Below are 72,089 nucleotides of genomic sequence, written 5' to 3'. Positions count from 1 at the left end.
TTCTATTCTGTTCTATTCTATTCTATTCTGTTCGATTCTATTCTATTCTGTTCTATTCTATTCTGTTCTATTCTATTCTGTTCTGTTCTATTCTATTCTATTCTATTCTATTCTATTCTGTTCTGTTGTGTTCTGTTCTATTCTGTTCTATTCTATTCTGTTCTGTTCTATTCTTTTCTATTCTAATCTGTTCTCTTCTGTTCTATTCTATTCTATTGTGTTCTATTCCATTCTACTCTATTCTGTTCTATTCACTTCTGTACTGTTCTATTCGGTTCTGTTCTATTCTATTCTATTCCATTCTGTTCTGTTGTGTTGTGTTCTGTTCTATTCTGTTCTGTACAATTCTGTTCTATTCTGTTCTATTCTATTCTATTCTGTTCGATTCTATTCTTTTCTGATCTATTCTATTCTATTCTATTCTGTTCTGTTCTATTCTATTCTATTCTATTCTATTCTATTCTATTCTATTCTGTTCTATTCTTTTCTATTCTGTTCGATTCTATTCTATTGTGTTCTATTCTTTTCTATTCTATTCTATTCTGAACGATTATGTTCTGTTCTGTTCTGTTTTATTCTCTTCTGTTCTATTCTATTCTGTTCTATTCAGTTCTGTTCTGTTCTATTCGGTTCTGTTCTATTCCATTCTATTCTATTCTGTTCTGTTGTGTTGTGTTCTGTTCTATTCAGTTCTGTTCTATTCGGTTCTGTTCTATTCTATTCTATTCTATTCTATTCTATTCTGTTCTGTTGTGTTGTGTTCTGTTCTATTCAGTTCTGTTCTATTCGGTTCTATTCTGTTCTGTTCTATTCTATTCTATTCTATTCTGTTCTGTTCTATTCCATTCTATTCTATTCTATTCTATTCTGTTCTATTCTATTCTATTCTGTTCGATTCTATTCTATTCTGTTCTATTCTTTTCTATTCTATTCTATTCTGTTCGATTCTCTTCTGTTCTGATCTATTCTATTCTATTCTATTCTATTCTATTCTATTCTATTCTGTTCTAATCTATTCTATTCTGTTCTGTTCTGTTCTGTTGTGTTCTGTTCTATTCAGTTCTGTTCTATTCGGTTCTATTCTATTCTGTTCTATTCTATTCTATTCTCTTCTGTTCTGTTCTATTCTATTCTATTCTATTCTATTCTATTCTGTTCTATTCTATTCTATTCTGTTCGATTCTATTCTATTCTGTTCTATTCTTTTCTATTCTATTCTATTCTGTTCGATTCTATTCTATTCTATTCTATTCTATTCTGTTCGATTCTATTCTGTTCTGTTCTGTTCTATTTTATTCTATTGTATTCTATTGTATTCTATTGTATTCTGTTCTATTCTATTCTATTCTGTTCGATTCAGTTCTGTTCAGTTCTATTCGGTTCTGTTCTATTCTATTCTATTCTATTCTATTCTGTTCTGTTTTGTTGTGTTCTGTTCTATTCAGTTCTGTTCTATTCGGTTCTATTCTGTTCTGTTCTATTCTATTCTATTCTCTTCTGTTCTGTTCTATTCTATTCTATTCTATTCTATTCTGTTCTATTCTATTCTATTCTGTTCGATTGTATTCTATTCTATTCTATTCTATTCTATTCTATTCTATTCTATTCTATTCTATGCTATTCTATTCTATTCTATTCTATTATATTCTATTCTGTTCTCTTCTATTCTGTTCTAATCTATTCTATTCTGTTCTGTCCTGTTCTATTTTATTCTGTTCTGTTTTGTACTGTTCTGTTCTGTTTTATTCTGTTCTATTCTATTCTATTCTATTCTGTTCTGTTCTGTTCTATTCTATTCTATTCTGTTCTATTCTATTCTATTCTGTTCTATTCTATTCTGTTCTATTCTATTCTGTTCTGTTCTATTCTATTCTATTCTATTCTATTCTGTTCTATTCTGTTCTATTCTATTCTATTCTGTTCGATTCTATTCTGTTCTGTTCTATTCTATTCTATTCTATTCTATTCTATTCTATTCTATTCTATTCTATTCTATTCTCTTCTATTCTGTTCGATTCTATTCTGTTCTGTTCTGTTCTATTTTATTCTATTCTATTCTATTGTATTCTATTGTATTCTGTTCTATTCTATTCTATTCTGTTCGATTCAGTTCTGTTCAGTTCTATTCGGTTCTGTTCTATTCTATTCTATTCTATTCTATTCTGTTCTGTTGTGTTGTGTTCTGTTCTATTCAGTTCTGTTCTATTCGGTTCTATTCTGTTCTGTTCTATTCTATTCTATTCTCTTCTGTTCTGTTCTATTCTATTCTATTCTATTCTATTCTATTCTATTCTATTCTATTCTGTTCTATTCTATTCTATTCTGTTCGATTGTATTCTATTCTATTCTATTCTATTCTATTCTATTCTATTCTATTCTATTCTATTCTGTTCCTTTCTATTCTGTTCTAATCTATTCTAATCTGTTCTGTCCTGTTCTATTTTATTCTGTTCTGTTTTGTTCTGTTCTGTTCTGTTTTATTCTGTTCTATTCTATTCTATTCTGTTCTGTTCTGTTCTATTCTATTCTATTCTGTTCTATTCTATTCTATTCTGTTCTATTCTATTCTGTTCCATTCTATTCTGCTCTGTTCTATTCTATTCTATTCTGTTCTATTCAGTTCTATTCTATTCTATTCTGTTCGATTCTATTCTGTTCTGTTCTATTCTATTCAGTTCTGTTCTATTCTATTCTATTCTATTCTGTTCTGTTCTATTCTATTCTATTCTATTCTGTTCTGTTCTATTCTTTTCTATTCTAATCTGTTCTCTTCTGTTCTATTCTATTCTATTGTGTTCTATTCCATTCTACTCTATTCTGTTCTATTCACTTCTGTACTGTTCTATTCGGTTCTGTTCTATTCTATTCTATTCCATTCTGTTCTGTTGTGTTGTGTTCTGTTCTATTCTGTTCTGTACAATTCTGTTCTATTCTGTTCTATTCTATTCTATTCTGTTCGATTCTATTCTTTTCTGATCTATTCTATTCTATTCTATTCTATTCTATTCTGTTCTGTTCTGTTCTATTCTATTCTATTCTATTCTATTCTATTCTATTCTATTCTATTCTATTCTATTCTATTCTGTTCTATTCTTTTCTATTCTGTTCGATTCTATTCTATTGTGTTCTATTCTTTTCTATTCTATTCTATTCTGAACGATTATGTTCTGTTCTGTTCTGTTTTATTCTCTTCTGTTCTATTCTATTCTATTCTGTTCTATTCTGTTCTCTTCTATTCTATTCTATTCTGTTCTCTTCTGATCTGTTCTATTCTACTCTGTTCTATTCTATTCTGTTCTCTTCTGTTCTATTTTTTTCTGTTCTGTTCTGTTCTATTCTATTCTATTCTAATCTGTTCTATTCTGTACTATTCTATTCTACTGTGTTCTATTTCATTCTATTCTATTCTCTTCTATTCATTTCTGTTCTGTTCTATTCGGTTCTGTTCTATTCCATTCTATTCTATTCTGTTCTGTTGTGTTGTGTTCTGTTCTATTCAGTTCTGTTCTATTCGGTTCTGTTCTATTCTATTCTATTCTATTCTATTCTATTCTGTTCTGTTGTGTTGTGTTCTGTTCTATTCAGTTCTGTTCTATTCGGTTCTATTCTGTTCTGTTCTATTCTATTCTATTCTATTCTGTTCTGTTCTATTCCATTCTATTCTATTCTATTCTATTCTGTTCTATTCTATTCTATTCTGTTCGATTCTATTCTATTCTGTTCTATTCTTTTCTATTCTATTCTATTCTGTTCGATTCTCTTCTGTTCTGATCTATTCTATTCTATTCTATTCTATTCTATTCTATTCTATTCTATTCTGTTCTATTCTATTCTGTTCTAATCTATTCTATTCTGTTCTGTTCTGTTCTGTTGTGTTCTGTTCTATTCAGTTCTGTTCTATTCGGTTCTATTCTATTCTGTTCTATTCTATTCTATTCTCTTCTGTTCTGTTCTATTCTATTCTATTCTATTCTATTCTATTCTATTCTATTCTGTTCTATTCTATTCTATTCTGTTCGATTCTATTCTATTCTGTTCTATTCTTTTGTATTCTATTCTATTCTGTTCGATTCTCTTCTGTTCTGATCTATTCTATTCTATTCTATTCTATTCTATTCTATTCTATTCTATTCTATTCTGTTCTGTTCAATTCTGTTCTAATCTATTCTATTCTGTTCTGTCCTGTTCTATTTTATTCTGTTCTGTTTTGTTCTGTTCTGTTCTGTTTTATTCTGTTCTATTCTATTCTGTTCTGTGCTGTTCTGTTCTATTCTATGCTGTTCTATTCTATTATATTCTGTTCTATTCTATTCTGTTCTATTCTATTCTGTTCTGTTCTATTCTATTCTATTCTATTCTATTCTATTCTATTCTATTCTATTCTGTTCTATTCTGTTCTATTCTATTCTATTCTGTTCGATTCTATTCTGTTCTGTTCTATTCTATTCTATTCTATTCTGTTCTATTCTATTCTATTCTATTCTGTTCTATTCTGTTCTATTCTGTTCTGTTCTATTCTATTCTATTCTATTCTATTCTATTCTATTCTATTCTATTCTATTCTATTCTATTCTATTCTATTCTGTTCGATTCTATTCTGTTCTATTCTGTTCTATTCTGTTCTATTCTGTTCTGTTCTATTCTATTCTATTCTATTCTATTCTATTCTATTCTATTCTATTCTATTCTGTTCGATTCTATTCTGTTCTATTCTATTCTAATCTGTTCTGTCCTGTTCTATTTTATTCTGTTCTGTTTTGTTCTGTTCCGTTCTGTTTATTCTGTTCTATTCTATTCTATTCTGTTCTGTTCTCTTCTATTCTATTCTATTCTGTTCTATTCTATTCTATTCTGTTCTATTCTATTCTGTTCTATTCTATTCTGTTCTGTTCTATTCTATTCTATTCTATACTATTCTATTCTATTCTATTCTGTTCTATTCTGTTCTATTCTATTCTATTCTGTTCGATTCTATTCTGTTCTGTTCTATTCTAATCTATTCTATTCTATTATGTTCTGTTGTGTTGTGTTCTGTTCTATTCAGTTCTATTCTATTCTGTTCTATTCTAGTCTATTCTGTTCGATTCTATTCTATTCTGTTCTATTCTTTTCTATTCTATTCTATTCTGTTCGATTCTCTTCTGTTCTGATCTATTCTATTCTATTCTATTCTATTCTATTCTATTCTATTCTGTTCTCTTCTATTCTGTTCTAATCTATTCTATTCTGTTCTGTCCTGTTCTATTTTATTCTGTTCTGTTTTGTACTGTTCTGTTCTGTTTTATTCTGTTCTATTCTATTCTATTCTATTCTGTTCTGTTCTGTTCTATTCTATTCTATTCTGTTCTATTCTATTCTATTCTGTTCTATTCTATTCTGTTCTATTCTTTTCTGTTCTGTTCTATTCTATTCTATTCTATTATATTCTGTTCTATTCTGTTCTATTCTATTCTATTCTGTTCGATTCTATTCTGTTCTGTTCTATTCTATTCTATTCTATTCTATTCTATTCTATTCTATTCTATTCTGTTCGATTCTATTCTGTTCTGTTCTGTTCTATTTTATTCTATTCTATTCTATTGTATTCTATTGTATTCTGTTCTATTCTATTCTATTCTGTTCGATTCAGTTCTGTTCAGTTCTATTCGGTTCTGTTCTATTCTATTCTATTCTATTCTATTCTGTTCTGTTGTGTTGTGTTCTGTTCTATTCAGTTCTGTTCTATTCGGTTCTATTCTGTTCTGTTCTATTCTATTCTATTCTCTTCTGTTCTGTTCTATTCTATTCTATTCTATTCTATTCTATTCTATTCTATTCTATTCTGTTCTATTCTATTCTATTCTGTTCGATTGTATTCTATTCTATTCTATTCTATTCTATTCTATTCTATTCTATTCTATTCTATTCTATTCTATTCTATTCTGTTCCTTTCTATTCTGTTCTAATCTATTCTAATCTGTTCTGTCCTGTTCTATTTTATTCTGTTCTGTTTTGTTCTGTTCTGTTCTGTTTTATTCTGTTCTATTCTATTCTATTCTGTTCTGTTCTGTTCTATTCTATTCTATTCTGTTCTTTTCTATTCTATTCTGTTCTATTCTATTCTGTTCCATTCTATTCTGTTCTGTTCTATTCTATTCTATTCTGTTCTATTCAGTTCTATTCTATTCTATTCTGTTCTATTCTATTCTATTCTGTTCTATTCTATTCTGTTCTATTCTATTCTGTTCTGTTCTATTCTATTCTATTCTATTCTATTCTATTCTATTCTATTCTGTTCTATTCTGTTCTATTCTATTCTATTCTGTTCGATTCTATTCTGTTCTGTTCTATTCTAATCTATTCTATTCTATTATGTTCTGTTGTGTTGTGTTCTGTTCTATTCAGTTCTATTCTATTCTGTTCTATTCTAGTCTATTCTGTTCGATTCTATTCTATTCTGTTCTATTCTTTTCTATTCTATTCTATTCTGTTCGATTCTCTTCTGTTCTGATCTATTCTATTCTATTCTATTCTATTATATTCTATTCTGTTCTCTTCTATTCTGTTCTAATCTATTCTATTCTGTTCTGTCCTGTTCTATTTTATTCTGTTCTGTTTTGTACTGTTCTGTTCTGTTTTATTCTGTTCTATTCTATTCTATTCTATTCTGTTCTGTTCTGTTCTATTCTATTCTATTCTGTTCTATTCTATTCTATTCTGTTCTATTCTATTCTGTTCTATTCTTTTCTGTTCTGTTCTATTCTATTCTATTCTATTATATTCTGTTCTATTCTGTTCTATTCTATTCTATTCTGTTCGATTCTATTCTGTTCTGTTCTATTCTATTCTATTCTATTCTATTCTATTCTATTCTATTCTATTCTATTCTATTCTGTTCGATTCTATTCTGTTCTGTTCTGTTCTATTTTATTCTATTCTATTCTATTGTATTCTATTGTATTCTGTTCTATTCTATTCTATTCTGTTCGATTCAGTTCTGTTCAGTTCTATTCGGTTCTGTTCTATTCTATTCTATTCTATTCTATTCTGTTCTGTTGTGTTGTGTTCTGTTCTATTCAGTTCTGTTCTATTCGGTTCTATTCTGTTCTGTTCTATTCTATTCTATTCTCTTCTGTTCTGTTCTATTCTATTTTATTCTATTCTATTCTGTTCTGTTCTGTTCTATTCTATTCTATTCTATTCTATTCTATTCTATTCTATTCTGTTCTATTCTTTTCTATTCTGTTCGATTCTATTCTATTGTGTTCTATTCTTTTCTATTCTATTCTATTCTGAACGATTATGTTCTGTTCTGTTCTGTTTTATTCTCTTCTGTTCTATTCTATTCTATTCTGTTCTATTCTGTTCTGTTCTATTCTATTCTATTCTGTTCTCTTCTGATCTGTTCTATTCTACTCTGTTCTATTCTATTCTGTTCTCTTCTGTTCTAATTTTTCTGTTCTGTTCTGTTCTATTCTATTCTATTCTAATCTATTCTATTCTGTACTATTCTATTCTACTGTGTTCTATTTCATTCTATTCTATTCTGTTCTATTCAGTTCTGTTCTGTTCTATTCGGTTCTGTTCTATTCCATTCTATTCTATTCTGTTCTGTTGTGTTGTGTTCTGTTCTATTCAGTTCTGTTCTATTCGGTTCTGTTCTATTCTATTCTATTCTATTCTATTCTTTTCTGTTCTGTTGTGTTGTGTTCTGTTCTATTCAGTTCTGTTCTATTCGGTTCTATTCTGTTCTGTTCTATTCTATTCTATTCTATTCTGTTCTGTTCTGTTCTATTCCATTCTATTCTATTCTATTCTATTCTGTTCTATTCTATTCTATTCTGTTCGATTCTATTCTATTCAGTTCTATTCTTTTCTATTCTATTCTATTCTGTTCGATTCTCTTCTGTTCTGATCTATTCTATTCTATTCTATTCTATTCTATTCTATTCTGTTCTATTCTATTCTGTTCTAATCTATTCTATTCTGTTCTGTTCTGTTGTGTTGTGTTCTGTTCTATTCAGTTCTGTTCTATTCGGTTCTATTCTATTCTGTTCTATTCTATTCTATTCTCTTCTGTTCTGTTCTATTCTATTCTATTCTATTCTATTCTATTCTGTTCTATTCTATTCTATTCTGTTCGATTCTATTCTATTCTGTTCTATTCTTTTCTATTCTATTCTATTCTGTTCGATTCTCTTCTGTTCTGATCTATTCTATTCTATTCTATTCTATTCTATTCTATTCTATTCTATTCTATTCTATTCTATTCTATTCTCTTCTATTCTGTTCGATTCTATTCTGTTCTGTTCTGTTCTATTTTATTCTATTCTATTCTATTGTATTCTATTCTATTCTGTTCTATTCTATTCTATTCTGTTCGATTCTATTCTATTCTGTTCTATTCTTTTCTATTCTATTCTATTCTGTTCTGTTGTGTTGTGTTCTGTTCTATTCAGTTCTGTTCTATTCGGTTCTATTCTTTTCTGTTCTATTCTATTCTATTCTCTTCTGTTCTGTTCTATTCTATTCTATTCTATTCTATTCTATTCTATTCTGTTCTATTCTATTCTATTCTGTTCGATTCTATTCTATTCTGTTCTATTCTTTTCTATTCTATTCTATTCTGTTCGATTCTCTTCTGTTCTGATCTATTCTATTCTATTCTATTCTATTCTATTCTATTCTATTCTATTCTGTTCTGTTCTATTCTGTTCTAATCTATTCTATTCTGTTCTGTTCTGTTGTGTTGTGTTCTGTTCTATTCAGTTCTGTTCTATTCGGTTCTATTCTGTTCTGTTCTATTCTATTCTATTCTCTTCTGTTCTGTTCTATTCTATTCTATTCTATTCTATTCTATTCTGTTCTATTCTATTCTATTCTGTTCGATTCTATTCTATTCTGTTCTATTCTTTTCTATTCTATTCTATTCTGTTCGAATCTCTTCTGTTCTGATCTATTCTATTCTATTCTATTCTATTCTATTCTATTCTATTCTATTCTGTTCTGTTCTATTCTGTTCTAATCTATTCTATTCTGTTCGGTCCTGTTCTATTTTATTCTGTTCTGTTTTGTTCTGTTCTGTTCTGTTTTATTCTGTTCTATTCTATTCTGTTCTGTTCTGTTCTGTTCTATTCTATGCTGTTCTATTCTATTCTATTCTGTTCTATTCTATTCTGTTCTATTCTATTCTGTTCTGTTCTATTCTATTCTATTCTATTCTATTCTATTCTGTTCTATTCTGTTCTATTCTATTCTATTCTGTTAGATTCTATTCTGTTCTGTTCTATTCTATTCTATTCTATTCTATTCTGTTCTATTCTATTCTATTCTATTTTGTTCTATTCTGTTCTATTCTGTTCTATTCTGTTCTGTTCTATTCTATTCTATTCTATTCTATTCTATTCTATTCTATTCTATTCTATTCTATTGTATTCTGTTCGATTCTATTCTGTTCTATTCTATTCTCTTCTATTCTATTCTATTCTGTTCTGTTCTATTCTGTTCTAATCTATTCTAATCTGTTCTGTCCTGTTCTATTTTATTCTGTTCTGTTTTGTTCTGTTCCGTTCTGTTTATTCTGTTCTATTCTATTCTATTCTGTTCTGTTCTGTTCTAATCTATTCTATTCTGTTCTATTCTATTCTATTCTGTTCTATTCTATTCTGTTCTATTCTATTCTGTTCTGTTCTATTCTATTCTATTCTATTCTATTCTGTTCTATTCTATTCTATTCTATTCTATTCTGTTCGATTCTATTCTATTCTGTTCTATTCTTTTCTATTCTATTCTATTCTGTTCGATTCTCTTCTGTTCTGATCTATTCTATTCTATTCTATTCTATTCTATTCTATTCTATTCTATTCTATTCTATTCTGTTCTATTCTGTTCTAATCTATTCTATTCTGTTCGGTCCTGTTCTATTTTATTCTGTTCTGTTTTGTTCTGTTCTGTTCTGTTTTATTCTGTTCTATTCTATTCTGTTCTGTTCTGTTCTGTTCTATTCTATGCTGTTCTATTCTATTCTATTCTGTTCTATTCTATTCTGTTCTATTCTATTCTGTTCTGTTCTATTCTATTCTATTCTATTCTATTCTATTCTGTTCTATTCTGTTCTATTCTATTCTATTCTGTTAGATTCTATTCTGTTCTGTTCTATTCTATTCTATTCTATTCTGTTCTATTCTATTCTATTCTATTTTGTTCTATTCTGTTCTATTCTGTTCTATTCTGTTCTGTTCTATTCTATTCTATTCTATTCTATTCTATTCTATTCTATTCTATTCTATTCTATTGTATTCTGTTCGATTCTATTCTGTTCTATTCTATTCTCTTCTATTTTATTCTATTCTATTCTATTCTATTCTGTTCTGTTCTATTCTGTTCTAATCTATTCTAATCTGTTCTGTCCTGTTCTATTTTATTCTGTTCTGTTTTGTTCTGTTCCGTTCTGTTTATTCTGTTCTATTCTATTCTATTCTGTTCTGTTCTGTTCTATTCTATTCTATTCTGTTCTATTCTATTCTATTCTGTTCGATTCTATTCTGTTCTGTTCTATTCTAATCTATTCTATTCTATTATGTTCTGTTGTGTTGTGTTCTGTTCTATTCAGTTCTATTCTATTCTGTTCTATTCTAGTCTATTCTGTTCGATTCTATTCTATTCTGTTCTATTCTTTTCTATTCTATTCTATTCTGTTCGATTCTCTTCTGTTCTGATCTATTCTATTCTATTCTATTCTATTATATTCTATTCTGTTCTCTTCTATTCTGTTCTAATCTATTCTATTCTGTTCTGTCCTGTTCTATTTTATTCTGTTCTGTTTTGTACTGTTCTGTTCTGTTTTATTCTGTTCTATTCTATTCTATTCTATTCTGTTCTGTACTGTTCTATTCTATTCTATTCTGTTCTATTCTGTTCTATTCTATTCTGTTCTATTCTTTTCTGTTCTGTTCTATTCTATTCTATTCTATTCTATTCTGTTCTATTCTGTTCCATTCTATTCTATTCTGTTCGATTCTATTCTGTTCTGTTCTATTCTATTCTATTCTATTCTATTCTATTCTATTCTATTCTATTCTATTCTATTCTATTCTCTTCTATTCTGTTCGATTCTATTCTGTTCTGTTCTGTTCTATTTTATTCTATTCTATTCTATTGTATTCTATTGTATTCTGTTCTATTCTATTCTATTCTGTTCGATTCAGTTCTGTTCAGTTCTATTCGGTTCTGTTCTATTCTATTCTATTCTATTCTATTCTGTTCTGTTGTGTTGTGTTCTGTTCTATTCAGTTCTGTTCTATTCGGTTCTATTCTGTTCTGTTCTATTCTATTCTATTCTCTTCTGTTCTGTTCTATTCTATTCTATTCTATTCTATTCTATTCTGTTCTATTCTATTCTATTCTGTTCGATTGTATTCTATTCTATTCTATTCTATTCTATTCTATTCTATTCTATTCTATTCTATTCTATTCTATTCTATTCTGTTCCTTTCTATTCTGTTCTAATCTATTCTAATCTGTTCTGTCCTGTTCTATTTTATTCTGTTCTGTTTTGTTCTGTTCTGTTCTGTTTTATTCTGTTCTATTCTATTCTATTCTGTTCTGTTCTGTTCTATTCTATTCTATTCTGTTCTATTCTATTCTATTCTGTTCTATTCTATTCTGTTCCATTCTATTCTGTTCTGTTCTATTCTATTCTATTCTGTTCTATTCAGTTCTATTCTATTCTATTCTGTTCGATTCTATTCTGTTCTGTTCTATTCTATTCTGTTCTGTTCTATTCTATTCTATTCTATTCTATTCTATTCTATTCTATTCTATTCTGTTCTGTTGTGTTCTGTTCTATTCTGTTCTATTCTATTCTGTTCTGTTCTATTCCTTTCTATTCTAATCTGTTCTCTTCTGTTCTATTCTATTCTATTGTGTTCTATTCCATTCTACTCTATTCTGTTCTATTCACTTCTGTACTGTTCTATTCGGTTCTGTTCTATTCTATTCTATTCCATTCTGTTCTGTTGTGTTGTGTTCTGTTCTATTCTGTTCTGTACAATTCTGTTCTATTCTGTTCTATTCTATTCTATTCTGTTCGATTCTATTCTTTTCTGATCTATTCTATTCTATTCTATTCTATTCTATTCTATTCTGTTCTGTTCTGTTCTATTCTATTCTATTCTATTGTATTCTATTCTATTCTATTCTATTCTGTTCTATTCTATTCTATTCTGTTCGATTCTATTCTATTGTGTTCTATTCTTTTCTATTCTATTCTATTCTGAACGATTATGTTCTGTTCTGTTCTGTTTTATTCTCTTCTGTTCTATTCTATTCTATTCTGTTCTATTCTGTTCTGTTCTATTCTATTCTATTCTGTTCTCTTCTGATCTGTTCTATTCTACTCTGTTCTATTCTATTCTGTTCTCTTCTGTTCTATTTTTTTCTGTTCTGTTCTGTTCTATTCTATTCTATTCTAATCTGTTCTATTCTGTACTATTCTATTCTACTGTGTTCTATTTCATTCTATTCTATTCTGTTCTATTCAGTTCTGTTCTGTTCTATTCGGTTCTGTTCTATTCCATTCTATTCTATTCTGTTCTGTTGTGTTGTGTTCTGTTCTATTCAGTTCTGTTCTATTCGGTTCTGTTCTATTCTATTCTATTCTATTCTATTCTATTCTGTTCTGTTGTGTTGTGTTCTGTTCTATTCAGTTCTGTTCTATTCGGTTCTATTCTGTTCTGTTCTATTCTATTCTGTTCTATTCTGTTCTGTTCTATTCCATTCTATTCTATTCTATTCTATTCTGTTCTATTCTATTCTATTCTGTTCGATTCTATTCTATTCTGTACTATTCTTTTCTATTCTATTCTATTCTGTTCGATTCTCTTCTGTTCTGATCTATTCTATTCTATTCTATTCTATTCTATTCTATTCTGTTCTATTCTATTCTGTTCTAATCTATTCTATTCTGTTCTGTTCTGTTGTGTTGTGTTCTGTTCTATTCAGTTCTGTTCTATTCGGTTCTATTCTATTCTGTTCTATTCTATTCTATTCTCTTCTGTTCTGTTCTATTCTATTCTATTCTATTCTATTCTATTCTGTTCTATTCTATTCTATTCTGTTCGATTCTATTCTATTCTGTTCTATTCTTTTCTATTCTATTCTATTCTGTTCGATTCTCTTCTCTTCTGATCTATTCTATTCTATTCTATTCTATTCTATTCTATTCTATTCTGTTCTGTTCAATTCTGTTCTAATCTATTCTATTCTGTTCTGTCCTGTTCTATTTTATTCTGTTCTGTTTTGTTCTGTTCTGTTCTGTTTTATTCTGTTCTATTCTATTCTGTTCTGTGCTGTTCTGTTCTATTCTATGCTGTTCTATTCTATTCTATTCTGTTCTATTCTATTCTGTTCTATTCTATTCTGTTCTGTTCTATTCTATTCTATTCTATTCTATTCTATTCTATTCTATTCTATTCTATTCTATTCTGTTCTATTCTGTTCTATTCTATTCTATTCTGTTCGATTCTATTCTTTTCTGTTCTATTCTATTCTATTCTATTCTGTTCTATTCTATTCTATTCTATTCTGTTCTATTCTGTTCTATTCTGTTCTATTCTGTTCTGTTCTATTCTATTCTATTCTATTCTATTCTATTCTATTCTATTCTATTCTATTCTATTCTATTCTGTTCGATTCTATTCTGTTCTATTCTGTTCTATTCTGTTCTATTCTGTTCTGTTCTATTCTATTCTATTCTATTCTATTCTATTCTATTCTATTCTATTCTGTTCGGTTCTATTCTGTTCTATTCTATTCTATTCTATTCTATTCTATTCTATTCTATTCTGTTCTATTCTATTCTATTCTGTTCTATTCTATTCTGTTCTATTCTATTCTGTTCTGTTCTATTCTATTCTATTCTATTCTATTCTATTCTATTCTGTTCTATTCTGTTCTATTCTATTCTATTCTTTTCGATTCTATTCTGTTCTGTTCTATTCTAATCTATTCTATTCTATTCTGTTCTATTCTATTCTGTTCTATTCTATTCTGTTCTGTTCTATTCTATTCTATTCTATTCTATTCTATTCTATTCTGTTCTATTCTGTTCTATTCTATTCTATTCGGTTCGATTCTCTTCTGTTCTTATCTATTCTATTCTATTCTATTCCATTATATTCTATTCTGTTCTCTTCTATTCTGTTCTAATCTATTCTATTCTGTTCGGTCCTGTTCTATTTTATTCTGTTCTGTTTTGTTCTGTTCTGTTCTGTTTTATTCTGTTCTGTTCTGTTCTATTCTATTTTATTCTGTTCTGTTCTGTTCTATTCTATTCTACTCTGTTCTATTCTATTCTATTCTGTTCTATTCTATTCTGTTCTGTTCTATTCTGTTCTGTTCTATTCTATTCTATTCTATTCTATTCTGTTCTATTCTGTTCTATTCTATTCTATTCTGTTCGATTCTATTCTGTTCTGTTCTATTCTATTCTATTCTATTCTCTTCTATTCTATTCTCTTCTATTCTGTTCGATTCTATTCTGTTCTGTTCTGTTCTATTCTATTCTATTCTATTCTATTGTATTCTATTCTATTCTGTTCTATTCTATTCTATTCTGTTCGATTCTATTCTATTCTGTTCTATTCTTTTCTATTCTATTCTATTCTGTTCGATTATATTCTGTTCTGTTCTGTTCTATTCTCTTCTGTTCTATTCTATTCTATTCTGTTCTATTCTGTTCTGTTCTATTCTATTCTATTCTGTTCTGTTCTGTTCTGTTCTATTCTACTCTGTTCTATTCTATTCTGTTCTCTTATGTTCTATTTTTTTCTGTTCTGTTCTGTTCTATTCTATTCTATTCTAATCTGTTCTATTCTGTACTATTCTATTCTGCTGTGTTCTATTTCATTCTATTCTATTCTGTTCTATTCAGTTCTGTTCAGTTCTATTCGGTTCTGTTCTATTCTATTCTATTCTATTCTATTCTGTTCTGTTGTGTTGTGTTCTGTTCTATTCAGTTCTGTTCTATTCGGTTCTATTCTGTTCTGTTCTATTCTATTCTATTCTCTTCTGTTCTGTTCTATTCTATTTTATTCTATTCTATTCTATTCTGTTCTATTCTATTCTATTCTGTTCGATTCTATTCTATTCTGTTCTATTCTTTTCTATTCTATTTTATTCTGTTCGATTCCCTTCTGTTCTGATCTATTCTATTCTATTCTATTCTATTCTATTCTATTCTATTCTATTCTGTTCTGTTCTATTCTGTTCTAATCTATTCTATTCTGTTCTGTTCTGTTGTGTTGTGTTCTGTTCTATTCAGTTCTGTTCTATTCGGTTCTATTCTATTCTGTTCTATTCTATTCTATTCTCTTCTGTTCTGTTCTATTCTATTCTATTCTATTCTATTCTATTCTGTTATATTCTATTCTATTCTGTTCGATTCTATTCTATTCTGTTCTATTCTTCTCTATTCTATTCTATTCTGTTCGATTCTCTTCTGTTCTGATCTATTCTATTCTATTCTATTCTATTCTATTCTATTCTATTCTATTCTATTCTATTCTATTCTATTCTGTTCTAATCTATTCTATTCTGTTCTGTCCTGTTCTATTTTATTCTGTTCTGTTTTGTTCTGTTCTGTTCTGTTTTATTCTGTTCTATTCTATTCTGTTCTGTTCTGTTCTGTTCTATTCTATGCTGTTCTGTTCTATTCTATTCTGTTCTATTCTATTCTGATCTATTCTATTCTGGTCTGTTCTATTCTATTCTATTCTATTCTATTCTATTCTATTCTATTCTATTCTATTCTGTTCTATTCTGTTCTATTCTATTCTATTCTGTTCGATTCTATTCTGTTCTGTTCTATTCTATTCTATTCTATTCTGTTCTATTCTATTCTATTCTATTCTGTTCTATTCTGTTCTATTCTGTTCTATTCTGTTCTGTTCTATTCTATTCTATTCTATTCTATTCTATTCTCTTCTATTCTATTCTATTCTATTCTGTTCGATTCTATTCTGTTCTATTCTGTTCTATTCTGTTCTATTCTGTTCTGTTCTATTCTATTCTATTCTATTCTATTCTATTCTATTCTATTCTGTTCGATTCTATTCTGTTCTATTCTATTCTATTCTATTCTATTCTATTCTATTCTATTCTATTCTATTCTAGTCTGTTCTATTCTATTCTATTCTGTTCTATTCTATTCTGTTCTATTCTATTCTGTTCTGTTCTATTCTATTCTATTCTATTCTATTTTATTCTGTTCTATTCTGTTCTATTCTATTCTATTCTGTTCGATTCTATTCTGTTCTGTTCTATTCTAATCTATTCTATTCTATTCTGTTCTATTCTATTCTATTCTATTCTATTCTATTCTGTTCTGTTCTATTCTGTTCTATTCTGTTCTGTTCTATTCTAATCTATTCTATTCTATTCTATTCTATTCTATTCTATTCTATTCTATTCTATTCTGTTCTATTCTATTCTATTCTATTCTGTTCTGTTGTGTTGTGTTCTGTTCTATTCTGTTTATTCTATTCTGTTCTGTTCTATTCTTTTCTATTCTAATCTGTTCTCTTCTATTATATTCTATTCTATTGTGTTCTATTCCATTCTACTCTATTCTGTTCTATTCACTTCTGTACGGTTCTATTCGGTTCTGTTCTATTCTATTTTATTCTATTCCATTCTGTTCTGTTGTGTTGTGTTCTGTTCTATTCTGTTCTGTTCATTTCTGTTCTATTCTGTTCGATTCTATTCTATTCTGATCTATTCTATTCTATTCTATTCTATTGTGTTCAATTATATTCTGTTCTGTTCTGTTCTATTCTATTCTATTCTATTCTATTCTATTCTATTCTGTTCTATTCTTTTCTATTCCGTTCGATTCTATTCTATTCTGTTCTATTCTTTTCTATTCTATTCTATTCTGTTCGATTATGTTCTGTTCTGTTCTGTTCTATTCTCTTCTGTTCTATTCTATTCTATTCTGTTCTATTCTGTTCTGTTCTATTCTATTCTATTCTTTTCTCTTCTGATCTGTTCTATTCTACTCTGTTCTATTCTATTCTGTTCTCTTCTGTTCTATTTTTTTCTGTTCTGTTCTGTTCTTCTATTCTATTCTGTTCTATTCTGTTCTATTCTATTCTATTCTGTTCGATTCTATTCTGTTCTGTTCTGTTCTATTCTATTCTATTCTATTCTATTCTATTCTATTCTATTCTATTCTATTCTATTCTATTCTATTCTGTTCTATTCTATTCTATTCTGTTCGATTCTATTCTATTCTGTTCTATTCTGTTCTATTCTATTCTATTCTGTTCGATTCTATTCTGTTCTGTTCTATTCTAATCTATTCTATACTATTCTGTTCTATTCTATTCTATTCTATTCTGTTCTGTTGTGTTGTGTTCTGTTCTATTCAGTTCTATTCTATTCTGTTCTATTCTAGTCTATTCTGTTCGATTCTATTCTATTCTGTTCTACTCTTTTCTATTCTATTCTATTCTGTTCGATTCTCTTCTGTTCTGATCTATTCTATTCTATTCTATTCTATTCTATTCTATTCTATTCTATTCTGTTCTGTTCTATTCTGTTCTAATCTATTCTATTCTGTTCTGTTCTGTTGTGTTGTGTTCTGTTCTATTCAGTTCTGTTCTATTCGGTTCTATTCTATTCTGTTCTATTCTATTCTATTCTCTTCTGTTCTGTTCTATTCTATTCTATTCTATTCTATTCTGTTGTATTCTATTCTATTCTGTTCGATTCTATTCTATTCTGTTCTATTCTTTTCTATTCTATTCTATTCTGTTCGATTCTCTTCTGTTCTGATCTATTCTATTCTATTCTATTCTATTCTATTCTATTCTATTCTGTTCTGTTCTATTCTGTTCTAATCTATTCTATTCTGTTCTGTCCTGTTCTATTTTATTCTGTTCTGTTTTGTTCTGTTCTGTTCTGTTTTATTCTGTTCTATTCTATTCTGTTCTGTTCTGTTCTGTTCTGTTCTATTCTATGCTGTTCTATACTATTCTATTCTGTTCTATTCTATTCTGATCTATTCTATTCTGTTCTGTTCTATTCTATTCCATTCTATTCTATTCTATTCTATTCTGTTCTATTCTATTCTATTCTATTCTATTCTGTTCTCTTCTATTCTGTTCTAATCTATTCTATTCTGTTCTGTCCTGTTCTATTTTATTCTGTTCTGTTTTGTTCTGTTCTGTTCTGTTTTATTCTGTTCTATTCTATTCTATTCTATTCTGTTCTGTTCTGTTCTATTCTATTCTATTCTGTTCTATTCTATTCTATTCTGTTCTATTCTATTCTGTTCTATTCTATTCTGTTCTATTCTATTCTGTTCTGTTCTATTCTATTCTATTCTATTCTGTTCTATTCTGTTCTATTCTATTCTATTCTGTTCGATTCAGTTCTGTTCAGTTCTATTCGGTTCTGTTCTATTCTATTCTATTCTATTCTGTTCTGTTGTGTTGTGTTCTGTTCTATTCAGTTCTGTTCTATTCGGTTCTATTCTGTTCTGTTCTATTCTATTCTATTCTATTCTGTTCTGTTCTATTCTATTCTATTCTATTCTATTCTATTCTGTTCTATTCTATTCTATTCTGTTCGATTGAATTCTATTCTATTCTATTCTATTCTATCTATTCTATTCTATTCTATTCTATTCTATTCTATTCTGTTCCTTTCTATTCTGTTCTAATCTATTCTAATCTGTTCTGTCCTGTTCTATTTTATTCTGTTCTGTTTTGTTCTGTTCTGTTCTGTTTTATTCTGTTCTATTCTATTCTATTCTGTTCTGTTCTGTTCTATTCTATTCTATTCTGTTCTATTCTATTCTATTCTGTTCTATTCTATTCTGTTCCATTCTATTCTGTTCTGTTCTATTCTATTCTATTCTGTTCTATTCAGTTCTATTCTATTCTATTCTGTTCGATTCTACTCTGTTCTGTTCTATTCTATTCTGTTCTGTTCTATTCTATTCTATTCTATTCTATTCTATTCTGTTCTGTTCTGTTGTGTTCTGTTCTATTCTGTTCTATTCTATTCTGTTCTGTTCTATTCTTTTCTATTCTAATCTGTTCTCTTCTGTTCTATTCTATTCTATTGTGTTCTATTCCATTCTAATCTATTCTGTTCTATTCACTTCTGTACTGTTCTATTCGGTTCTGTTCTATTCTATTCTATTCCATTCTGTTCTGTTGTGTTGTGTTCTGTTCTATTCTGATCTGTTCAATTCTGTTCTATTCTGTTCTATTCTATTCTATTCTGTTCGATTCTATTCTTTTCTGATCTATTCTATTCTATTCTATTCTATTCTGTTCTGTTCTGTTCTATTCTATTCTATTCTATTCTATTCTATTCTATTCTATTCTATTCTGTTCTATTCTTTTCTATTCTGTTCGATTCTATTCTATTGTGTTCTTTTCTTTTCTATTCTATTCTATTCTGAACGATTATGTTCTGTTCTGTTCTGTTCTATTCTCTTCTGTTCTATTCTATTCTATTCTGTTCTATTCTGTTCTGTTCTATTCTATTCTATTCTGTTCTCTTCTGATCTGTTCTATTCTACTCTGTTCTATTCTATTCTGTTCTCTTCTGTTCTATGTTTTTCTGTTCTGTTCTGTTCTATTCTATTCTATTCTAATCTGTTCTATTCTGTACTATTCTATTCTACTGTGTTCTATTTCATTCTATTCTATTCTGTTCTATTCAGTTCTGTTCTGTTCTATTCGGTTCTGTTCTATTCTATTCTGTTCTATTCTGTTCTGTTGTGTTGTGTTCTGTTCTATTCAGTTCTGTTCTATTCGGTTCTGTTCTATTCTATTCTATTCTATTCTATTCTGTTCTGTTGTGTTGTGTTCTGTTCTATTCAGTTCTGTTCTATTCGGTTCTATTCTGTTCTGTTCTATTCTATTCTATTCTCTTCTGTTCTGTTCTATTCTATTCTATTCTATTCTATTCTATTCTGTTCTATTCTATTCTATTCTGTTCGATTCTATTCTATTCTGTTCTATTCTTTTCTATTCTATTCTATTCTGTTCGATTCTCTTCTGTTCTGATCTATTCTATTCTATTCTATTCTATTCTATTCTATTCTGTTCTGTTCTATTCTGTTCTAATCTATTCTATTCTGTTCTGTTCTGTTGTGTTGTGTTCTGATCTATTCAGTTCTGTTCTATTCGGTTCTATTCTATTCTGTTCTATTCTATTCTATTCTCTTCTGTTCTGTTCTATTCTATTCTATTCTATTCTATTCTATTCTGTTCTATTCTATTCTATTCTGTTCGATTCTATTCTATTCTGTTCTATTCTTTTCTATTCTATTCTATTCTGTTCGATTCTCTTCTGTTCTGATCTAATCTATTCTATTCTATTCTATTCCATTCTGTTCTGTTTTATTCTGTTCTAATCTATTCTATTCTGTTCTGTCCTGTTCTATTTTATTCTGTTCTGTTTTGTTCTGTTCTGTTCTGTTTTATTCTGTTCTGTTCTATTCTGTTCTGTTCTGTTCTGTTCTATTCTATTCTGTTCTATTCTATTCTATTCTGTTCTATTCTATTCTGTTCTATTCTATTCTGTTCTGTTCTATTCTATTCTATTCTATTCTATTCTATTCTATTCTGTTCTATTCTGTTCTATTCTATTCTATTCTGTTCGATTCTATTCTGTTCTGTTCTATTCTATTCTATTCTATTCTGTTCTATTCTATTCTATTCTATTCTGTTCTATTCTGTTCTATTCTGTTCTATTCTGTTCTGTTCTATTCTATTCTATTCTCTTCTATTCTATTCTATTCTATTCTATTCTATTCTATTCTATTCTATTCTGTTCGATTCTATTCTGTTCTATTCTGTTCTATTCTGTTCTATTCTGTTCTGTTCTATTCTATTCTATTCTATTCTATTCTATTCTATTCTATTCTGTTCGATTCTATTCTGTTCTATTCTATTCTATTCTGTTCGATTCTATTCTGTTCTGTTCTATTCTATTCTATTCTATTCTATTCTATTCTATTCTATTCTGTTCTATTCTATTCTATTCTGTTCGATTGTATTCTATTCTATTCTATTCTATTCCATTCTATTCTATTCTATTCTGTTCCTTTATATTCTGTTCTAATCTATTCTAATCTGTTCTGTCCTGTTCTATTTTATTCTGTTCTGTTTTGTTCTGTTCTGTTCTGTTTTATTCTGTTCTATTCTATTCTATTCTGTTCTGTTCTGTTCTATTCTATTCTATTCTGTTCTATTCTATTCTATTCTGTTCTATTCTATTCTGTTCCATTCTATTCTGTTCTGTTCTATTCTATTCTATTCTGTTCTATTCAGTTCTATACTATTCTATTCTGTTCGATTCTATTCTGTTCTGTTCTATTCTATTCTGTTCTGTTCTATTCTATTCTATTCTATTCTATTCTATTCTATTCTATTCTATTCTGTTGTGTTGTGTTCTGTTCTATTCTGTTCTATTCTATTCTGTTCTGTTCTATTCTTTTCTATTCTAATCTGTTCTCTTCTGTTCTATTCTATTCTATTGTGTTCTATTCCATTCTACTCTATTCTGTTCTATTCACTTCTGTACTGTTCTATTCGGTTCTGTTCTATTCTATTCTATTCCATTCTGTTCTGTTGTGTTGTGTTCTGTTCTATTCTGTTCTGTTCAATTCTGTCCTATTCTGTTCTATTCTATTCTATTCTGTTCGATTCTATTCTTTTCTGATCTATTCTATTCTATTCTATTCTATTCTGTTCTGTTCTGTTCTATTCTGTTCTGTTCTATTCTATTCTATTCTATTCTATTCTATTCTATTCTCTTCTATTCTGTTCGATTCTATTCTGTTCTGTTCTGTTCTATTTTATTCTATTCTATTCTATTGTATTCTATTCTATTCTGTTCTATTCTATTCTATTCTGTTCGATTCTATTCTATTCTGTTCTATTCTTTTCTATTCTATTCTATTCTGTTCGATTATATTCTGTTCTGTTCTGTTCTATTCTCTTCTGTTCTATTCTATTCTATTCTGTTCTGTTCTATTCTGTTCTGTTCTATTCTATTCTATTCTGTTCTGTTCTGTTCTGTTCTATTCTACTCTGTTCTATTCTATTCTGTTCTCTTCTGTTCTATTTTTTTCTGTTCTGTTCTGTTCTATTCTATTCTATTCTAATCTGTTCTATTCTGTACTATTCTATTCTGCTGTGTTCTATTTCATTCTATTCTATTCTGTTCTATTCAGTTCTGTTGAGTTCTATTCGGTTCTGTTCCATTCTATTCTATTCTATTCTATTCTGTTCTGTTGTGTTGTGTTCTGTTCTATTCAGTTCTGTTCTATTCGGTTCTATTCTGTTCTGTTCTATTCTATTCTATTCTCTTCTGTTCTGTTCTATTCTATTCTATTCTATTCTATTCTATTCTATTCTATTCTATTCTATTCTATTCTATTCTATTCTGTTCTATTCTATTCTATTCTGTTCGATTCTATTCTATTCTGTTCTATTCTTTTCTATTCTATTCTATTCTGTTCGATTCTCTTCTGTTCTCATCTATTCTATTCTATTCTATTCTATTCTATTCTATTCTATTCTGTTCTGTTCTATTCTGTTCTAATCTATTCTATTCTGTTCTGTTCTGTTGTGTTGTGTTCTGTTCTATTCAGTTCTGTTCTATTCGGTTCTATTCTATTCTGTTCTATTCTATTCTATTCTCTTCTGTTCTGTTCTATTCTATTCTATTCTATTCTATTCTATTCTGTTCTATTCTATTCTATTCTGTTCGATTCTATTCTATTCTGTTCTATTCTTTTCTATTCTATTCTATTCTGTTCGATTCTCTTCTGTTCTGATCTATTCTATTCTATTCTATTCTATTCTATTCTATTCTATTCTATTCTATTCTGTTCTGTTCTATTCTGTTCTAATCTATTCTATTCTGTTCTGTCCTGTTCTATTTTATTCTGTTCTGTTTTGTTCTGTTCTGTTCTATTCTATGCTGTTCTATTCTATTCTATTCTGTTCTATTCTATTCTGATCTATTCTATTCTGTTCTGTTCTATTCTATTCTATTCTATTCTATTCTATTCTATTCTATTCTGTTCTATTCTATTCTATTCTATTCTGTTCTATTCTATTCTATTCTGTTTTATTCTATTCTATTCTATTCTGTTCCATTCTATTCTCTTCTCTTCTATTCTATTCTATTCTATTCTGTTCTGTTCTATTCTATTCTATTCTGTTCTAATATATTCTATTATATTCTGTTCTGTTACATTATATTCTATTCTGTTTTATACTATTCTATTCTATTCTGTTCTGTTCTGTTCTATTCTGTTCTGTTCTGTTCTATTCTATTCTCTTCTATTCTATTCTATTCTTCTCTACTCTGTTCTGTTCTGTTCTATTCTGTTCTATTCTATTCTATTCTATTCTATTCTATTCTATTCTATTCTATTCTGTTCTATTCTATTTTGTTCTCTTCTTTTCTATTCTATTCTATTCTATTCTTTTCTATTTTATTCTATTCCATTCTATTCTGTTCTATTCTGTTATATTCTATTCTATTCCGTTCTTTTCTGATGTATTCTATTCTATTCTGTTTTGTTTTGTTCTGTTCTATTCTATTCTATTTTATTCTATTCTGTTCTGTTCTGTTCTGTTCTATTCTATTCTCTTCTGTTGTATTCTATTCTATTCGGTTCTATTCTGTTCTGTTCTCTTCTGTTCTATTCTATTCTATTTTATTCTGTCTATTCTGTTTGTTCTATTCTATTCTATTCTATTCTGTTTTATTCTTTTCTATTCTATTCTATTGTGTTCTATTCTATTCTATTCTATTCTGTTCTATTCAGTCTGTTCTGTTCTATTCGGTTCTGTTCTATTCTATTCTATTTTATTCTGTTCTGTTGTGTTGTGATCTGTTCTATTCGGTTCTGTTCTATTCGGTTCTTTTCTATTCTATTCTATTGCATTCTATTTTATTCTATTCTATTCTGTTCTATTCAGTCTGTTCTGTTCTATTCGGTTCTGTTCTATTCTATTCTATTCTATTCTGTTCTGTTGTGTTGTGTTCTGTTCTATTCGGTTCTGTTCTATTCTATTCTATTCTATTCTATTCTATTCTATTCTGTTTTATTCTCTTCTATTCTGTTCTCTTCTGTTGTATTCTATTCTATTCTATTCTCTTCTGTTCTATTCTATTCTATTCTGGTCTGTTCTGTTCTTTTCTATTCAATTCTGTTCTATCTATTCTGTTCTGTTCTATTCTGTTCTGTTCTATTCTATTCTATTCTGTAGTGTTTTACTCTATTCTATTCTGTTATGTTTTATTTTATTCTATTATTTTCTCTTCTATTCTGTTCTGTTTTTTTCTATTCTATCCTATTCGATTCTGTTCGATTCTATTCTGTTCTGCTCTGTTCTATTCCATTCCATTCTATTCTATTCTATTCTATTGTATTCTATTCTATTCTATTCTATTCTATTCTATTCTATTCTATTCTTTTCTATTTTATTCTATTCCATTCTATTCTGTTGTATTCTGTTATATTCTATTCTATTCTGTTCTGTTCTATTGTATTGTATTCTATTCTGTTTTGTTTTTTTCAGTTCTGTTCTGTTCTATCCTATTCTATTCTATTCTATTCTGTTCTGTTCTATTTTATTCTATTCCGTTACATTCTGTTCTGTTCTATTTTATTCCATTCTATTCTGTTCTATTCTCTTCTATTCTATTATATTCTGTTGTATTCTATTCTATTCTATTCTGTTCTATTCTGTTCTATTCTATTCTATTCTATTCTGTTCTATTCAATTATATTCTATTCTGTTTGTTGTATTCTCTTCTATTTTTTGTTTTCTATTCCGTTACATTCTGTTCTGTTCTATTCTATTCTATTCTATTCTGTTCTACTCTCTTCTATTCTGTTCTAAGCAGTTGTATTCTATTCTATTCTATTCTATTCTATTCTGTTTATTCTATTCAATTGTATTCTATTCTGTTCTGTTCTATGCTATTCTATTCTATTCTGTTCTATTCTATTCTATTTTATTCTATTCTGTTCTGTTCTGTTCTGTTCTGTTCTATCCTGTTCTGTTCTATTCTATTCTACTTTATTCTTTTCCTTTCTATTCTAATCTGTTCTATTCTATTCTGTTCTATTGTGTTCTGTTCTGTTCTATTCTGTTCTGTTCTATTCTGTTCTATTCCATTCTCTTCTCTTCTCTTCTCTTCTATTCTATTCTGTTCTGTTCTGTTCTCTTACCTTCTATTCTATTCTATTCTATTCTATTCTATTCTATTCTATTCTATTCTATTCTGTTCTAGTCTATTCTATTCTGTTCTGTTCTGTTCTCTTCTATTCTATTCTGTTCTACTACATTCTATTCTGTTCTATTCTATTCTGTTCTATACTATTCTATTCTATTCTATTCTATTCTATTCTATTCTATTCTGTTCTGTTCTGTTCTGTTCTATTCTATTCTATTCTATTCTATTCTATTCTATTCTATTCTATTCTATTCTATTCTATTCTACTCTATTCAGTTCTGTTCTGCTCTGTTCTGTGCTATTCTATTCTATTCTATTCTATTCTATTCTTTTCTATTCTAGTCTATTCTATTCTGTTCTATTCTATTCTATTCTGTTTTATTCTATTCTATTCTATTCTGTTATATTCTATTCTATTCTCTTCTATTCTATTCTATTCTACTCTGTTCTGTTCTATTCTATTCTATTCTGTTCTAATCTATTCTATTCTATTCTGTTCTGTTCCAATCTATTCTATTCTGTTTTATACTATTCTATTCTATTCTGTTCTGTTCTGTTCTATTCTGTTCTGTTGTGTTCTATTCTAGTCTATTCTGTTCGATTCTATTGTGTTCTGTTCTGTTCTATCCTATTCTATTCTATTCTATTCTATTCTATTCTATTCTATTCTATTCTATTCTATTCTATTCTATTCTATTCTATTGTACTCTATTCTATTCTATTCTATTCTGTTCGATTCTGTTCTATTCTATTCTATTCTGTTCTGTCCTGTTCTATTCTATTCTATTCTGTTCTGTTCTATTCTATTCTATTTTATTCTGTTCTGTTCTCTTCTATTCTGTTCTGTTCTATTCTGTTCTATTCTATTCTATTCTATTCTGTTCTGTTCTCTTCTATTCTGTTCTGTTCTATTCTGTTCTGTTCTCTTCTATTCTATTCTGTTCTATTCTTTTCTGTTCTGTTCTATTCGGTTGTGTTCTAATCTAATATAATCTATTCTGTTCTATTGTGTTGTGTTCTGTTCTGTTCTGTTCTATTCTATTCTATTCTATTCTATTCTATTCTATTCTATTCTATTCTATTCTATTCTATTCTTTTCTATTCTATTCTATTCTATTCAATTCTGTTCTATTCGGTTCTATTCTATTCTATTCTATTCTGTTCTGTTCTGTTCTGTTCTATTCTATTCTATTCTATTCTATTCTATTCTGTTCTGTTCTATTCCGGTCTATTCTATTCTATTCTGTTCGATTTTATTCTGTTCTGATCTGTTTTATTCTATTCTATTCTATTCTATTCTATTCTATTCTATTCTATTCTATTCTATTCTATTCTGTTCTGTTCTATTCTATTCTATTCTATTCTATTCTATTCTATTCTCTTCTGTTCTATTCTATTCTATTCTATTCTATTCTATTCTGCTCTGTCCTGTTCTATTCTATTCTATTCTGTTCTGTTCTGTTCTGTTCTGTTCTCTTCTGTTCTATTCTGTTCTGTTCTATTCTATTCTGTTCTGTTCTGTTCTATTCTATTCTCTTCTATTCTATTGTATTCTATTTTATTCTATTCTATTCTATTCTATTCTATTCTGTTCTATTCTATTCTGTTCTGTTTTATTCTATTCTATACTCTTCTGTTTTATTCTATTCTATTCTGTTTTTTCTATTCTCTTCTGTTCTTTTCTATTCTATTCTATTCTTTTCTATTTTATTCTATTCCATTCTATTCTGTTCTATTCTGTTGTATTCTATTCTATTCTCTTCTGTTCTTGTATTCTACTCTTTATGTTTTATGTTTATCTGTTCTGTTCTGTTCTATTCTATTCTATTCTATTCTGTTCTGTTCTATTCTATTCTATTGTGTTCTGTTCTGTTCTATTCTATTCTATACTATTCTATTCTATTCTGTTCTATTCTATTCTGTTCTGTTCTGTTCTGTTCTATTCTGTTCTGTTCTATTCTATTCTATTCTATTCTATTCTATTCTATTCTATTCTATTCTATTCTATTCTATTCTATTCTACTCTATTCTGTTCTGTTCTGCTCTATTCTGTTCTATTCTATTCTATTCTATTCTATTCTATTCTATTCTTTTCTATTCTACTCTCTTCTATTCTCTTCTATTCTATTCTGTTCTATTCTCTTCTATTCTGTTCTATTCTGTTGTATTCTATTCTATTCTATTGTCTTCTGTTCTATTCTATTCTATTCTAGTCTGTTCTGTTCTTTTCTATTCAATTCTGTTCTACTCTATTCTGTTGTGTTCTATTCTGTTCTGTTATATTCAAATCTATTCTGTTCTCTTCTATTCTGTTCTCTTCTTTTCCATTCTATTCTATTCTATTCTGGTCGATTCTATTCTGTTCTCTTCTGTTGTATTCTATTCTATTCTATTCTATTCTATTCTTTTCTATTCTATTCTATTCTATTCTGTTCTGTTGTATTCTATTCTATTCTGGTTTGTTTTGTTCTGTTCTGTTCTCTTCTATTCTATTCTCTTCTATTCTATTCTGTTCTGTTCTGTTCTGTTCTATTCTATTCTCTTCTGTTGTATTCTATACTATTCTGGTCTATTCTATTCTATTGTATTCTATTCTGTTCTGTTCTGTTCTGTTCTATTCTATTCTATTCTACTTTATTCTGTTCTGTTCTATTCCATTCTATTCTATTCTGTTCTGTTCTATTCTATTCTGTTCTATTCTATTCTATTCTGTTCTATTCTGTTCTTTTCTATTCTATTCTATTTTATTCTGCTCTGTTCTATTCTATTCTATTCTATTCTATTCTATTCTATTCTATTCTATTCTGTTCTGTCCTGTTCTATTGTATTCTATTCTGTTCTGTTCTGTTCTGTTCTGTTCTATTCTATTCTATTCTATTCTGTTCTGTTCTATTCTATTCTAATCTATTGTGTACTGTTCTGTTCTATTCTATTCTATACTATTCTATTCTATTCTGTTCTATTCTATTCTGTTCTGTTCTGTTCTGTTCTATTCTGTTCTGTTCTATTCCATTCTATTCTATTCTATTCTATTCTATTCTACTCCCTTCTGTTCTGTTCTGTACTATTCTGTTCTATTCTATTCTATTCTATTCTATTCTATTCTATTCTATTCTATTCTATTCTATTCTATTCTATTCTCTTCTATTCTGTTCTATTCTGTTGTATTCTATTCTATTCTATTCTCTTCTGTTCTATTCTATTCTATTCCAGTCTGTTCTGTTCTTTTCTATTCAATTCTGTTCTACTCTATTCTGTTCTGTTCTATTCTGTTCTGTTCTATTCTATCCTATTCTTTTCTGTTTTATTCTATTCTATTCTGTTCTGTTTTATTCTATTCAATTCTGTTCTCTTTTATTCTGTTCTGTTCTTTTCTATTCTATTCTATTCTATTCTGTTCGATTCTATTCTTTTTTTTTGTATTCTATTCTATTCTGTATTGTTTTGTTCTCTTCTGTTCTATTCTATTCTATTCTAATCTATTCTGTTCTGTTCTGTTCTGTTCTATTCTATTCTCTTCTGTTGTATACTGTACTATTCTGTTCTATTCTATTCTATTGTATTCTGTTCTGTTCTATTCTATTCTATTCTGTACTGTTCTGTTCTGTTCTGTTCTATTCTGTTCTGTTTTATTCTACTCTGTTCTATTCTGTTCTATTCTATTCTGTTCTATTCTATTCTAGTCTATTCTGTTCTGTTCTATTCTATTCTATTGTATTCTATTCTGTTACATTCTGTTCTGTTGTATTCTATTGTATTCTATTCTGTTCTATTCTCTTCTATTCCGTTCTATTCTGTTGTATTCCATTCTATTCTATTCTCTTCTGTACTATTCTATTCTATTCTATTCTATTCTGTTCTGTTCTATTCTATTCAATTCTCTTCTACTCTATTCTGTTCTGTTCTATTCTATTCTATTCTGTTCTGTTCTTTTCAGTTCTGTTCTATTCTATTCTCTTCTATTCTGTTCTGTTCTACTCTATTCTATTCTATTCTATTCTTTTCTGTTTTAGTCTATTCTATTCTGTTCTATTCTATTCTGTTCTGTTCTTTTCTGTTCTATTCTCTTCTATTCTTTTCTATTTTATTCTATTCCTTTCTATTCTGTTCTATCCTTTTATATTCTATTCTATTCCGTTCTGTTCTGATGTATTCTATCTATTCTGTTTTGTTTTGTTCTGTTCTATTCTGTTCTCTTCTATTCTATTCTATTCTGTTCTGTTGTATTCTATTCTATTCGGTTCTGTTCTGTTCCGTTCTCTTCTGTTCTATTCTATTCTATTTTATTCTGTTTTATTCTGTTCTATTCTATTCTATTGTGTTCTATTCTATTCTATTCCATTCTGTATTATTGTGTTGTGCTCTGTTCTATTCTGTTCTGTTCTATTCTATTCTATTCTATTCTATTCTATTCTATTCTATTCTATTCTATTCTATTCTATTCTGTTCTGATCTGTTTTATTCTATTCTATTCTGTTTTTTTTGTTCTGTTCTGTTCTGTTCTATTCTATTCTATTCTATTCCGTTCTGTTCTGTTCTATTCTATTCTCTTCTGTTTTATTCTATACTATTCAGTTCTATTCTATTCTATTCTATTCTGTTCTGTTCTGTTCTATTCTACTCTATTCTGTTCTATTCTATTCTATTCTATTCTGTTCTATTCTATTCTATTCTATTCTACTGTGTTCTGTTCTGTTCTATTCTATTCTATTCTATTCTGTTCTATTCTATTCTGTTCTGTTCTGTTCTGTTCTTTCTGTTCTGTTCTATTCTATTCTATTCTATTCTATTCTATTCTATTCTATTCTATTCTATTCTATTCTATTCTATTCTATTCTACTCTATTCTGTTCTGTTCTGTTCTATTCTGTTCTATTCTATTCTATTCTATTCTATTCTATTCTATTCTATTTTATTCTGTTCTATTCTCTTCTATTCTGTTCTCTTCTGTTGTATTCTATTCTATTCTATTCTCTTCTGTTCTATTCTATTCTATTCTGGTCTGTTCTGTTCTTTTCTATTCAATTCTGTTCTACTCTATTCTGTTCTGTTCTATTCTGTTCTGTTCTATTCTGTACTCTTTTACTCTATTCTATTCTGTTATGTTTTATTTTATTCTATTATGTTCTCTTCTATTCTGTTCTGTTTTTTTCTATTCTATTCTATTCTATTCTGTTCGATTCTATTCTGTTCTGCTCTGTTCTATTCCATTCTATTCTATTCTATTCTATTCTATTCTATTCTATTCTATTCTGTTCTGTTGTATTCTATTCTATTCCGTTTTGTTTTGTTCTGTTCTGTTCTGTTCTATTCTATTCTATTCTATTCTGTTATGTTCTATTCTATTCTATTGTATTCTATTCTGTTACATTCTGTTCTGTTCTATTCTATTCTATTCTATTCTTTTCTATTCTGTTCTATTCTGTTGTATTTCATTCTATTCTATTCTCTTCTGTTCTATTCTATTCTATTCTATTCTGTTCTGTTCTATACTATTCAATTCTCTTCTACTCTATTCTGTTCTGTTCTATTCTATTTTATACTGTACTGTTCTATTCTGTTCTGTTGTATTCTATTCTATTCTGTTCTGTTCTATTCTATTCTATTCTTTTCTGTTTTATTCTATTCTTTTCTGTTTTATTCTATTCTATTCTGTCCTATTCTATTTTGTTCTCTTCTTTTCTATTCTATTCTATTCTATTCTTTTCTATTTTATTCTATTCCATTCTATTCTGTTCTATTCTGTTATATTCTATTCTATTCCGTTCTGTTCTGATGTATTCTATTCTATTCTATTCTATTCTATTCTGTTCTATTCTATTCTATTCTATTCTATTCTGTTCTGTTGTGTTGTGTTCTGTTCTATTCGGTTCTGTTCTATTCTATTCTATTCTATTCTATTCTATTCTATTCTATTCTATTCTATTCTGTTTTATTCTCTTCTATTCTGTTCTCTTCTGTTGTATTCTATTCTATTCTATTCTCTTCCTTTCTATTCTATTCTATTCTGGTCTGTTCTGTTCTTTTCTATTCAATTCTGTTCTACTCTATTCTGTTCTGTTCTATTCTGTTCTGTTTTATTCTATTCTATTCTGTAGTGTTTTACTCTATTCTGTTCTGTTATGTTTTATTTTATTCTATTATTTTCTCTTCTATTCTGTTCTGTTTTTTTCTATTCTATCCTATTCGATTCTGTTCGATTCTATTCTGTTCTGCTCTGTTCTATTCCATTCCATTCTATTCTATTCTATTCTATTCTATTCTATTCTATTCTATTCTATTCTATTCTTTTCTATTTTATTGTATTCCATTCTATTCTGTTGTATTCTGTTATATTCTATTCTATTCTGTTCTGTTCTATTGTATTGTATTCTATTCTGTTTTGTTTTTTTCAGTTCTGTTCTGTTCTATCCTATTCTATTCTATTCTATTCTGTTCTGTTCTATTTTATACTATTCCGTTACATTCTGTTCTGTTCTATTCTATTCCATTCTATTCTGTTCTATTCTATTCTATTCTATTATATTCTGTTGTATTCTATTCTATTCTATTCTCTTCTGTTCTATTCTATTCTATTCTATTCTATTTTATTCTATTCTGTTCTGTTCTATTCTATTCAATTCTGTTCTACTCTATTCTGTTCTGTTCTCTTCTATTCTATTCTGTTCTGTTTTATTCTATTGTATTCGGTTCTATTCTATTCTGTTCTGTTCTTTTCTATTCTATTCTATTCTATTCTGTTCTATTCTTTTCTATTCTATTCTATTCTATTTTCTTCTATTCTATTCTATTCTGTTCTATTCTGTTCTATTCTATTCTATTCTATTCTGTTCTATTCAATTATATTCTATTCTGTTTGTTGTATTCTATTCTATTTTTTGTTTTCTATTCCGTTACATTCTGTTCTGTTCTATTCTATTATATTCTATTCTGTTCTGTTCTGTTCTATTCTGTTCTGTTCTGTTCTATTCTATTCTCTTCTATTCTATTCTATTCTACTCTACTCTGTTCTGTTCTGTTCTATTCTGTTCTATTCTATTCTATTCTATTCTATTCTTTTCTGTTTTAGTCTATTTTATTCTGTTCTATTCTATTCTGTTCTGTTCTTTTCTGTTCTATTCTTTTCTATTCTTTTCTATTTTATTCTATTCCTTTCTATTCTGTTCTATTCTTTTATATTCTATTCTATTCCGTTCTGTTCTGATGTATTCTATCTATTCTGTTTTGTTTTGCTCTGTTCTATTCTCTTCTCTTCTATTCTATTCTGTTCTGTTGTATTCTATTCTATTCGGTTCTATTCTGTTCCGTTCTCTTCTGTTCTATTCTATTCTATTTTATTCTGTTTTATTCTGTTCTATTCTATTCTATTGTGTTCTATTCTATTCTATTCCATTCTGTATTATTGTGTTGTGCTCTGTTCTATTCTGTTCTCTTCTATTCTATTCTATTCTATTCTATTCTATTCTATTCTATTCTATTGTATTCTATTCTCTTCTGTTCTGTTCTATTCTATTCTATTCTATTCTATTCTATTCTATTCTATTCTGTTCTATTCTGATCTGTTGTATTCTATTCTATTCTGTTTTTTTTTGTTCTGTTCTGTTCTGTTCTATTCTATTCTATTCTATTCCGTTATGTTCTGTTCTATTCTATTCTCTTCTGTTGTATTCTATACTATTCTGTTCTATTCTATTCTATTGTATTCTGTTCTATTCTGTTCTGTTCTATTCTATTCTATTCTATTCTATTCTGTTCTGTTCTTTTCTATTCTATTCTATTCTATTCTGTTCTGTCTGTTCTATTCTATTCTGTTCTGTCCTGTCTATTGTATTCTATTCTATTCTGTTCTGTTCTGTTCTGTTCTATTCTACTCTATTCTATTCTATTGTATTCTATCTATTCTATTCTATTCTGTTCTGTTCTATTCTATTCTATTCTGTTCTATTCTATTCTATTCTGTTCTATTCTATTCTATTCTATTCTGTTCTGTTCTGTTCTGTTCTATTCTATTCTATACTATTCTATTCTATTCTGTTCTATTCTATTCTGTTCTGTTCTGTTCTGTTCTGTTCTATTCTGTTCTATTCTATTCTATTCTATTCTATTCTATTCTATTCTATTCTACTCTATTCTGTTCTGTTCTGTTCTATTCTGTTCTATTCTATTCTATTCTATTCTATTCTATTCTATTCTATTCTGTTCTATTCTCTTCTATTCTGTTCTCTTCTGTTGTATTCTATTCTATTCTATTCTGTTCTGTTCTATTCTATTCTATTCTGGTCTGTTGTGTTCTTTTCTATTCAATTCTGTTCTACTCTATTCTGTTCTGTTCTATTCTGTTCTGTTCTATTCTGTTCTATTCTGTACTGTTTTACTCTATTCTATTCTGTTATATTTTATTTTATTCTATTATGTTCTCTTCTATTCTGTTCTGTTTTTTTACTATTCTATTCTATTCGATTCTGTTCGATTCTATTCTGTTCTGCTCTGTTCTATTCCATTCTATTCTATTCTATTCTATTCTATTCTATTCTATTCTATTCTATTCTGTTCTGTTGTATTCTATTCTATTCTGTTTTGTTTTGTTCTGTTCTGTTCTGTTCTATTCTATTCTATTCTATTGTGTTCTGTTCTGTTTTGTTCTATTCTATCCTCTTCTGTTGTATTCTATACTATTCTGTTCTATTCTATTCTATTCTATTCTATTCTATTCTATTCAATTCTATTCTATTCTATTTTATTCTGTTCTGTTCTATTCCATTCTATTCTATTCTGTTCTGTTCTATTCTATTCTATTGTATTCTATTCTGTTACATTCTGTTCTGTTCTATTCTATTCTATTCTCTTCTATTCTCTTCTATTCTGTTCTATTGTGTTGTATTTCATTCTATTCTATTCTCTTCTGTTCTATTCTATTCTATTCTATTCTGTTCTGTTCTATACTATTCAATTCTCTTCTACCCTATTCTGTTTTGTTCTATTCTATTTTATTTTGTACTGTTGTATTCTGTCCTGTTGTATTCTATTCTATTCTGTTCTGTTCTATTCTATTCTCTTCTCTTCTCTTCTATTCTATTCTATTCTGTTCTGTTCTGTTCTCTTCTCTTCTCTTCTATTCTATTCTATTCTATTCTGTTCTATTCTGTTCTATTCTGTTCTATTCTATTCTATTCTGTTCTGTTCTGTTCTATTCTATTCTATAATGTTCTTTTCCATTCTATTCTGTTCTATTCTATTCTATTCTATTCTGTTCTGTTCTATTCTATTCTATTCTGTTCTGTTCTATTCTATTCTATTCTGTTCTGTTCTATTCTATTCTATTCTATTCTATTCTATTCTATTCTATTCTATTCTATTCTATTCTATTCTATTCTGCTCTGTTCTGTTCTATTCTGTTCTGTTCTTTTCTTTCTGTTCTGTTCTGTTCTGTTCTATTCTATTCTATTCTATTCTATTCTATTCTATTCTATTCTATTCTATTCTACTCTATTCTGTTCTGTTCTGTTCTATTCTATTCTCTTCTATTCTCTTCTATTCTATTCTATTCTTTTCTATTCTATTCTACTCTATTCTGTTCTATTCTATTCTATTCTGTTTTATTCTATTCTATTCTATTCTGTTCTATTCTATTCTATTCTCTTCTCTTCTATTCTATTCTATTCTCTTCTGTTCTGTTCTATTCTATTCTATTCTGTTCTATTCTATTCTATTCTGTTCTAATCTATTCTATTCTATTCTGTTCTGTTCCATTCTATTCTATTCTGTTTTATACTATTCTGTTCTATTCTGTTCTGTTCTGTTCTATTCTGTTCTGTTCTGTTCTATTCCATTCTATTCTATTCTTTTCTATTCTATTCTATTCTATTCTATTCTATTCTATTCTGTTCTGTTGTATTCTATTCTATTTTGTTCTCTTCTGTTCTCTTCTCTTCTCTTCTATTCTATTCTATTCTATTCTGTTCTATTCTGTTCTATTCTATTCTATTCTGTTCTGTTCTGTTCTATTCTATTCTATTCTGTTCTTTTCCATTCTATTCTGTTCTATTCTATTCTATTCTATTCTGTTCTGTTCTATTCTATTCTATTCTGTTCTGTTCTATTCTATTCTATTCTGTTCTGTTCTATTCTATTCTATTCTATTCTGTTCTATACTATTCTATTCTATTCTATTCTATTCTATTCTATTCTATTCTATTCTATTCTATTCTACTCTGTTCTGTTCTATTCTGTTCTGTTCTGTTCTGTTCTGTTCTGTTCTATTCTATTCTATTCTTTTCTATTCTATTCTACTCTATTCTGTTCTATTCTATTCTATTCTGTTTTATTCTATTCTATTCTATTCTGTTCTATTCTATTCTATTCTCTTCTATTCTATTCTAGTCTATTCTGTTCTGTTCTATTCTATTCTATTCTGTTCTATTCTATTCTATTCTGTTCTAATCTATTCTATTCTATTCTGTTCTGTTCCATTCTATTCTATCCTGTTTTATACTATTCTGTTCTGTTCTGTTCTGTTCTGTTCTATTCTGTTCTGATCTGTTCTATTCCATTCTATTCTATTCTATTCTATTCTATTCTATTCTATTCTATTCTATTCTGTTGTATTCTATTCTATTCTGTTTTGTTTTGTTCTGTTCTGTTCTATTCTATTCTATTCTATTCTATTGTGTTCTGTTCTGTTTTGTTCTATTCTATTCTCTTCTGTTGTATTCTATTCTATTCTGTTCTGTTCTATTCTATTCTATTGTATTCTATTCTGTTACATTCTGTTCTGTTCTATTCTATTCTATTCTATTCTCTTCTATTCTCTTCTATTCTGTTCTATTCTGTTGTATTTCATTCTATTCTATTCTCTTCTGTTCTATTCTATTCTATTCTATTCTGTTCTGTTCTATACTATTCAATTCTCTTCTACTCTATTCTGTTCTGTTCTATTCTATTTTATTCTGTACTGTTCTATTCTGTCCTGTTGTATTCTATTCTAGTCTGTTCTTTTCTATTCTATTCTATTCTTTTCTGTTTTATTCTATTCTATTCTGTTCTATTCTATTTTGTTCTCTTCTTTTCTATTCTATTCTATTGTATTCTTTTCTATTTTTTTCCATTCCATTCTATTCTGTTCTATTCTGTTATATTCTATTCTATTCCGTTCTGTTCTGATGTATTCTATTGTATTCTGTTTTGTTTTGTTCTGTTCTATTCTATTCTATTCTATTCTGTTCTGTTCTGTTCTGTTCTATTATATTCAATTCTGTTCTACTCTATTCTGTTCTGTTCTATTCTATTCTATTCTGTTCTGTTTTATTCTATTCTATTCGGTTCTATTCTATTCTGTTCTATTCTTTTCTATTTTATTCCATTCTATTTTCTTCTATTATATTCTATTCTCTTCTATTCTGTTCTATTCTATTCTATTCTATTCTGTTCTACTCAATTATATTCTATTCTGTTTGTTGTATTCTATTCTATTTTTTGTTTTCTATTCCGTTACTTTCTGTTCTGATCTATTCTATTCTATTCTATTCTGTTCTACTCTCTTCTGTTCTGTTCTAAGCAGTTGTATTCTATTCTATTCTATTCTCTTCTGTTCTATTCTATTCTATTCTATTCTGTTCTATTCTATTCTATTTTATTCTATTCTGTTCTGTTCTGTTCTGTTCTGTTCTATCCTGTTCTGTTCTATTCTATTCTACTTTATTCTTTTCTTTTCTATTCTAATCTGTTCTATTCTATTCTGTTCTATTGTGTTCTGTTCTGTTCTATTCTGTTCTGTTCTATTCTATTCTATTCTCTTCTCTTCTCTTCTCTTCTCTTCTATTCTATTCTATTCTGTTCTGTTCTGTTCTCTTCTCTTCTCTTCTATTCTATTCTATTCTGTTCTATTCTGTTCTATTCTATTCTATTCTGTTCTATTCTGTTCTGTTCTATTCTATTCTATTCTCTTCTCTTCTCTTCTATTCTATTCTATTCTGTTCTGTTCTGTTCTCTTCTCTTCTCTTCTATTCTATTCTATTCTATTCTGTTCTATTCTGTTCTATTCTATTCTATTCTGTTCTGTTCTGTTCTATTCTATTCTATTCTGTTCTTTTCCATTCTATTCTGTTCTATTCTATTCTATTCTATTCTGTTCTGTTCTATTCTATTCTATTCTGTTCTGTTCTATTCTATTCTATTCTGTTCTGTTCTATTCTATTCTATTCTATTCTGTTCTATACTATTCTATTCTATTCTATTCTATTCTATTCTATTCTATTCTATTCTATTCTATTCTATTCTATTCTACTCTGTTCTGTTCTATTTTGTTCTGTTCTGTTCTGTTCTGTTCTATTCTATTCTATTCTATTCTATTCTATTCTATTCTACTCTATTCTGTTCTGTTCTGTTCTGTTCTATTCTATTCTATTCTATTCTATTCTATTCTATTCTATTCTTTTCTATTCTATTCTACTCTATTCTGTTCTATTCTATTCTATTCTGTTTTATTCTATTCTATTCTATTCTGTTCTATTCTGTTCTATTCTGTTGTATTTCATTCTATTCTATTCTCTTCTGTTCTATTCTATTCTATTCTATTCTGTTCTGTTCTATACTATTCAATTCTCTTCTACTCTATTCTGTTCTGTTCTATTCTATTTTATTCTGTACTGTTCTATTCTGTCCTGTTGTATTCTATTCTATTCTGTTCTGTTCTATTCTATTCTATTCTTTTCTGTTTTATTCTATTCTATTCTGTTCTATTCTATTTTGTTCTCTTCTTTTCTATTCTATTCTATTCTATTCTTTTCTATTTTATTCTATTCCATTCTATTCTGTTCTATTCTGTTATATTCTATTCTATTCCGTTCTGTTCTGATGTATTCTATTCTATTCTGTTTTGTTTTGTTCTGTTCTATTCTATTCTATTCTATTCTTTTCTATTCTATTCTGTTCTGTTCTGTTCTGTTCTATTCTATTCTGTTCGGTTGTGTTGTGATCTGTTCTATTCGGTTCTGTTCTATTCGGTTCTTTTCTATTCTATTCTATTCCATTCTATTCTATTCTATTCTATTCTATTCTGTTCTATTCAGTCTGTTCTGTTCTATTCGGTTCTGTTCTATTCTATTCTATTCTATTCTGTTCTGTTGTTTTGTGTTCTGTTCTATTCGGTTCTGTTCTATTCTATTCTATTCTATTCTATTCTATTCTATTCTATTCTATTCTATTCTATTCTATTTTATTCTCTTCTATTCTGTTCTCTTCTGTTGTATTCTATTCTATTCTATTCTCTTCTGTTCTATTCTATTCTATTCTGGAGTGTTCTGTTCTTTTCTATTCAATTCTGTTCTACTCTATTCTGTTCTGTTCTATTCTGTTCTGTTCTATTCTAACCTATTCTGTAGTGTTTTACACTATTCTATTCTGTTATGTTTTATTTTATTCTATTATTTTCTCTTCTATTCTGTTCTGTTTTTTTCTATTCTATTCTATTCGATTCTGTTCGATTCTATTCTGTTCTGCTCTGTTCTATTCCATTCTATTCTATTCTATTCTATTCTTTCTATTTTATTCTATTCCATTCTATTCTGTTGTATTCTGTTATATTCTATTCTATTCTTTTCTGTTCTATTGTATTGTATTCTATTCTGTTTTGTTTTTTTCAGTTCTGTTCTGTTCTATCCTATTCTATTCTATTCTATTCTGTTCTGTTCTATTTTATTCTATTCCGTTACATTCTGTTCTGTTCTATTCTATTCCATTCTATTCTGTTCTATTCTCTTCTATTCTATTATATTCTGTTGTAATCTATTCTATTCTATTCTCTTCTGTTCTATTCTATTCTATTCTACTCTATTCTATTCTATTCTATTCTGTTCTGTTCTATTCTATTCAATTCTGTTCTACTCTATTCTGTTCTGTTCTATTCTATTCTATTCAGTTCTGTTTTATTCTATTCTATTCGGTTCTATTCTATTCTGTTCTATTCTTTTCTATTTTATTCCATTCTATTTTCTTCTATTATATTCTATTCTCTTCTATTCTGTTCTATTCTATTCTATTCTATTCTGTTCTATTCAATTATATTCTATTCTGTTTGTTGTATTCTATTCTATTTTTTGTTTTCTATTCCGTTACATTCTGTTCTGTTCTATTCTATTCTATTCTATTCTGTTCTACTCTCTTCTATTCTGTTCTACGCAGTTGTATTCTATTCTATTCTATTCTCTTCTGTTCTATTCTATTCTATTCTATTCTGTTCTATTCTATTCTATTTTATTCTATTCTGTTCTGTTCTGTTCTGTTCTGTTCTATCCTGTTCTGTTCTATTCTATTCTACTTTATTCTTTTCTTTTCTATTCTAATCTGTTCTATTCTATTCTGTTCTATTGTGTTCTGTTCTGTTCTATTCTGTTCTGTTCTATTCTATTCTCTTCTCTTCTCTTCTCTTCTATTCTATTCTATTCTGTTCTGTTCTGTTCTCTTCTCTTCTCTTCTATTCTATTCTATTCTATTCTGTTCTATTCTGTTCTATTCTATTCTATTCTGTTCTATTCTGTTCTGTTCTATTCTATTCTATTCTCTTCTCTTCTCTTCTATTCTATTCTATTCTGTTCTGTTCTGTTCTCTTCTCTTCTCTTCTATTCTATTCTATTCTATTCTGTTCTATTCTGTTCTAATCTATTCTATTCTGTTCTGTTCTGTTCTATTCTATTCTATTCTGTTCTTTTCCATTCTATTCTGTTCTATTCTATTCTATTCTATTCTGTTCTGTTCTATTCTATTCTATTCTGTTCTGTTCTATTCTATTCTATTCTGTTCTGTTCTATTCTATTCTATTCTATTCTGTTCTATACTATTCTATTCTATTCTATTCTATTCTATTCTATTCTATTCTATTCTATTCTATTCTACTCTGTTCTGTTCTATTTTGTTCTGTTCTGTTCTGTTCTGTTCTATTCTATTCTATTCTATTCTATTCTATTCTATTCTACTCTATTCTGTTCTGTTCTGTTCTGTTCTATTCTATTCTATTCTATTCTATTCTATTCTATTCTTTTCTATTCTATTCTACTCTATTCTGTTCTATTCTATTCTATTCTGTTTTATTCTATTCTATTCTATTCTGTTCTATTCTGTTCTATTCTGTTGTATTTCATTCTATTCTATTCTCTTCTGTTCTATTCTATTCTATTCTATTCTGTTCTGTTCTATACTATTCAATTCTCTTCTACTCTATTCTGTTCTGTTCTATTCTATTTTATTCTGTACTGTTCTATTCTGTCCTGTTGTATTCTATTCTATTCTGTTCTGTTCTATTCTATTCTCTTCTTTTCTATTTTATTCTATTCTATTCTGTTCTATTCTATTTTGTTCTCTTCTTTTCTATTCTATTCTATTGTATTCTTTTCTATTTTATTCTATTCCATTCTATTCTGTTCTATTCTGTTATATTCTATTCTATTCCGTTCTGTTCTGATGTATTCTATTCTATTCTGTTTTTTTTTGTTCTGTTCTATTCTATTCTATTCTATTCTATTCTGTTCTGTTCTGTTCTGTTCTGTTCTATTCTATTCTCTTCTGTTGTATTCTATTCTATTCGGTTCTATTCTATTCTGTTCTCTTCTGTTCTATTCTATTCTATTTTATTCTGTCTATTCTGTTTTGTTCTATTCTATTCTATTCTTTTCTGTTTTATTCTTTTCTATTCTATTCTATTATGTTCTATTCTATTCTATTCTATTCTGTTCTATTCAGTCTGTTCTGTTGTATTCGGTTCTGTTCTATTCTATTCTATTCTATTCCGTTCTGTTGTGTTGTGATCTGTTCTATTCGGTTCTGTTCTATTCGGTTCTTTTCTATTCTATTCTATTCCATTCTATTCTATTCTATTCTATTCTATTCTATTCTATTCTATTCTATTCTATTCTATTCTATTCTATTCTGTTCTATTCAGTCTGTTCTGTTCTATTCGGTTCTGTTCTATTCTATTCTATTCTATTCTGTTCTGTTGTGTTGTGTTCTGTTCTATTCGGTTCTGTTCTATTCTATTCTATTCTATTCTATTCTATTCTATTCTATTCTATTCTATTCTATTCTATTCTATTCTGTTTTATTCTCTTCTATTCTGTTCTCTTCTGTTGTATTCTATTCTATTCTATTCTATTCTATTCTGTTCTATTCTATTCTATTCTGGACTGTTCTGTTCTTTTCTATTCAATTCTGTTCTACTCTATTCTGTTCTGTTCTATTCTGTTCTGTTCTATTCTAACCTATTCTGTAGTGTTTTACACTATTCTATTCTGTTATGTTTTATTTTATTCTATTATTTTCTCTTCTATTCTGTTCTGTTTTTTTCTATTCTATTCTATTCGATTCTGTTCGATTCTATTCTGTTCTGCTCTGTTCTATTCCATTCTATTCTATTCTATTCTATTCTTTCTATTTTATTCTATTCCATTCTATTCTGTTGTATTCTGTTATATTCTATTCTATTCTTTTCTGTTCTATTGTATTGTATTCTATTCTGTTTTGTTTTTTTCAGTTCTGTTCTGTTCTATCCTATTCTATTCTATTCTATTCTGTTCTGTTCTATTTTATTCTATTCCGTTACATTCTGTTCTGTTCTATTCTATTCCATTCTATTCTGTTCTATTCTCTTCTATTCTATTATATTCTGTTGTAATCTATTCTATTCTATTCTCTTCTGTTCTATTCTATTCTATTCTACTCTATTCTATTCTATTCTATTCTGTTCTGTTCTATTCTATTCAATTCTGTTCTACTCTATTCTGTTCTGTTCTATTCTATTCTATTCTGTTCTGTTTTATTCTATTCTATTCGGTTCTATTCTATTCTGTTCTATTCTTTTCTATTTTATTCCATTCTATTTTCTTCTATTATATTCTATTCTCTTCTATTCTGTTCTATTCTATTCTATTCTATTCTGTTCTATTCAATTATATTCTATTCTGTTTGTTGTATTCTATTCTATTTTTTGTTTTCTATTCCGTTACATTCTGTTCTGTTCTATTCTATTCTATTCTATTCTGTTCTATTCTCTTCTATTCTGTTCTACGCAGTTGTATTCTATTCTATTCTATTCTCTTCTGTTCTATTCTATTCTATTCTATTCTGTTCTATTCTATTCTATTTTATTCTATTCTGTTCTGTTCTGTTCTGTTCTGTTCTATCCTGTTCTGTTCTATTCTATTCTACTTTATTCTTTTCTTTTCTATTCTAATCTGTTCTATTCTATTCTGTTCTATTGTGTTCTGTTCTGTTCTATTCTGTTCTGTTCTATTCTATTCTATTCTCTTCTCTTCTCTTCTATTCTATTCTATTCTGTTCTGTTCTGTTCTGTTCTCTTCTCTTCTCTTCTATTCTATTCTATTCTATTATGTTCTATTCTGTTCTATTCTATTCTATTCTGTTCTATTCTGTTCTGTTCTATTCTATTCTATTCTCTTCTCTTCTCTTCTATTCTATTCTATTCTGTTCTGTTCTGTTCTCTTCTCTTCTCTTCTATTCTATTCTATTCTATTCTGTTCTATTCTGTTCTAATCTATTCTATTCTGTTCTGTTCTGTTCTATTCTATTCTATTCTGTTCTTTTCCTTTCTATTCTGTTCTATTCTATTCTATTCTATTCTGTTCTGTTCTATTCTATTCTATTCTGTTCTGTTGTATTTTATTCTATTCTGTTTTGTTTTGTTCTGTTCTGTTCTGTTCTATTCTATTCTATTCTATTGTGTTCTGTTCTGTTTTGTTCTATTCTATTCTCTTCTGTTGTATTCTATTCTATTCTGTTCTGTTCTATTCTATTCTATTGTATTCTATTCTGTTACATTCTGTTCTGTTCTATTCTATTCTATTCTATTCTCTTCTATTCTCTTCTATTCTGTTCTATGCTGTTGTATTTCATTCTATTCTATTCTCTTCTGTTCTATTCTATTCTATTCTATTCTGTTCTGTTCTATACTATTCAATTCTCTTCTACTCTATTCTGTTCTGTTCTATTCTATTTTATTCTGTACTGTTCTATTCTGTCCTGTTGTATTCTATTCTATTCTGTTCTGTTCTATTCTATTCTATTCTTTTCTGTTTTATTCTATTCTATTCTGTTCTATTCTATTTTGTTCTCTTCTTTTCTATTCTATTCTATTCTATTCTTTTCTATTTTATTCTATTCCATTCTATTCTGTTCTATTCTGTTATATTCTATTCTATTCCGTTCTGTTCTGATGTATTCTATTCTATTCTGTTTTGTTTTGTTCTGTTCTATTCTATTCTATTCTATTCTATTCTGTTCTGTTCTGTTCTGTTCTGTTCTATTCTATTCTCTTCTGTTGTATTCTATTCTATTCGGTTCTATTCTATTGTGTTCTCTTCTGTTCTATTCTATTCTATTTTATTCTGTCTATTCTGTTTTGTTCTATTCTATTCTATTCTTTTCTGTTTTATTCTTTTCTATTCTATTCTATTGTGTTCTATTCAATTCTATTCTATTCTGTTCTACTCAGTCTGTTCTGTTCTATTCGGTTCTGTTCTATTCGGTTCTGTTCTATTCTATTCTATTCTATTCTGTTCTGTTGTGTTGTGATCTGTTCTATTCGGTTCTGTTCTATTCGGTTCTTTTCTATTCTATTCTATTCCATTCTATTCTATTCTATTCTATTCTATTCTGTTCTATTCTGTCTGTTCTGTTCTATTCGGTTCTGTTCTATTCTATTCTATTCTATTCTGTTCTGTTGTGTTGTGTTCTGTTCTATTCGGTTCTGTTCTATTCTATTCTATTCTATTCTATTCTATTCTATTCTATTCTATTCTATTCTGTTTTATTCTCTTCTATTCTGTTCTCTTCTGTTGTATTCTATTCTATTCTATTCTCTTCTGTTCTATTCTATTCTATTCTGGACTGTTCTGTTCTTTTCTATTCAATTCTGTTCTACTCTTTTCTGTTCTGTTCTATTCTGTTCTGTTCTTTTCTATCCTATTCTGTAGTGTTTTACTCTATTCTATTCTGTTATGTTTTATTTTATTCTATTATTTTCTCTTCTATTCTGTTCTGTTTTTTTCTATTCTATTCTATTCGATTCTGTTCGATTCTATTCTGTTCTGCTCTGTTCTATTCCATTCTATTCTATTCTATTCTATTCTTCTCTATTTTATTCTATTCCATTCTATTCTGTTGTATTCTGTTATATTCTATTCTATTCTTTTCTGTTCTATTGTATTGTATTCTATTCTGTTTTGTTTTTTTCAGTTCTGTTCTGTTCTATCCTATTCTATTCTATTCTATTCTGTTCTGTTCTATTTTATTCTATTCCGTTACATTCTGTTCTGTTCTATTCTATTCCATTCTATTCTGTTCTATTCTCTTCTATTCTATTATATTCTGTTTTATTCTATTCTATTCTCTTCTCTTCTCTTCTATTCTATTCTATTCTACTCTATTCTATTCTATTCTATTCTGTTCTGTTATATTCTATTCAATTCTGTTCTACTCTATTCTGTTCTGTTCTATTCTATTCTATTCAGTTCTGTTTTATTCTATTCTATTCGGTTCTATTCTATTCTGTTCTGTTCTTTTCTATTCTATTCTATTCTATTCTGTTCTATTCTTTTCTATTCTATTCTATTCTATTTTCTTCTATTATATTCTATTCTCTTCTATTCTGTTCTATTCTATTCTATTCTATTCTGTTCTATTCAATTATATTCTATTCTGTTTGTTGTATTCTATTCTATTTTTTGTTTTCTATTCCGTTACATTCTGTTCTGTTCTATTCTATTCTATTCTACTCTGTTCTACTCTCTTCTATTCTGTTCTAAGCAGTTGTATTCTATTCTATTCTATTCTCTTCTGTTCTATTCTATTCTATTCTATTCTGTTCTATTCTATTCTATTTTATTCTATTCTGTTCTGTTCTGTTCTGTTCTGTTCTGTTCTATCCTGTTCTGTTCTATTCTATTCTACTTTATTCTTTTCTTTTCTATTCTAATCTGTTCTATTCTATTCTGTTCTATTGTGTTCTGTTGTGTTCTATTCTGTTCTGTTCTATTCTATTCTCTTCTCTTCTCTTCTCTTCTATTCTATTCTATTCTGTTCTGTTCTGTTCTCTTCTCTTCTCTTCTCTTCTCTTCTATTCTATTCTATTCTGTTCTATTCTGTTCTATTCTATTCTATTCTGTTCTATTCTGTTCTGTTCTATTCTATTCTATTCTCTTCTCTTCTCTTCTCTTCTATTCTATTCTGTTCTGTTCTGTTCTCTTCTCTTCTCTTCTATTCTATTCTATTCTATTCTGTTCTATTCTGTTCTATTCTATTCTATTCTGTTCTGTTCTGTTCTATTCTATTCTATTCTGTTCTTTTCCATTCTATTCTATTCTATTCTATTCTATTCTATTCTGCTCTGTTCTGTTCTATTCTGTTCTGTTCTGTTCTGTTCTGTTCTGTTCTGTTCTGTTCTATTCTATTCTATTCTATTCTATTCTATTCTATTCTATTCTACTCTATTCTGTTCTGTTCTGTTCTGTTCTATTCTATTCTATTCTATTCTATTCTTTTCTATTCTATTCAACTCTATTCTGTTCTATTCTATTCTATTCTGTTTTATTCTATTCTATTCTATTCTGTTCTATTCTATTCTATTCTCTTCTATTCTATTCTATTCTATTCTGTTCTGTTCTATTCTATTCTATTCTGTTCTATTCTATTCTATTCTGTTCTAATCTATCCTATTCTATTCTGTTCTGTTCCATTCTATTCTATTCTGTTTTATACTATTCTGTTCTATTCTGTTCTGTTCTGTTCTATTCTGTTCTGATCTGTTCTATTCCATTCTATTCTATTCTATTCTATTCTATTCTATTCTATTCTATTCTATTCTATTCTGTTCTGTTGTATTCTATTATATTCTGTTTTGTTTTGTTCTGTTCTGTTCTGTTCTATTCTATTCTATTCTATTGTGTTCTGTTCTGTTTTGTTCTATTCTATTCTCTTCTGTTGTATTCTATACTATTCTGTTCTATTCTATTTTATTCTATTGTATTCTATTCTGTTCTATTCTATTCTATTCTATTCTATTCTATTCTATTCTATTGTATTCTATTCTATTTTATTCTGTTCTGTTCTATTCCATTCTATTCTATTCTGTTCTGTTCTATTCTATTCTATTGTATTCTATAATGTTACATTCTGTTCTGTTCTATTCTATTCTATTCTATTCTCTTCTATTCTCTTCTATTCTGTTGTATTTCATTCTATTCTATTCTCTTCTGTTCTATTCTATTCTATTCTATTCTGTTCTGTTCTATACTATTCAATTCTCTTCTACTCTATTCTGTTCTGTTCTATTCTATTTTATTCTGTACTGTTCTATTCTCTCCTGTTGTATTCTATTCTATTCTGTTCTGTTCTATTCTATTCTATTCTTTTCTGTTTTATTCTATTCTATTCTGTTCTATTCTATTTTGTTCTCTTCTTTTCTATTCTATTCTATTCTATTCTTTTCTATTTTATTCTATTCCATTCTATTCTGTTCTATTCTGTTATATTCTATTCTATTCCGTTCTGTTCTGATGTATTCTATTCTATTCTGTTTTGTTTTGTTCTGTTCTATTCTATTCTATTCTATTCTGTTCTGTTCTGTTCTGTTCTATTCTATTCTCTTCTGTTGTATTCTATTCTATTCGGTTCTATTCTGTTCTGTTCTCTTCTGTTCTATTCTATTCTATTTTATTCTGTCTATTCTGTTTTGTTCTATTCTATTCTATTCTTTTCTGTTTTATTCTTTTCTATTCTATTCTATTGTGTTCTATTCTATTCTATTCTATTCTGTTCTATTCAGTCTGTTCTGTTCTATTCGGTTCTGTTCTATTCTATTCTATTCTATTCTGTTCTATTCTATTCTATTTTATTATATTCTCTTCTGTTCTGTTCTGTTCTGTTCTATCCTGTTCTGTTCTATTCTATTCTACTTTATTCTTTTCTTTTCTATTCTAATCTGTTCTATTCTATTCTGTTCTATTGTGTTCTGTTGTGTTCTATTCTGTTCTGTTCTATTCTATTCTATTCTCTTCTCTTCTCTTCTATTTTATTCTATTCTGTTCTGTTCTGTTCTCTTCTCTTCTCTTCTCTTCTCTTCTATTCTATTCTATTCTGTTCTATTCTGTTCTATTCTATTTTATTCTGTTCTATTCTGTTCTGTTCTATTCTATTCTCTTCTCTTCTCTTCTCTTCTATTCTATTCTATTCTGTTCTGTTCTGTTCTCTTCTCTTCTCTTCTCTTCTCTTCTCTTCTCTTCTATTCTATTCTATTCTATTCTATTCTGCTCTGTTCTGTTCTATTCTGTTCTATTCTGTTCTGTTCTGTTCTGTTCTGTTCTGTTCTGTTCTATTCTATTCTATTCTATTCTATTCTATTCTATTCTACTCTATTCTGTTCTGTTCTGTTCTGTTCTATTCTATTCTATTCTATTCTATTCTATTCTATTCTATTCTATTCTATTCTATTCTATTCTATTCTATTCTATTCTTTTCTATTCTATTCTACTCTATTCTGTTCTATTCTATTCTATTCTGTTTTATTCTATTCTATTCTATTCTGTTCTATTCTATTCTATTCTCTTCTATTCTATTCTATTCTATTCTGTTCTGTTCTATTCTATTCTATTCTGTTCTATTCTATTCTATTCTGTTCTAATCTATTCTATTCTATTCTGTTCTGTTCCATTCTATTCTATTCTGTTTTATACTATTCTGTTCTATTCTGTTCTGTTCTGTTCTATTCTGTTCTGATCTGTTCTATTCCATTCTATTCTATTCTATTCTATTCTATTCTATTCTCTTCTGTTGTATTCTATTATATTCTGTTTTGTTTTGTTCTGTTCTGTTCTGTTCTATTCTATTCTATTCTATTGTGTTCTGTTCTGTTTGTTCTACTCTATTCTCTTCTGTTGTATTCTATACTATTCTGTTCTATTCTATTCTATTCTATTGTATTCTATTCTGTTCTATTCTATTCTATTCTATTCTATTCTATTCTATTCTATTCTATTCTATTTTATTCTGTTCTGTTCTATTCCATTCTATTCTATTCTGTTCTGTTCTATTCTATTCTATTGTATTCTATTCTGTTACATTCTGTTGTGTTCTATTCTATTCTATTCTATTCTCTTCTATTCTCTTCTATTCATTTCTATTCTGTTGTATTTCATTCTATTCTATTCTCTTCTGTTCTATTCTATTCTATTCTATTCTGTTCTGTTCTATACTATTCAATTCTCTTCTACTCTATTCTGTTCTGTTCTATTCTATTTTATTCTGTACTGTTCTATTCTGTCCTGTTGTATTCTATTCTATTCTGTTCTGTTCTATTCTATTCTATTCTTTTCTGTTTTATTCTATTCTATTCTGTTCTATTCTATTTTGTTCTCTTCTTTTCTATTCTATTCTATTCTATTCTTTTCTATTTTATTCTATTCCATTCTATTCTGTTCTATTCTGTTATATTCTATTCTATTCCGTTCTGTTCTGATGTATTCTATTCTATTCTGTTTTGTTTTGTTCTGTTCTATTCTATTCTATTCTATTCTGTTCTGTTCTGTTCTGTTCTATTCTATTCTCTTCTGTTGTATTCTATTCTATTCGGTTCCATTCTGTTCTGTTCTCTTCTGTTCTATTCTATTCTATTTTATTCTGTCTATTCTGTTTTGTTCTATTCTATTCTATTCTTTTCTGTTTTATTCTTTTCTATTCTATTCTATTGTGTTCTATTCTATTCTATTCTATTCTGTTCTATTCAGTCTGTTCTGTTCTATTCGGTTCTGTTCTATTCTATTCTATTCTATTCTGTTCTATTCTATTCTATTTTATTATATTCTGTTCTGTTCTGTTCTGTTCTGTTCTATCCTGTTCTGTTCTATTCTATTCTACTTTATTCTTTTCTTTTCTATTCTAATCTGTTCTATTCTATTCTGTTCTATTGTGTTCTGTTGTGTTCTATTCTGTTCTGTTCTATTCTATTCTATTCTCTTCTCTTCTCTTCTATTTTATTCTATTCTGTTCTGTTCTGTTCTATTCTCTTCTCTTCTCTTCTCTTCTCTTCTATTCTATTCTATTCTGTTCTATTCTGTTCTATTCTATTCTATTCTGTTCTATTCTGTTCTGTTCTATTCTATTCTCTTCTCTTCTCTTCTCTTCTATTCTATTCTATTCTGTTCTGTTCTGTTCTCTTCTCTTCTCTTCTCTTCTCTTCTATTCTATTCTATTCTATTCTATTCTGCTCTGTTCTGTTCTATTCTGTTCTGTTCTGTTCTGTTCTGTTCTGTTCTGTTCTGTTCTATTCTATTCTATTCTATTCTATTCTATTCTACTCTATTCTGTTCTGTTCTGTTCTGTTCTATTCTATTCTATTCTATTCTATTCTATTCTATTCTATTCTATTCTTTTCTATTCTATTCTACTCTATTCTGTTCTATTCTATTCTATTCTGTTTTATTCTATTCTATTCTATTCTGTTCTATTCTATTCTATTCTCTTCTATTCTATTCTATTCTATTCTGTTCTGTTCTATTCTATTCTATTCTGTTCTATTCTATTCTATTCTGTTCTAATCTATTCTTTTCTATTCTGTTCTGTTCCATTCTATTCTATTCTGTTTTATACTATTCTGTTCTATTCTGTTCTGTTCTGTTCTATTCTGTTCTGATCTGTTCTATTCCATTCTATTCTATTCTATTCTATTCTATTCTATTCTATTCTCTTCTGTTGTATTCTATTATATTCTGTTTTGTTTTGTTCTGTTCTGTTCTGTTCTATTCTATTCTATTCTATTGTGTTCTGTTCTGTTTTGTTCTATTCTATTCTCTTCTGTTGTATTCTATACTATTCTGTTCTATTCTATTCTATTCTATTGTATTCTATTCTGTTCTATTCTATTCTATTCTATTCTATTCTATTCTATTCTATTCTATTCTATTCTATTGTATTCTATTCTATTTTATTCTGTTCTGTTCTATTCCATTCTATTCTATTCTGTTCTGTTCTATTCTATTCTATTGTATTCTATTCTGTTACATTCTGTTCTGTTCTATTCTATTCTATTCTATTCTCTTCTATTCTCTTCTATTCATTTCTATTCTGTTGTATTTCATTCTATTCTATTCTCTTCTGTTCTATTCTATTCTATTCTATTCTGTTCTGTTCTATACTATTCAATTCTCTTCTACTCTATTCTGTTCTGTTCTATTCTATTTTATTATGTACTGTTCTATTCTGTCCTGTTGTATTCTATTCTATTCTGTTCTGTTCTATTCTATTCTATTCTTTTCTCTTTTATTCTATTCTATTCTGTTCTATTCTATTTTGTTTTCTTCTTTTCTATTCTATTCTATTCTATTCTTTTCTATTTTATTCTATTCCATTTTATTCTGTTCTAATCTGTTATATTCTATTCTATTCCGTTCTGTTCTGATGTATTCTATTCTATTCTGTTTTGTTTTGTTCTGTTCTATTCTATTCTATTCTGTTCTGTTCTGTTCTGTTCTGTTCTATTCTATTCTCTTCTGTTGTATTCTATTCTATTCGGTTCTATTCTGTTCTGTTCTCTTCTGTTCTATTCTATTCTATTTTATTCTGTCTATTCTGTTTTGTTCTATTCTATTCTATTCTTTTCTGTTTTATTCTTTTCTATTCTATTCTATTGTGTTCTATTCTATTCTATTCTATTCTGTTCTATTCAGTCTGTTCTGTTCTATTCGGTTCTGTTCTTTTCTATTCTATTCTATTCTGTTCTGTTGTGTTGTGATCTGTTCTATTCGGTTCTGTTCTATTCGGTTCTTTTCTATTCTATTCTATTCCATTCTATTCTATTCTATTCTATTCTGTTCTATTCAGTCTGTTCTGTTCTATTCGGTTCTGTTCTTTTCTATTCTATTCTATTCTGTTCTGTTGTGTTGTGTTCTGTTCTATTCGGTTCTGTTCTATTCTATTCTATTCTATTCTATTCTATTCTATTCTACTCTATTCTATTCTATTCTATTCTGTTTTATTCTCTTCTATTCTGTTCTCTTCTGTTGTATTTTATTCTATTCTATTCTCTTCTGTTCTATTCTATTCTATTCTGGACTGTTCTGTTCTTTTCTATTCAATTCTGTTCTACTCTATTCTGTTCTGTTCTATTCTGTTCTGTTCTATTCTATCCTATTCTGCAGTGTTTTACTCTATTCTATTCTGTTATGTTTCATTTTATTCTATTATTTTCTCTTCTATTCTGTTCTGTTTTTTTCTATTCTATTCTATTCGATTCTGTTCGATTCTATTCTGTTCTGCTCTGTTCTATTCCATTCTATTCTATTCTATTCTATTCTATTTTATTCTATTCTATTCTATTCTATTCTATTCTATTCTATTCTATTCTATTCTATTCTATTTTATTCTATTCCATTCTATTCTGTTGTATTCTGTTATATTCTATTCTATTCTGTTCTGTTCTATTGTATTGTATTCTATTCTGTTTTGTTTTTTTCAGTTCTGTTCTGTTCTATCCTATTCTATTCTATTCTATTCTGTTCTGTTCTATTTTATTCTATTCCGTTACATTCTGTTCTGTTCTATTCTATTCCATTCTATTCTGTTTTATTCTCTTCTATTCTATTATATTCTGTTGTATTCTATTCTATTCTATTCTCTTCTGTTCTATTCTATTCTATTCTACTCTATTCTATTCTATTCTATTCTGTTGTGTTCTATTCTATTCAATTCTGTTCTACTCTATTCGGTTCTGTTCTATTCTATTCTATTCTGGTCTGTTTTATTCTATTCTATTCGGTTCTATTCTATTCTGTTCTGTTCTTTTCTATTCTATTCTATTCTATTCTGTTCTATTCTTTTCTATTCTATTCTATTCTATTTTCTTCTATTCTATTCTATTCTCTTCTATTCTGTTCTATTCTATTCTATTCTATTCTGTTCTATTCAATTATATTCTATTCTGTTTGTTGTATTCTATTCTATTCTTTGTTTTCTATTCCGTTACATTCTGTTCTGTTCTATTCTATTCTATTCTATTCTGTTCTACTCTCTTCTATTCTGTTCTAAGCAGTTGTATTCTATTCTATTCTATTCTATTCTGTTTATTCTATTCAATTGTATTCTATTCTCTTCTGTTCTATTCTATTCTATTCTCTTCTGTTCTATTCTATTCTATTCTGTTCTTATCCATTCTATTCTGTTCTATTCTATTCTATTCTATTCTGTTCTGTTCTATTCTATTCTATTCTGTTCTGTTCTATTCTATTCTATTCTGTTCTGTTCTATTCTATTCTATTCTATTCTGTTCTATACTATTCTATTCTATTCTATTCTGTTCTGTTCTGTTCTATTCTGTTCTGTTCTTTTCTGTTCTGTTCTGTTCTGTTCTATTCTATTCTATTCTATTCTATTCTACTCTGTTCTGTTCTGTTCTGTTCTGTTCTATTCTATTCTATTCTATTCTATTCTATTCTTTTCTATTCTATTCTACTCTATTCTGTTCTGTTCTATTCTATTCTATTCTGTTCTATTCTATTCTATTCTATTCTGTTCTAATCTATTCTATTCTATTCTGTTTTGTTCCATTCTATTCTATTCTGTTTTATACTATTCTGTTCTATTCTGTTCTGTTCTGTTCTATTCTGTTCTATTCTATTCTATTCTATTCTATTCTATTCTATTCTATTCTATTCTGTTCTATTCTATTCTATTCTATTCTATTCTGTTCTATTCTATTCTATTCTATTGTATTCTATTCCGTTACATTCTGTCCTGTTCTATTCTATTCTATTCTATTCTACTCTATTCTGTTCTATTCTATTGTATTCTATTCTATTCTATTCTATTCTATACTATTCTATTCTATTCTATTCTATTCTATTCTATTTTATTATATTCTTTTCTGTTCTATCCTGTTCTGTTCTATTCTATTCTATTCTATTCTATTTTATTCTCTTCTGTTCTATTCTATTCTATTCTGTTCGAATCTATTCTGTTCTGTTCTGTTCTATTCTATTCTATTCTATTCTATGCTGTTCTGTTCTATTCTGTTCTATTCTATTCTATTCTGTTCTGTTCCGTTCCATTCTATTCTATTCTCTTATATTCTATTCTATTATATTCTGTTCTATTCTATTCTATTCTGATCTGTTCTATTCTATTCTATTCTATTCTATTCTATTCTGTTCTGTTCTATTCTATTCTATTCTGTTCTGTTCTATTTTATTCTATTCTATTCTATTCTTTTCTATACTATTCTATTGTATTGAATTGTATTGTATTCTATTCTATTCTGTTCTGTTCTGTTCTATTCTGTTCTATTCTATTCTATTCTATTCTATTCTATTCTATTCTGTTCTGTTCTGTTCTATTCTTTTCTATTCTATTCTATTCTATTCTGTTCTGTTCTATTCTGGTCTATTCTATTCTATTCTGTTCTGTTCTATTCTGTTCTATTCTGGTCTATTCTATTCTATTCTATTCTGTTCTGTTATATTCTATTCTTTCTGTTCTGTTGTATTCTAATCAGTTCTATTCTATTCTATTCTGTTCTTTTCTATTCTATTCTATTCTATTCTATTCTATTCTATTCTATTCTATTCTATTCTGTTCTGTTCTGTTCTATTCTATTCTATTCTATTCTATTCTGTTCTATTTTATTCTATTCTATTCTATACTTTTCTATACTATTCTGTTCTATTGTATTCTCTTCTATTCTATTCTTTTCTGTTCTATTCTATTCTGTTCTGTTCTGTTCTGTTCTATTCTGTTCTGTTCTATTCTATTCTATTCTATTCTATTCTATTCTGTTCTGTTCTATTCTATTCTATTCTATTCTATTCTATTCTATTCTATTCTATTCTATTCTATTCTATTCTATTGTATTCCGTTACATTCTGTTCTATTCTATTCTATTCTATTCTATTCTGTTCTGTTCTGTTCTGTTCTGTTCTATTCTATTCTCTTCTGTTGTATTCTATTCTATTCGGTTCTATTCTGTTCTGTTCTCTTCTGTTCTATTCTATTCTATTTTATTCTGTCTATTCTGTTTTGTTCTATTCTATTCTATTCTTTTCTGTTTTATTCTTTTCTATTCTATTCTATTGTGTTCTATTCTATTCTATTCTATTCTGTTCTATTCAGTCTGTTCTGTTCTATTCGGTTCTGTTCTTTTCTATTCTATTCTATTCTGTTCTGTTGTGTTGTGATCTGTTCTATTCGGTTCTGTTCTATTCGGTTCTTTTCTATTCTATTCTATTCCATTCTATTCTATTCTATTCTATTCTGTTCTATTCAGTCTGTTCTGTTCTATTCGGTTCTGTTCTATTCTATTCTATTCTATTCTGTTCTGTTGTGTTGTGTTCTGTTCTATTCGGTTCTGTTCTATTCTATTCTATTCTATTCTATTCTATTCTACTCTATTCTATTCTATTCTATTCTGTTTTATTCTCTTCTATTCTGTTCTCTTCTGTTGTATTTTATTCTATTCTATTCTCTTCTGTTCTATTCTATTCTATTCTGGACTGTTCTGTTCTTTTCTATTCAATTCTGTTCTACTATATTCTGTTCTGTTCTATTCTGTTCTGTTCTATTCTATCCTATTCTGCAGTGTTTTACTCTATTCTATTCTGTTATGTTTCATTTTATTCTATTATTTTCTCTTCTATTCTGTTCTGTTTTTTTCTATTCTATTCTATTCGATTCTGTTCGATTCTATTCTGTTCTGCTCTGTTCTATTCCATTCTATTCTATTCTATTCTATTCTATTTTATTCTATTCTATTCTATTCTATTCTATTCTATTCTATTATATTTTATTCTATTCCATTCTATTCTGTTGTATTCTGTTATATTCTATTCTATTCTTTTCTGTTCTATTGTATTGTATTCTATTCTGTTTTGTTTTTTTCAGTTCTGTTCTGTTCTATCCTATTCTATTCTATTCTATTCTGTTCTGTTCTATTTTATTCTATTCCGTTACATTCTGTTCTGTTCTATTCTATTCCATTCTATTCTGTTTTATTCTCTTCTATTCTATTATATTCTGTTGTATTCTATTCTATTCTATTCTCTTCTGTTCTATTCTATTCTATTCTACTCTATTCTATTCTATTCTATTCTGTTGTGTTCTATTCTATTCAATTCTGTTCTACTCTATTCGGTTCTGTTCTATTCTATTCTATTCTGGTCTGTTTTATTCTATTCTATTCGGTTCTATTCTATTCTGTTCTGTTCTTTTCTATTCTATTCTATTCTATTCTGTTCTATTCTTTTCTATTCTATTCTATTCTATTTTCTTCTATTCTATTCTATTCTCTTCTATTCTGTTCTATTCTATTCTATTCTATTCTGTTCTATTCAATTATATTCTATTCTGTTTGTTGTATTCTATTCTATTCTTTGTTTTCTATTCCGTTACATTCTGTTCTGTTCTATTCTATTCTATTCTATTCTGTTCTACTCTCTTCTATTCTGTTCTAAGCAGTTGTATTCTATTCTATTCTATTCTATTCTGTTTATTCTATTCAATTGTATTCTATTCTCTTCTGTTCTATTCTATTCTATTCTCTTCTGTTCTATTCTATTCTATTCTGTTCTTATCCATTCTATTCTGTTCTATTCTATTCTATTCTATTCTGTTCTGTTCTATTCTATTCTATTCTGTTCTGTTCTATTCTATTCTATTCTGTTCTGTTCTATTCTATTCTATTCTATTCTGTTCTATACTATTCTATTCTATTCTATTCTGTTCTGTTCTGTTCTATTCTGTTCTGTTCTTTTCTGTTCTGTTCTGTTCTGTTCTATTCTATTCTATTCTATTCTATTCTATTCTATTCTATTCAATTCTATTCTACTCTGTTCTGTTCTGTTCTGTTCTGTTCTATTCTATTCTATTCTATTCTATTCTATTCTTTTCTATTCTATTCTACTCTATTCTGTTCTGTTCTATTCTATTCTATTCTGTTCTATTCTATTCTATTCTGTTCTAATCTATTCTATTCTATTCTGTTTTGTTCCATTCTATTCTATTCTGTTTTATACTATTCTGTTCTATTCTGTTCTGTTCTGTTCTATTCTGTTCTATTCTATTCTATTCTATTCTATTCTATTCTATTCTATTCTATTCTATTCTATTCTATTCTGTTCTATTCTATTCTATTCTATTCTATTCTGTTCTATTCTATTCTATTCTATTGTATTCTATTCCGTTACATTCTGTCCTGTTCTATTCTATTCTATTCTATTCTACTCTATTCTGTTCTATTCTATTGTATTCTATTCTATTCTATTCTATTCTATTCTATTCTATTCTATTCTATTCTATTCTATTCTATTCTATTCTATTCTATTTTATTATATTCTTTTCTGTTCTATCCTGTTCTGTTCTATTCTATTCTATTCTATTCTATTTTATTCTCTTCTGTTCTATTCTATTCTATTCTGTTCGAATCTATTCTGTTCTGTTCTGTTCTATTCTATTCTATTCTATTCTATGCTGTTCTGTTCTATTCTGTTCTATTCTATTCTATTCTGTTCTGTTCCGTTCCATTCTATTCTATTCTGTTATATTCTATTCTATTATATTCTGTTCTATTCTATTCTATTCTGATCTGTTCTATTCTATTCTATTCTATTCTATTCTATTCTGTTCTGTTCTATTCTATTCTATTCTGTTCTGTTCTATTTTATTCTATTCTATTCTATTCTTTTCTATACTATTCTATTGTATTGTATTGTATTGTATTCTATTCTATTCTGTTCTGTTCTGTTCTATTCTGTTCTATTCTATTCTATTCTATTCTATTCTATTCTGTTCTGTTCTGTTCTATTCTATTCTATTCTATTCTATTCTATTCTATTCTATTCTATTCTGTTCTGTTCTATTCTGGTCTATTCTATTCTATTCTGTTCTGTTCTATTCTGGTCTATTCTATTCTATTCTATTCTGTTCTGTTATATTCTATTCTTTCTGTTCTGTTGTATTCTAATCAGTTCTATTCTATTCTATTCTGTTCTTTTCTATTCTATTCTATTCTATTCTATTCTATTCCGTTACATTCTGTTCTGTTCTATTCTATTCTATTCTATTCTGTTCTATTCTCATCTATTCTATTATATTCCGTTGTATTCTATTCTATTCTATTCTCTTCTGTTCTGTTCTATTCTATTCTATTCTGTTCTGTTCTATTCTGTTCTGTTCTAATCTATTCTATTCTGTTCTGTTCTATTCTATTCTATTCTGTTCTATTCTATTCTGTTCGATTCTATTCTGTTCTGTTCTGTCTATTCTATTCTATTCTGTTCTGTTCTATTCTGTTCTATTCTATTCAATTCTGTTCTGTTCTATTCTGTTCTATTCTATTATATTCTGTTATGTTCTATTCTATTCTATTCTGTTCGATTATATTCTGTTCTGTTCTGTTCTATTCTATTCTATTCTATTCTATTCTGTTCTATACTATTCTATTCTATTGTATTCTATTCTATTTTATTCTATTCTGTTCTATTCAATTTTATTCTGTTCTGTTCTGATCTGTTCTGTTCTATTCTATTCTATTCTATTCTTTTCTATTTTCTTCTATTCTACTCTATTCTGCTCTATTCTGTTCTATTCTATTCTGTTGTATTCTATTCTATTCTGTTCTCTTCTACTCTATTCTATTCTATTCTATTCTATTCTATTCTGTTCTATTCTATTCTGTTCGATTCTATTCTGTTCTGTTCTGTCTATTCTATTCTATTCTGTTCTGTTCTATTCTGTTCTATTCTATTCAATTCTGTTCTGTTCTATTCTGTTCTATTCTATTCTATTCTATTCTATTCTATTCTATTCTATTCTATTCTATTCTATTCTATTCTGTTCTGTTCTCTTCTGTTCTATTCTATTCTATTCTATTCTATTCTATTCTATTCTATTCTATTCTATTCTATTCTATTCTTTTCTATTCTACTCTACTCGGTTCCATTCTATTCTATTCTATTCAATTCTGTTCTATAGTATTCATTCTTTACTATTCTATTCTATTCTATTCTATTCTATTCTATTCTATTCTATTCTATTCTGTTCTGTTCTATTCTGTTCTGGTCTATTCTATTCTATTCTATTCTATTCTATTGTATTCTATTCTACTCTATTCTGTTCTGTTCTGTTCTATTCTGTTCTATTCTATTCTATTCTATTCTATTCTGTTCTGTTCTATTATATTCAATTCTGTTCTACTCTATTCTGTTCTGTTCTATTCTATTCTATTCTGTTCTGTTCTATTCTGTTCTGTTCTATTCTATTCTATTCTGTTCTGTTCTATTCTATTCTATTCTGTTCTGTTTTATTCTATTCTATTCGGTTGTATTCTATTCTGTTCTGTTCTTTTCTATTCTATTCTATTCTATTCTGTTCTATTCTATTCTATTCTATTCTATTCTATTCTATTCTATTCTATTCTATTCTATTCTATTCTGTTCTGTTCTATTCTGTTCTGTTCAATTCTATTCCATTCTATTCTATTCTGTTATGTTCTATTCTATTCTATTTTGTTCGATTCTATACTGTTCTGTTCTGTTCTATTCTGTTCTACTCTATTCTATTCTGTTCTATACTATTCTATTCTATTGTATTCCATTCTATTCTATTCTATTCTGTTCTATTCTATTCTATTGTGTTCTGTTCTGTTCTGTTCTGTTCTATTCTATTCTATTCTATTCTATTTTATTCTATTCTACTCTATTCTGTTCTATTCTGTTCTGGTGTATTCTATTCTATTCTGTTCTATTCAATTCTATTCTATTCTATTCTGTTGTATTCTATTCTATTCTATTGTATTCTATTCCGTTACATTCTGTTCTGTTCTATTCTATTCTATTCTATTCTATTCTTTTCTATTCTATTCTATTCTATTTTCTTCTGTTCTATTCTATTCAATTCTGTTCTACTTTATTCTGTTCTGTTCTATTCTAATCTATTCTATGCTGTTCTGTTCTGTTCTGTTCTGTTCTATTCTGTTCTGTTCTATTCTATTCTTTTCTGTTCTTTACTATTCTGTTCTACTCTATTCTGTTCTATTGTGTTCTGTTCTGTTCTATTCAGTTCTGTTCTATTCTACTCTATTCTCTTCTCTTGTATTCTATTCTATTCTTTTCTGTTCTGTTCTGTTCTATTTTATTCTATTCTGTTCGATTCTATTCTGTTCCGTTCTATTCTATTCTATTCTATTCTATTCTCTTCTATTCTATTCTATTCTATTCCGTTCTGTACTATTCTGTTCTATTCTATTGTATTCTATTCTATTCTATTCTATTCTACTCTATTCTAGTCTGTTTTGTTCTGTTCTATTCTATTCTATTCTCTTCGATTCTATTCTCTTCTGTTCTGTTCTGTTCTATTCTATTCTCTTCGATTCTATTCTGTTCTATTCTGTTCTATTCTATTCTATTCTATTCTGTTGTGTTCTGTTCTATTCTATTCTATTCTGTTCTATTCCATTCTATTCTGTTCTATTCTATTCTCTTCTATTCTCTTCTCTTCTATTCTATTGTGTTCTGTTCTGTTCTATTCTATTCTATTCTGTTCTGTTTTATTCTATTCATTTCTATTCTATTCTGTTCTGTTCTATTCTATTCTATTCTGTTCTATTCTATTCTCTTCTATTGTATTCTGTTCTGTTCTACTCTACTCTCTTCTATTCTATTCTATTCTATTCCGTTCTGTTCTATTCTGTTCTGTTCTATTCTGTTCTGTTCTATTCTATTTTATTCTATTCTATTCTATTCTATTCTATTCTATTCTATTCTATTCTATTCTATTCTATTCTATTCTATTCTATTCTACTCTATTCTGTTCTGTTCTGTTCTATTCTATTCTATTCTATTCTATTCTGTTCTATTCTATTCTATTCTATTCTATTGTTTTCTATTCACTTACATTCTATTCTGTTCAATTCTATTCTATTCTATTCTGTTCTATTCTTCTATTCTGTTCTATTCTGTGGTATTCTATTCTATTCTATTCTCTTCTGTTCTATTCTATTCTATTCTGTTCTGTTCTGTTCTATTCTATTCTATTCTGTTCTATTCTCTTCTATTCTGTTCTAATCTATTCTGTTCTGTTGTATTCTATTATATTCTGTTCTGTTATATTCTGTTCTGTTCAATTCTATTCTATTCTATTCTATTCTGTTATGTTGTATTCTATTCTATTCTGTTCGAATCTATTCTGTTCTGTTCTGTTCTATTCTGTTCTATTCTATTCTATTCTGTTCTATACTATTCTATTCTATTGTATTCTATTCTATTCTATTCTATTCTGTTCTATTCTATTCTATTCTGTTCTGTTCTAATCTATTCTACTCTATTCTGTTCTATTCTGTTCTATTCTGTTCTGTTGTGTTCTATTCTGTTCTATTCTATTGTATTCTGTTCGTTTCTATTCTATTCTATTCTATTCTATTCTATTCTATTCTGTTCTGTTCTATTCTATTCTATTGTATTCTATTCTGTTCTATTTTATTCTATTCTATTCTATACTTTTCTATACTATTCTATTCTATTTTATTCTATTCTATTCTATTCTATTCTGTTCTATTCTATTCTATTCTGTTCTGTTCTGTTCTATTCTGTTCTATTCTATTTTATTCTATTCTGTTCTGTTCTATTATATTCAATTCTGTTCTACTCTATTCTGTTCTGTTCTTTTCTATTCTATTCTGTTCTGTTCTATTCTATTCTGTTCTGTTTTATTCTATTCTGTTCTGTTGTAATCTATTCTATTCTATTCTGTTCTCTTCTACTCTATTCTATTCTATTCTATTCTATTCTATTCTGTTCTATTCTATTCTGTTCGATTCTATTCTGTTCTGTTCTGTCTATTCTATTCTATTCTGTTCTGTTCTATTCTGTTCTATACTATTCAATTCTGTTCTGTTCTATTCTGTTCTATTCTATTCTATTCTATTCTATTCTGTTCTATTCTATTCTGTTCTGTTCTATTCTGTTCTGTTCTATTCTATTCTATTCTATTCTATTCTATTCTATTCTATTCTACTCTATTCTGTTCTGTTCTGTTCTGTTCTATTCTATTCTATTCTATTCTATTCTATTCTATTCTATTCTATTCTATTCTATTCTTTTCTATTCTATTCTACTCTATTCTGTTCTATTCTATTCTATTCTGTTTTATTCTATTCTATTCTATTCTGTTCTATTCTATTCTATTCTCTTCTATTCTATTCTATTCTATTCTGTTCTGTTCTATTCTATTCTATTCTGTTCTATTCTATTCTATTCTGTTCTAATCTATTCTATTCTATTCTGTTCTGTTCCATTCTATTCTATTCTGTTTTATACTATTCTGTTCTATTCTGTTCTGTTCTGTTCTATTCTGTTCTGATCTGTTCTATTCCATTCTATTCTATTCTATTGTATTCTATTCTACTCTCTTCTGTTGTATTCTATTATATTCTGTTTTGTTTTGTTCTGTTCTGTTCTGTTCTATTCTATTCTATTCTATTGTGTTCTGTTCTGTTTGTTCTATTCTATTCTCTTCTGTTGTATTCTATACTATTCTGTTCTATTCTATTCTATTCTATTGTATTCTATTCTGTTCTATTCTATTCTATTCTATTCTATTCTATTCTATTCTATTCTATTCTATTCTATTCTATTCTATTTTATTCTGTTCTGTTCTATTCCATTCTATTCTATTCTGTTCTGTTCTATTCTATTCTATTGTATTCTATTCTGTTACATTCTGTTGTGTTCTATTCTATTCTATTCTATTCTCTTCTATTCTCTTCTATTCATTTCTATTCTGTTGTATTTCATTCTATTCTATTCTCTTCTGTTCTATTCTATTCTATTCTATTCTGTTCTGTTCTATACTATTCAATTCTCTTCTACTCTATTCTGTTCTGTTCTATTCTATTTTATTCTGTACTGTTCTATTCTGTCCTGTTGTATTCTATTCTATTCTGTTCTGTTCTATTCTATTCTATTCTTTTCTATTTTATTCTATTCCATTCTATTCTGTTCTATTCTGTTATATTCTATTCTATTCCGTTCTGTTCTGATGTATTCTATTCTATTCTGTTTTGTTTTGTTCTGTTCTATTCTATTCTATTCTATTCTGTTCTGTTCTGTTCTGTTCTATTCTATTCTCTTCTGTTGTATTCTATTCTATTCGGTTCCATTCTGTTCTGTTCTCTTCTGTTCTATTCTATTCTATTTTATTCTGTCTATTCTGTTTTGTTCTATTCTATTCTATTCTTTTCTGTTTTATTCTTTTCTATTCTATTCTATTGTGTTCTATTCTATTCTATTCTATTCTGTTCTATTCAGTCTGTTCTGTTCTATTCGGTTCTGTTCTATTCTATTCTATTCTATTCTGTTCTATTCTATTCTATTTTATTATATTCTGTTCTGTTCTGTTCTGTTCTGTTCTATCCTGTTCTGTTCTATTCTATTCTACTTTATTCTTTTCTTTTCTATTCTAATCTGTTCTATTCTATTCTGTTCTATTGTGTTCTGTTGTGTTCTATTCTGTTCTGTTCTATTCTATTCTATTCTCTTCTCTTCTCTTCTATTTTATTCTATTCTGTTCTGTTCTGTTCTCTTCTCTTCTCTTCTCTTCTCTTCTATTCTATTCTATTCTGTTCTATTCTGTTCTATTCTATTCTATTCTGTTCTATTCTGTTCTGTTCTATTCTATTCTCTTCTCTTCTCTTCTCTTCTATTCTATTCTATTCTGTTCTGTTCTGTTCTCTTCTCTTCTCTTCTCTTCTCTTCTATTCTATTCTATTCTATTCTATTCTATTCTGCTCTGTTCTGTTCTATTCTGTTCTGTTCTGTTCTGTTCTGTTCTGTTCTGTTCTGTTCTATTCTATTCTATTCTATTCTATTCTATTCTACTCTATTCTGTTCTGTTCTGTTCTGTTCTATTCTATTCTATTCTATTCTATTCTATTCTATTCTATTCTATTCTATTCTATTCTTTTCTATTCTATTCTACTCTATTCTGTTCTATTCTATTCTATTCTGTTTTATTCTATTCTATTCTATTCTGTTCTATTCTATTCTATTCTCTTCTATTCTATTCTATTCTATTCTGTTCTGTTCTATTCTATTCTATTCTGTTCTATTCTATTCTATTCTGTTCTAATCTATTCTTTTCTATTCTGTTCTGTTCCATTCTATTCTATTCTGTTTTATACTATTCTGTTCTATTCTGTTCTGTTCTGTTCTATTCTGTTCTGATCTGTTCTATTCCATTCTATTCTATTCTATTCTATTCTATTCTATTCTATTCTCTTCTGTTGTATTCTATTATATTCTGTTTTGTTTTGTTCTGTTCTGTTCTGTTCTATTCTATTCTATTCTATTGTGTTCTGTTCTGTTTTGTTCTATTCTATTCTCTTCTGTTGTATTCTATACTATTCTGTTCTATTCTATTCTATTCTATTGTATTCTATTCTGTTCTATTCTATTCTATTCTATTCTATTCTATTCTATTCTATTGTATTCTATTCTATTTTATTCTGTTCTGTTCTATTCCATTCTATTCTATTCTGTTCTGTTCTATTCTATTCTATTGTATTCTATTCTGTTACATTCTGTTCTGTTCTATTCTATTCTATTCTATTCTCTTCTATTCTCTTCTATTCATTTCTATTCTGTTGTATTTCATTCTATTCTATTCTCTTCTGTTCTATTCTATTCTATTCTATTCTGTTCTGTTCTATACTATTCAATTCTCTTCTACTCTATTCTGTTCTGTTCTATTCTATTTTATTCTGTACTGTTCTATTCTGTCCTGTTGTATTCTATTCTATTCTGTTCTGTTCTATTCTATTCTATTCTTTTCTGTTTTATTCTATTCTATTCTGTTCTATTCTATTTTGTTCTCTTCTTTTCTATTCTATTCTATTCTATTCTTTTCTATTTTATTCTATTCCATTTTATTCTGTTCTATTCTGTTATATTCTATTCTATTCCGTTCTGTTCTGATGTATTCTATTCTATTCTGTTTTGTTTTGTTCTGTTCTATTCTATTCTATTCTGTTCTGTTCTGTTCTGTTCAGTTCTATTCTATTCTCTTCTGTTGTATTCTATTCTATTCGGTTCTATTCTGTTCTGTTCTCTTCTGTTCTATTCTATTCTATTTTATTCTGTCTATTCTGTTTTGTTCTATTCTATTCTATTCTTTTCTGTTTTATTCTTTTCTATTCTATTCTATTGTGTTCTATTCTATTCTATTCTATTCTGTTCTATTCAGTCTGTTCTGTTCTATTCGGTTCTGTTCTTTTCTATTCTATTCTATTCTGTTCTGTTGTGTTGTGATCTGTTCTATTCGGTTCTGTTCTATTCGGTTCTTTTCTATTCTATTCTATTCCATTCTATTCTATTCTATTCTATTCTGTTCTATTCAGTCTGTTCTGTTCTATTCGGTTCTGTTCTATTCTATTCTATTCTATTCTATTCTATTCTACTCTATTCTATTCTATTCTATTCTGTTTTATTCTCTTCTATTCTGTTCTCTTCTGTTGTATTTTATTCTATTCTATTCTCTTCTGTTCTATTCTATTCTATTCTGGACTGTTCTGTTCTTTTCTATTCAATTCTGTTCTACTCTATTCTGTTCTGTTCTATTCTGTTCTGTTCTATTCTATCCTATTCTGCAGTGTTTTACTCTATTCTATTCTGTTATGTTTCATTTTATTCTATTATTTTCTCTTCTATTCTGTTCTGTTTTTTTCTATTCTATTCTATTCGATTCTGTTCGATTCTATTCTGTTCTGCTCTGTTCTATTCCATTCTATTCTATTCTATTCTATTCTATTTTATTCTATTCTATTCTATTCTATTCTATTCTATTCTATTCTATTCTATTCTATTCTATTCTATTTTATTCTATTCCATTCTATTCTGTTGTATTCTGTTATATTCTATTCTATTCTGTTCTGTTCTATTGTATTGTATTCTATTCTGTTTTGTTTTTTTCAGTTCTGTTCTGTTCTATCCTATTCTATTCTATTCTATTCTGTTCTGTTCTATTTTATTCTATTCCGTTACATTGTGTTCTGTTCTATTCTATTCCATTCTATTCTGTTTTATTCTCTTCTATTCTATTATATTCTGTTGTATTCTATTCTATTCTATTCTCTTCTGTTCTATTCTATTCTATTCTACTCTATTCTATTCTATTCTATTCTGTTGTGTTCTATTCTATTCAATTCTGTTCTACTCTATTCGGTTCTGTTCTATTCTATTCTATTCTGGTCTGTTTTATTCTATTCTATTCGGTTCTATTCTATTCTGTTCTGTTCTTTTCTATTCTATTCTATTCTATTCTGTTCTATTCTTTTCTATTCTATTCTATTCTATTTTCTTCTATTCTATTCTATTCTCTTCTATTCTGTTCTATTCTATTCTATTCTATTCTGTTCTATTCAATTATATTCTATTCTGTTTGTTGTATTCTATTCTATTCTTTGTTTTCTATTCCGTTACATTCTGTTCTGTTCTATTCTATTCTATTCTATTCTGTTCTACTCTCTTCTATTCTGTTCTAAGCAGTTGTATTCTATTCTATTCTATTCTATTCTGTTTATTCTATTCAATTGTATTCTATTCTCTTCTGTTCTATTCTATTCTATTCTCTTCTGTTCTATTCTATTCTATTCTGTTCTTATCCATTCTATTCTGTTCTATTCTATTCTATTCTTTTCTGTTCTGTTCTATTCTATTCTATTCTGCTCTGTTCTATTCTATTCTATTCTGTTCTGTTCTATTCTATTCTATTCTATTCTGTTCTATACTATTCTATTCTATTCTATTCTGTTCTGTTCTGTTCTATTCTGTTCTGTTCTTTTCTGTTCTGTTCTGTTCTGTTCTATTCTATTCTATTCTATTCTATTCTACTCTGTTCTGTTCTGTTCTGTTCTGTTCTATTCTATTCTATTCTATTCTATTCTATTCTTTTCTATTCTATTCTACTCTATTCTGTTCTGTTCTATTCTATTCTATTCTGTTCTATTCTATTCTATTCTGTTCTAATCTATTCTATTCTATTCTGTTTTGTTCCATTCTATTCTATTCTGTTTTATACTATTCTGTTCTATTCTGTTCTGTTCTGTTCTATTCTGTTCTATTCTATTCTATTCTATTCTATTCTATTCTATTCTATTCTATTCTATTCTATTCTGTTCTATTCTATTCTATTCTATTCTATTCTGTTCTATTCTATTCTATTCTATTGTATTCTATTCCGTTACATTCTGTCCTGTTCTATTCTATTCTATTCTATTCTACTCTATTCTGTTCTATTCTATTGTATTCTATTCTATTCTATTCTATTCTATTCTATTCTATTCTATTCTATTCTATTCTATTTTATTATATTCTTTTCTGTTCTATCCTGTTCTGTTCTATTCTATTCTATTCTATTCTATTTTATTCTCTTCTGTTCTATTCTATTCTATTCTGTTCGAATCTATTCTGTTCTGTTCTGTTCTATTCTATTCTATTCTATTCTATGCTGTTCTGTTCTATTCTGTTCTATTCTATTCTATTCTGTTCTGTTCCGTTCCATTCTATTCTATTCTGTTATATTCTATTCTATTATATTCTGTTCTATTCTATTCTATTCTGATCTGTTCTATTCTATTCTATTCTATTCTATTCTATTCTATTCTGTTCTGTTCTATTCTATTCTATTCTGTTCTGTTCTATTTTATTCTATTCTATTCTATTCTTTTCTATACTATTCTATTGTATTGTATTGTATTGTATTCTATTCTATTCTGTTCTGTTCTGTTCTATTCTGTTCTATTCTATTCTATTCTATTCTATTCTATTCTGTTCTGTTCTGTTCTATTCTATTCTATTCTATTCTATTCTATTCTATTCTATTCTATTCTGTTCTGTTCTATTCTGGTCTATTCTATTCTATTCTGTTCTGTTCTATTCTGGTCTATTCTATTCTATTCTATTCTGTTCTGTTATATTCTATTCTTTCTGTTCTGTTGTATTCTAATCAGTTCTATTCTATTCTATTCTGTTCTTTTCTATTCTATTCTATTCTATTCTATTCTATTCTATTCTATTCTATTCTGTTCTGTTCTGTTCTATTCTATTCTATTCTATTCTATTCTGTTCTATTTTATTCTATTCTATTCTATACTTTTCTATACTATTCTGTTCTATTGTATTCTCTTCTATTCTATTCTTTTCTGTTCTATTCTATTCTGTTCTGTTCTGTTCTGTTCTATTCTGTTCTGTTCTATTCTATTCGATTCTATTCTATTCTGTTCTGTTCTATTCTATTCTATTCTATTCTATTCTATTCTATTCTATTCTATTCTATTCTATTGTATTGTATTCCGTTACATTCTGTTCTATTCTATTCTATTCTATTCTATTCTGTTCTGTTCTGTTCTGTTCTGTTCTATTCTATTCTCTTCTGTTGTATTCTATTCTATTCGGTTCTATTCTGTTCTGTTCTCTTCTGTTCTATTCTATTCTATTTTATTCTGTCTATTCTGTTTTGTTCTATTCTATTCTATTCTTTTCTGTTTTATTCTTTTCTATTCTATTCTATTGTGTTCTATTCTATTCTATTCTATTCTGTTCTATTCAGTCTGTTCTGTTCTATTCGGTTCTGTTCTTTTCTATTCTATTCTATTCTGTTCTGTTGTGTTGTGATCTGTTCTATTCGGTTCTGTTCTATTCGGTTCTTTTCTATTCTATTCTATTCCATTCTATTCTATTCTATTCTATTCTGTTCTATTCAGTCTGTTCTGTTCTATTCGGTTCTGTTCTATTCTATTCTATTCTATTCTGTTCTGTTGTGTTGTGTTCTGTTCTATTCGGTTCTGTTCTATTCTATTCTATTCTATTCTATTCTATTCTATTCTACTCTATTCTATTCTATTCTATTCTGTTTTATTCTCTTCTATTCTGTTCTCTTCTGTTGTATTTTATTCTATTCTATTCTCTTCTGTTCTATTCTATTCTATTCTGGACTGTTCTGTTCTTTTCTATTCAATTCTGTTCTACTCTATTCTGTTCTGTTCTATTCTGTTCTGTTCTATTCTATCCTATTCTGCAGTGTTTTACTCTATTCTATTCTGTTATGTTTCATTTTATTCTATTATTTTCTCTTCTATTCTGTTCTGTTTTTTTCTATTCTATTCTATTCGATTCTGTTCGATTCTATTCTGTTCTGCTCTGTTCTATTCCATTCTATTCTATTCTATTCTATTCTATTTTATTCTATTCTATTCTATTCTATTCTATTCTATTCTATTCTATTATATTTTATTCTATTCCATTCTATTCTGTTGTATTCTGTTATATTCTATTCTATTCTGTTCTGTTCTATTGTATTGTATTCTATTCTGTTTTGTTTTTTTCAGTTCTGTTCTGTTCTATCCTATTCTATTCTATTCTATTCTGTTCTGTTCTATTTTATTCTATTCCGTTACATTCTGTTCTGTTCTATTCTATTCCATTCTATTCTGTTTTATTCTCTTCTATTCTATTATATTCTGTTGTATTCTATTCTATTCTATTCTCTTCTGTTCTATTCTATTCTATTCTACTCTATTCTATTCTATTCTATTCTGTTGTGTTCTATTCTATTCAATTCTGTTCTACTCTATTCGGTTCTGTTCTATTCTATTCTATTCTGGTCTGTTTTATTCTATTCTATTCGGTTCTATTCTATTCTGTTCTGTTCTTTTCTATTCTATTCTGTTCTATTCTTTTCTATTCTATTCTATTCTATTTTCTTCTATTCTATTCTATTCTCTTCTATTCTGTTCTATTCTATTCTATTCTATTCTGTTCTATTCAATTATATTCTATTCTGTTTGTTGTATTCTATTCTATTCTTTGTTTTCTATTCCGTTACATTCTGTTCTGTTCTATTCTATTCTATTCTATTCTGTTCTACTCTCTTCTATTCTGTTCTAAGCAGTTGTATTCTATTCTATTCTATTCTATTCTGTTTATTCTATTCAATTGTATTCTATTCTCTTCTGTTCTATTCTATTCTATTCTCTTCTGTTCTATTCTATTCTATTCTGTTCTTATCCATTCTATTCTGTTCTATTCTATTCTATTCTATTCTGTTCTGTTCTATTCTATTCTATTCTGTTCTGTTCTATTCTATTCTATTCTGTTCTGTTCTATTCTATTCTATTCTATTCTGTTCTATACTATTCTATTCTATTCTACTCTATTCTGTTCTGTTCTATTCTGTTCTGTTCTTTTCTGTTCTGTTCTGTTCTGTTCTATTCTATTCTATTCTATTCTATTCTATTCTATTCTATTCTATTCTACTCTGTTCTGTTCTGTTCTGTTCTGTTCTATTCTATTCTATTCTATTCTATTCTATTCTTTTCTATTCTATTCTACTCTATTCTGTTCTGTTCTATTCTATTCTATTCTGTTCTATTCTATTCTATTCTGTTCTAATCTATTCTATTCTATTCTGTTTTGTTCCATTCTATTCTATTCTGTTTTATACTATTCTGTTCTATTCTGTTCTGTTCTGTTCTATTCTGTTCTATTCTATTCTATTCTATTCTATTCTATTCTATTCTATTCTGTTCTATTCTATTCTATTCTATTCTATTCTGTTCTATTCTATTCTATTCTATTGTATTCTATTCCGTTACATTCTGTCCTGTTCTATTCTATTCTATTCTATTCTACTCTATTCTGTTCTATTCTATTGTATTCTATTCTATTCTATTCTATTCTATTCTATTCTATTCTATTCTATTCTATTCTATTTTATTATATTCTTTTCTGTTCTATCCTGTTCTGTTCTATTCTATTCTATTCTATTCTATTTTATTCTCTTCTGTTCTATTCTATTCTATTCTGTTCGAATCTATTCTGTTCTGTTCTGTTCTATTCTATTCTATTCTATTCTATGCTGTTCTGTTCTATTCTGTTCTATTCTATTCTATTCTGTTCTGTTCCGTTCCATTCTATTCTATTCTGTTATATTCTATTCTATTATATTCTGTTCTATTCTATTCTATTCTGATCTGTTCTATTCTATTCTATTCTATTCTATTCTATTCTGTTCTGTTCTATTCTATTCTATTCTGTTCTGTTCTATTTTATTCTATTCTATTCTATTCTTTTCTATACTATTCTATTGTATTGTATTGTATTGTATTCTATTCTATTATGTTCTGTTCTGATCTATTCTGTTCTATTCTATTCTATTCTATTCTATTCTATTCTGTTCTGTTCTGTTCTATTCTATTCTATTCTATTCTATTCTATTCTATTCTATTCTATTCTGTTCTGTTCTATTCTGGTCTATTCTATTCTATTCTGTTCTGTTCTATTCTGGTCTATTCTATTCTATTCTATTCTGTTCTGTTATATTCTATTCTTTCTGTTCTGTTGTATTCTAATCAGTTCTATTCTATTCTATTCTGTTCTTTTCTATTCTATTCTATTCTATTCTATTCTATTCCGTTACATTCTGTTCTGTTCTATTCTATTCTATTCTATTCTGTTCTATTCTCATCTATTCTATTATATTCCGTTGTATTCTATTCTATTCTATTCTCTTCTGTTCTGTTCTATTCTATTCTATTCTGTTCTGTTCTATTCTGTTCTGTTCTAATCTATTCTATTCTGTTCTGTTCTATTCTATTCTATTCTGTTCTATTCTATTCTGTTCGATTCTATTCTGTTCTGTTCTGTCTATTCTATTCTATTCTGTTCTGTTCTATTCTGTTCTATTCTATTCAATTCTGTTCTGTTCTATTCTGTTCTATTCTATTATATTCTGTTATGTTCTATTCTATTCTATTCTGTTCGATTATATTCTGTTCTGTTCTGTTCTATTCTATTCTATTCTATTCTGTTCTATACTATTCTATTCTATTGTATTCTATTCTATTTTATTCTATTCTGTTCTATTCAATTTTATTCTGTTCTGTTCTGATCTGTTCTGTTCTATTCTATTCTATTCTATTCTTTTCTATTTTATTCTATTCTACTCTATTCTGCTCTATTCTGTTCTATTCTGTTCTGTTGTATTCTATTCTATTCTGTTCTCTTCTACTCTATTCTATTCTATTCTATTCTATTCTATTCTGTTCTATTCTATTCTGTTCGATTCTATTCTGTTCTGTTCTGTCTATTCTATTCTATTCTGTTCTGTTCTATTCTGTTCTATTCTATTCAATTCTGTTCTGTTCTATTCTGTTCTATTCTATTCTATTCTATTCTATTCTATTCTATTCTATTCTATTCTATTCTGTTCTATTCTATTCTGTTCTGTTCTCTTCTGTTCTATTCTATTCTATTCTATTCTATTCTATTCTATTCTATTCTATTCTATTCTATTCTATTCTATTCTTTTCTATTCTACTCTACTCGGTTCCATTCTATTCTATTCTATTCAATTCTGTTCTATAGTATTCATTCTTTTCTATTCTATTCTATTCTATTCTATTCTATTCTATTCTATTCTATTCTATTCTGTTCTGTTCTATTCTGTTCTGGTCTATTCTATTCTATTGTATTCTATTCTATTGTATTCTATTCTACTCTATTCTGTTCTGTTCTGTTCTATTCTGTTCTATTCTATTCTATTCTATTCTATTCTGTTCTGTTCTATTATATTCAATTCTGTTCTACTCTATTCTGTTCTGTTCTATTCTATTCTATTCTGTTCTGTTCTATTCTGTTCTGTTCTATTCTATTCTATTCTGTTCTGTTCTATTCTATTCTATTCTGTTCTGTTTTATTCTATTCTATTCGGTTCTATTCTATTCTGTTCTGTTCTTTTCTA

This window comes from Sus scrofa, chromosome 18, assembly GCF_054392235.1.
Source record: "Sus scrofa isolate SSC_HxYL_T2T_F1_AM1 chromosome 18, Sscrofa_HxYL_maternal_Yorkshire_Landrace_v2.0, whole genome shotgun sequence".
NCBI lineage: Eukaryota > Metazoa > Chordata > Mammalia > Artiodactyla > Suidae > Sus > Sus scrofa.
This window is presented reverse-complemented; position numbering follows the sequence as displayed.